We start from the raw sequence: 72,089 nt of genomic DNA on the forward strand, positions 1-72,089 counted from the left end.
CACACTACCAGCAAACCTGAAAACATCGTCAACATGCCGATCCAGGATAAACACAATCATGATGATGTATTGACAGATCAAATATCATCAATTAGTGATGACACAATTATCGTTGCAAATGAATCATCTAGTGATAAAAACAAAAAGGATGAGAATTATGATCAATATGGTGTTCATACCTGTCAGAATGCCATATGCAACAAACCTAGGGATGTGCGATACTTTTAAAAGTATTCAGTATCGATATATCGGATATTTTTTTTTTCAAATATCGGTTATCCGATATATCGGGTTGAAAAGTACTCGGTATATCGAATATCGAGTACTTTTAAAATAAAAAAAAAGACCAATGTTTGATGAGTTTTTTATTTTAATAATTAAAATAAAAAACTCATCAAACATTGGTCTTTTTTTTTATTTAAATTCGAATTGTTTTACATAAAATTTTTTTATTAATATATCAATCAATAATAATAAAGATTGATAATAATAATAATATATGTTAATACAATGTATGTATAAATATATATATGTATTTTTAATAAATACAAAACAATATTTAATATTGGATAAAATTATAAAATATATATTTCAAATTAATAACAATTTTTATCATTTTAATTTATATAGTTGTTTATAAAATAATATTTTTTGGTATGTTTTTTGGTGATATATATTATAAAATCGCTGAAATCCCCAATCACTAGTCTCCGGTACTTTTTGACCGATATCCGGTAAAAAATATCGGTTACTCGGTATATCGGATCAAAAAGTATCGAGTAAAAGTATCCGATATATATTGGCGATATATCGGCTGTTCCGATATATCCCTGAGTATCGCACATCCCTAAACAAACCAATATTACAAAATCAAAATATAAGTAACTGTACATTGTGTAATGCAACATATCATGCCTCTTGCACGAAATAATTCAGGATGAACACAAAAAAGGGTTTCAGAAACTGCTGTAGTACTGACGAAATGCTATGCAAGAATAATCGTAAACGCAAACGTCAAAAATCTCCGGATAACGAAGGTGAAAAAAAACGTAAACTAATAATTAAAAAAGAACTTGATAGAATAAGAGATGAATATGAATAAGTATTAGGTGTGATTTCGAACAAATTTAACACCCAGCAGAATGAAATATCGGTGAAATTTGACAATACAAAAATCATTGATAAATTGTCAATAACACAATTGTAAACAATAAATTCCAATCATCACTAGATGCAATCTCACATCGATTTGACAATACGATCAAATCAATTATCGCAGACGTAAATACACGTACAAATGAACTAGATGACAAAATCACTAAAAACAACACAACAATTAATATCAGAATAGATAAACTAAAAGCAAACATAAATGAGTGTATGAAAACGTTAAATACAAAAGTAAGCATGAGTAACATTGACACCAATTCTTAAAGTAAAGACTGCTTAAAAGAAATTTTTGATCGTCAATCCAGATAACACAACTTCATCATATTTGGTATGGAGGAAAACAATGAACTAGATGAGAATAATGACAAGAACATCAATTTATTAACAACTTTTATATGGGTCACCTAGACCACTAAAACTAATATTTTTTGATAAAATATTAAGAGATAAATTTCTCCAGATGTTCTTGAAGAATCAACGTCTCCCTGGCTTAACAGGATTTTCAATTACACCAGACCGAACATTAATGAAAAAACGAGAATATAAAGAGGTGAAATTGAAACATAAAATTAAGAGGAGGAAGCAAAAACCAACGGTACAAAACAATACACAATCACAGAACATCAAGAGACATTCGTTATAAAAACAAAAATATAACAGAGACAATTCAACAACATCACAGCAGCCAATAACATTCATCATATATTACAAAAATGTACGAAGCGTCATATCAAAAGTAAACAATATCTTTACATCTACATTATTGCACATGATATATATGCACTCACAGAGACATGGCTGGATGAATCTATACAGTCAACGGAATATTTTTGTATACATTATAATGATACCTTTATCATATATAGTACTGATCGCATGGCCAACACCAGAAAAATAGGAGGTGGTTGCATGATATATCTATTAATAAACGTATCACCTCACAAGCCATTATCTTGCCCGACTGAGTAACAACTAATTGTTCAATGATTACAAGGGTAAAATTACAAGGTAACAAATTAATTATTCTGGTTATATATATATATCTCCCTCTTGTCCGAATATTATTTATAAAAAACTTCCTGAAAACATATCGATCTACCTCACTACTCTAAATGCTGATGAAATAATCATCCTTGGAGACTTTAATATACCTAAATTAATCAATATTAACATATCTGATTCTTACTGCCTCAAATCGCAAATAGTATCCAACATTATGTTAAGACTCAAATTGACACAATATAACCATATATACAACACGAAAGGTCACTTACTGGACTTGGTCCTGGCATCAATGAACCTAACGAGTATACGCTCACTGGAACCACTGGTAACACACGACTTGTATCATCTTGCATTAGAAATTGAGATGGAATTACTTGTAACTACCTCATGTATACTGCCTAGTGATGTAACATGTTCTGATAAACTTATTAATGATTGCAGCACGAATAACATTGATATTATTGATAATATTGATACCAATTCATTAAACAATAATAATCCTAACAAACATAATTTACGGCATACAACTTAAACAAAGCCACCTACAGTGTTATCCTTGATGATCTAATAAAGATAAATTGTAAGATATAGTTTGATGTACCCGAGGTAGATGATATGATGGAGGCATTTTATAACCAACTTTTATTGATAATCGACAATCATGTTACTAAATATACTTCAGATAATAACACTGGCAAAAAAATTCTGGCAACATACTATTCTGTCAAGTGGATGTTGTATATACGGATTTTTCGAAGGCTTTCGATAAACTGGAAATAAACTTACTACTGAACAAACTCATTGAGCTGGGCCCTCCACCAGGATAAATATCATTAATCAATTCATACCCAGAAAATAGGGAAAATAAAATACTGCCCTGATGATCCTTCTGAATACGCGTGGATGAATTCTGGATGACATATCTAGATATCCACAGGATATCCAGTTGTGTCATATTTGGATAACTGTAGATATTCACCGGATATCTAGATAATATCCAGATTTGATCAAATAATTTTTTTCTCATCCAGGATATATCCAGGTGCGATCTTAAAGATATCCAGAAGACCTCCACCAGATATCCAGGTTCTATCCTTAAATAATCAGAAGATCTCCACCAGATATCTCGGCGATGTCCTACGGATATATCTCCATCGAAGATGTATCCATCGGGTATCCAGGTTATTTGTATTGATATTTACGATATGTCCAGTGGATATCCAGGTTCTATCCTTAAGATATCCATAAGATCTCCACCAGATATCTCGGTGATATCCAATTAATATATCCCAATTCAAGATGTATTCATTGGGTATCTAGGTTTCATGTACTTTTTTCATGGAGGTCTACATGAATTTTTTTCTCTGTTATTTCTCTTATTGTCATATAATTCAAAGGAGAGTGTGCCGACAGTTTTAGCTTAACGGATTACCCCCGCATATCTAGAGACCTCTTGCGTATGAAATTTAGAAACATAATATTTCTATGAGTGCGAACGAGATAAAAAAGAAAGAGAAAATCTTGTTTCTCACTTCAACTTGAGTATTTAGACAAAGACAAAAATTTATTTTTATTTATTGTAAAATAAAAAGGTCTCAAAGCCCTATTAATTTTTATATCAAAACTTTCCTTATTGTTTCCTCTATCTATCTGTAGTTTTTGAAAAAGCTATCTGCGTTTTCCATAAAATGGCTAACCAGGTTTCTAAAAACTAAACCGGACTCTCCATAAGAACCTATGTATAACCTTCAAAAAAGTAGCCTACTTTAGTAATTAATTACTAAGTAATTAGCTACGAGAAAATTATCAAAAAATTTGAGCGTATGTATTATTATTTCATTAATCTGCTCAAAAAATTTCAAGGCTCTATCTGCGTTTTTGATTGGTGATGGTAATCCCTTAAATATATTTTGTTCATTATTTACATAAATATCCTGAGGGTGACGTTCGTTAAAAGCTAAAAGCTTGCGGCAAGATGGCCGATTTCAATATGGACGCCTAAAGCATGACTGCTTTCAATATGGTGTCGTATCTGAGCATGTGCAGTTTCTAAATTGCATGGTTTTGAGGACTTTTGCTGTTCTTCGAGACTTCAATTTTCGCCGCTCGACTCGGTCAAACAGTGGAAATTAAATTCACGGAAGACGGCAAAAATGTCTAGAGTCACAGAATTTTCAAATATTTTCAAGTTGCGCATGCTCAGATACGACGCCATATTGGAAGCAGCTATGTTTTAGGCGGTCATTTGGGCGCCATGTTAAAATCGGCTATGTTGTCGCAAACTTTTATGTCCTATGAGTTCGCACCCTGATAGACTCACATTACTTAACATGATATCATGACATACTATGACAACGTAATTCTTTCTTTACATTCCTAATGAGTTATGTGTTTAAACATTTTTGATAATTTTATATAATTGCCCTGGTGGAAAAAATATTTCTGGTTTTTCTCCGGATTTTCCCGGACTCACTACGGATTTCTACGCAATTGAGACTTCTGGAAATATTTACGGAGTAATCTTGCCTCAAAAAACCTACGAAAAGAAATAGAAAAATCAATGAAAAAAACCAGAAATAAGAATCTAAGAATCTTTTTGAAAAAATCCGGAGAAAATCCAAAAAAATCTCGAGAAAATCGAAAAAAAACTACGGCAAAATATCTCCGGATTTCTCAATTGGGTTGAACATCCGAATATTATGCGGAGAAATTCGAAAATCATCCAGAGAAAATACTGAGAAATCCAGAGAAAAGAGAGATTATTTCTACCAGGGTGTTGACCTAATAATATTCGAAGGAAAACAGTTTTTTAACGACAGTTGAAGTTCTTTTTTTTACTAATACTCTAATTATCATTGTATTATTGACTATCATAATAACTTATAGGTATAACGGAACTTTTATTCTAGATATCCGCTGGATAACCAGGGGTTACTCGGACTCTGACAAATCTTGAGAAGAGACCGGTTATTCAGTGGATATCCGCTGGACGAATTTCGGATACTTAGCCGATCTTTTGGATATAAGGATATCCTGCGAATGAGTTTTGAACGAATTTTCATTTACAGGATAACTTCTGGATGATATTGTATCGGTCTACCAGGGTAGTAGGTAACACCTGGTCCCGGAGATATTTGCCTAGATCAGGTGTACCACAAGGCTCAAATCTTGGACCTCTCTTGCTTTTGATATATATCAACAGGTATTACTCCGCACCTATCTTGTGTTCTACTCTTTGCAGACGATACAAAATTATATGCAAAAATAAATAATATTCATGATGCCATTGAATTACAACATAGCATAAACATATTCATTGACTGGTGTATAAACAGTGGTTTGCTCCTGAATAAGAGTAAATGCCAAGTAATTACTTACCATAGACTCAAAGCACCAATTGTACATAAATACGTAATTATTCATTATATAATAAATAATGTGGCTTACCAGTTAATTCCTTCAGCTGAGTAAATTAACAGGTAACACTTTTTTTTTGAATTATTTTTTATATTGTTTATTTTATTTTTGTTCGATAGTAATAATTATGAAAAAAATACTTACTATTTTTGAACGCGTTCACTGTTTCAATTTTAACATTTTAAAACATTTTTTACTTACAACTTAATTTTTTTACATAATATAATTCAAGCTCCATACGTATAAGTTCCGAAATTTCCGGAATAACGTTAGCTATCTTGGCGCATCGAATAACGCGTTCGCTTTCCACCCTGTCGGTCCCGAGTTCAATCCCCTCGGTAGGCAAAAAAAAAAAAAAAATAAATAAATACGATTCCGGTTAGTTTAGATAAAAAAAAAATATATCCTTTCTTCAATCCTTAATTCCTGTGCTTGAAATGATTAATAAAGTAATAAAAAATAAATAATTTTTTTTTATTTTTATTTTGCTATATTTCAAGAAATTATTGTTTGTTTCAAGAAAAAACAGATGTAACTGTTTTACTTGTTTAAAGCAGTGACCCTGATTGATTCAAACGTATTGTTACTTTTTCCTAGAAGTTTTCTTTTTGTTAAAAGCCACTTTGTCGCTTAAAACGAAAAGCTATTTCCTTATAATAATCATAATAGTGTTTGTGTCAAGAATTCATATGGTTTATAACTAAAAGTATTCTTCTTGACACAAACAAATTATGGCATGAAACAAGAAACTATCTGAATGATTTAAGCAACATGTTGTTTTAAACAAGAACTATATCTTTCTTCAAACAAGCAGAATATTGCTTAATACAAACTATTTTTCTTTTAATTTAAACAACTTTTTGCCAAGAATTTTTCTTCTGATAGTTAGAAGAATTTTTTCTCAGTAATAAAAGGGAGAAAAAGAAAGAAAGGTCAAACAAAAAGGGATTAATACGTATGATGATTTTTTCAGATCATTCAGAGTGCACATACGAACTTGACCGTATCTTTTATTATTAGTAATTGGAACAGTCACTTTTGAAAGTTACTTCCAATAAAAATAGTACTTATAGTTTCTCGCACAATCATGAAATAACGCAAAGTGCATGCGCAGACGATGCCGAGATGACATGAAGGTGATGTAAAGTCGACGATCACTTAGAAACAAGCTCTAGGCGAGTTTCGCGGCCGTCGACGCGACACCGTCTTGTCGTCGAGGCATCGTTGTGCATGTACCGAACGTTATAACATGATTGTAAAAGAAGCTGGCTCATTGTCTCTGAGTAGAACATACTATTTTATGTTATTTGTACTTGAGAAAGATAAAAGGGTTATCTGTCGAGGACGCAAGTGGGGGCTGGTACCGATTTCGTTCTTAAGCCGGGTTAAGGCCAAAAAAAATCCGAGTTCGTTCTCGGGGGCGGTACTATTGCAGCCGAGCTCGTTCCTATCTCAAATTCCTCTATTTTTGTTGTGAGTACCTCCCCCCCCCCCCCAACATTTTTCTCCACATTTTCTCCAGGCTTATGACTATCTAAAATCATGAATGTGAAGAATCTAGCTAAGGAATGGATGTAGCTGAGGGAAAAATTGAGCTGGTAAAATTATGTAGATGATTTGTGTTTGCCCATAATTAAAGCTAAGTAAAAAAACCAAGCTCCAAAATTAATCGGGGCATTTCAGGGAAGTCAGAACGAACTCGGCTATTGCCCAAGTGAGGACCAAAAAAGAAAAAAAAGGGGGGTTCAGGGGGATGTACCGAAATTCAGCCCTACGGCATCTCATGGTGCCCTCTCTGGCGGCTTATTGTGAATTATTGGCCTTTCTACTATTCGTACTTCCCATTGCCTTCATCTTGTTTTGGCTGGTTTTGCCAAGTTTCAAAATACGGAAGTTTTTTTTTTTGCTACAATTACAGCTAAGTAAAAAATCTAGCCAACTAAAAAATTTTACTGGTAAAATAATGTAGATATTGATTGTTTGGCTACAATTACAGCTAAGTAAAAAAACTTTTCACGAAAAAAAACCGTCCCGTATTTGCAAAACTAGCCAAAATAAGGAAAAACGGTGAATTCTTGCCCCCCAACTATAAACAACAACAAAATTTTAAAAATATTCATTTTATAAATTTAAAAACTCAAAACACAAAAAATTAATAATAATATAATAATATTATAATGATATGAATAATAATATAATTTTGAAAAAAAAATATAAAAAACATGAAGAATAATAATAGAATAAATTGTTTGTCAGCTGTTTGATCAAGTTAAAACGTGTTTAAGATACTTGATGTAAACACGCACACATACAATTAAAACAGATAAACTTCCCCGATTTCACGATAGGGGATGTGTAAGTTGAACACGATCACTCAGCAAGCCAAACTTTATATTTTGAGTATTGAAATAATGCGGGAATCATTTTACTTCTCACATTAATCGAATACTAAATATATAGCAATGAAATAATGCAAGAAACTTTTCATTTCCCGCATTGTTTCAAAAATGTTGGAAACAATACCATTGCGCATCTAATTTAGTGCACAAAGTTATCTTTCTCAAGCACGGATAACAAAAAAATATGAAGGCCATTTGACATGTCACATCGTCATTTATTGGTAAACATTGATAGCAATGAAATAATTAAGTACGAATCACGTATTTAAAAATCTTATAATTAATAGATGATTAAATATTAATGCTACATTATGGTAATCTCAATTATCGTTTTCTATGATATTTTTTATTTACATAATTTTATAAAGACATATTCATCATTATCTTGGTGGTGCGAGATATCTCGAGTAATGGCTGTCTAGCTGGTTGAAATTTGGTACATCAGGACGATAAATAGAGGGGTAAGGTTATTGTGATTCGGCTGACTGCTGTGTATTTGGTGGAGCTGGTGGAGGCGGTGGAGGTTGTGGATGAACTTGGTGTGGCAACAGGGTATGTGGCTGTACATGAGGTTGATGATGAAGATGTTGATGACGTGGTGAGTAAAATATCGATGGTACTGTGGCGCATGGAGCACACTGTGTACTAACACCAACACCCACCGAATGAGACGCAGTTGCCACTGAGAGCGATGTGCTACCAGATGAAGGTTGTATTGATCTAGCAGTCCCGACTCCTGGTACATTGTTTGTGCCACTAGACTCGTGGTATAAAATTGGTACGCGAACCAGCCGCTGTGCAGCATGCGCCATATTTGCTGCTTCCAGCTCAGCAGCGAGTTGTCTTTTCCATTTGTTCCGACGATTTTGAAACCATATTTTCACTTGCGTTTCGGTCAATCTCAATGAATTTGCTAATGAGGCACGTTCCGATGATGAAAGATATCGTTTCATCTCGAACGTACTTTCGAGCTGAAAAACTTGTGATCTTGAGAATACTGTTCGAGTTTTTTTTTTACGTTTTATACTGTTCAAGTCCTGACCATTTATGGTATTCGGCATGCTTTGGCGACCATTATTTCCACTGCCACTATTTGATGATCCACGCATGCCACCAGGTACTGGTGACTCATTGTCACGATTATCGTCTTTTCCATCGTCATCTAACTCATCATGCACCTCATCACTGCTTGAAGGACTGCGTCCACCTCGATGAAGGCGTTCATCAGCTTGATTGTCATCATCTAGTTCCTCTGTTGAAACGTAATTGAAATTACAACTCTTTTCTGGGTGCTCTGGGAAAAATTTGTAATTGAAATTGGTTATTTACGCTTTTCGGGAATGTTACGACATTTTTATAAAGGAAGAATTATTCGTAACAATTCACGGGATGATAATACGGTATGTAACGCTTTTTTTAAGTTTGTTTTCAATTTTGGTCAGGGTACGAACAATAAACTTAGTCTCAGGAAAGAGTATATGGTTTGGTTTCAATCAGGAATAGATGAATTTTGATAAACCCTGGTAGAAATTTCATTTTAAAATCAAGGTAGCGAAAATCGAGAATAACCTTAATTCAAGGTAGATTATGCCCTTATTTCGACGTATAATCGAGATCAGCGTAAACAGAAAAAAAACAATATTTGAAATTAAAGACCATTTTAGTGTATAAACAGCATATGACAACCTTATAACAATGTTTTCGATTTATATAGTCACTTCATTTGTTAATACTGTCATTAATATTTTTTGTTTTGAATTTCTACTGAATTTTGACAGATGCAAGATAAACTAGATTTTGAGGTTAAAACGTTTTTTTTTTATTATATGGTGATGAGAACCACTTTCATACATTTTTTTTGCTTGCGCCAAACTATCCCGAGTGGAAATTGAGACCAAGTCTTGATCAAGACTTGATCAGGCAACATTGATTTCAAATCCATTCTTGATCAAGGTGCTTGATCAAATCTTGATTAAGAACGTAACGCTGAACGTGATCAATATTTGATCAAGTATTTTGATCAAAACTTGATCAAGTATCTTGATCAAATCTTGATCACGTTTAGCGTTACGTTCTTGATCAAGATTTGATCAAGATTTAATCAAGAGGCTTGATCAAGACTTGATCAAGATATTTTAACGAAACTTGGTCAAAAAATTGAAAAAAAAAAAAATTATTTACAAATTATTATTTTTTTTATTATTGTATTATTAAGTGTGATGTCATAGAGAAGAGTTAGATAATTATCGGGCACGGAAGTTTTTTTTTTTTTTTTCTAAAACACGGTAACCGGGAATCGAACCGACGAATTATAGATTGACGTAGTATCGGGTACGCTTTAGACCACTCGGCCACTGAGAGATACGATGTACCATGTTATTTTTTGAAGCTTATATATTTAGACCAGTCTTGAGACATTATTAGGCCACGTTTGGCGTTTTTTTTCTCAGTAAAAAAACTTTTATCAATGTTTAAAAAAAAAATCGTAATAATGAACATAATATATAATAAATTAAAAAGTTAATGTTTTCTTGATCCTATCTTGATCAAGATATATTTAACAAAAGAACAAGTAACAAGATAAATATTTATTGATTAATTCGTAGACATATTTAAAAAAAACACAACTGACAAAATAAAGATTTATTGATCAATTCTTGATCAAGTTTGGATCAAGACGGCCTTATCACGGACGAGTGAAAGTTTTCTTGATCCTATCTTGATCAAGACAGCCTTCCTCAAGAAGAGTTAAAGTTTTCTTGATCAAGTTTGGATCAAGACGGCCTTATCACGGACGAGTTAAAGTTTTCTTGATCAAGTTTGGATCAAGACGACCTCATCACAGACGTATTGAAGTTTTCTTGATCCTATCTTGATCAAGACGGCCTTAGTCAAGAAGAGTTGAAGTTTTCTTGATCAAGTTTGGATCAAGACGGCCTTATCACGGACGAGTTAAAGTTTTCTTGATCCTATCTTGATCAAGACGGCCTTAGTCAAGAAGAGTTAAAGTTTTCTTGATCAAGTTTGGATCAAGGCGGCTTTATCACAGACGAGTTAAAGTTTTCTTGATCCTATCTTGAGCAGGTTGTCCTTAATAAAGCATCTTGATCAAATCTTGATCAAAACTTGATCAGGTTCCCTGAGTTAAGGCAACCTTGATCAAGTATTGATCAAGATTGGGAGCAAATCAAGCTAGCCTGAACAGATTTCCACTCGGGATTACTTCATCTTCCAGTCACTTCGTATTTTCAATGTTATGATAAAAAAAGTCAACCTAATTACTATTTTTTATATTCTAAATAAGTATGAGGTACAATTAGATTGACAGATATATTTTGTAGGTAATAATCTTTATTTAAATTCATCAGAAAAGTTGATTCTTCGTTTTTTGCTTACCTCGATTCTACCTCGAAAAAACGTAATAAATTAAAATACTATTGGCAAATGTGTAAGAAAATGATGAAACTAAATTAATTGTATTATCATCTTTATTAACTACTAAGCCATTCGCAACAATTATTTTCATTTGAAACAATGAAAAATTTATACGTCAGCTTTTAGCATAGAGTCAATTCAAGTTGAATAAAAATCTTTCTTTGTCAACTTGCGTTCGTGGTTAAGTTGGTTACGGCACGGTGTTCGTATTAGGTAGAATGAGGTAGCGTTTGGGGTATAGCGGATCGAGTCCTGGTCGTTGCCAGAATTCTGAAAAAAAGAAAAAAATCGGAAATATCATGTTCTAGTAACGATTATACATATGTATATGTATATTTTGCATTCTCAACATTGAAAATTGGTAATTCTTACTTACTAGAAAAGTAACAAACTTTACTAATGGAAAATGTAGAAACAACTAGTTATAGCTATAACGCCTTAAAAGGTAAATTTTATCATCTTTCGAAGTAATGGAAGCGATAACGAAAGTAAATGTAAATTTAACTCCGTAAAACACAGCTTCAATCTAATAACATTTTTTTTTGGTAAATGTTACCCGTAACCTCTAGGTGTCCCTCAAATCTTCATTAAAAAGGTAAAATATTAAAGAGGATCGAGGCACAAGGCCGGATTGACGTCGAAAGCCGAGTTCGATTCTCTATCGAAATGTTACGCCATTCGGCGTTGAAACGAGGTTGATCCGAGGTTAAAACGAGTTAAAAAAAAAAGATGAAAAATACCCAAAATTTTTATTTTTTTAATTATTTATAATCGTTTTATTATGAATAATGACGGAATCAATAATTAAAACTGATTTAATAACAAATTAGTAATCAGTTCTAGAAAGGTGAATTTTCCAAGCGGTTTAACATTGCATGTATAAGAATTTGTTTTAATTTTTTTATATTTTCAGTTCTAACAAAAAAACGGTCCTTACCGATTTGATGAAAAATTGATATGTTAAAATTGATATTGTTTAGATAATTTAGAAAAAAAATTCGATTTTTGTTCCATCCCGATCTAGAGATATTGTGAATTAAAGTGTATAAAATGTATCAATATTTGACATAAACATTGAAGCTGAGTGTCAATAATGCGTCAGGCGCAGCTCTACGCTTATTATATATATGACAAAAATGCATACATACATTCATAACGAGTTATATAAAAAGATGGAACATACCTGAAATTTTTTTAATTATACATAATAGTTTTATGAAAAATTTTTTCTAGCTACTGCTTGTCCTCAGACATTTTAATTTATTAAAATAGAGATAGCTTATATGACCTGATTTGTTGGAAATTCAGTTATAATTATTGTTACTGTCATTATTTTCAATAAAACTATTACTAATATCTAAAAAAATAACATTTTTAAGTATTTTTCAACTTTTCTTTTTTTAACTCGTTTCATCCTCGATTTGACCTCAACATTCTGTTAGATTCAATGAGTTTCAATCCATTCGTTAGCTAATTTTAATGGCTCAAAAGTAGATACAATATAAGTAGGCATATAATAGCTTCAATAAATAAGCATCTAAAATAGAAACATTTTTTTTTTTTTGTTATCATGATGAGTATTTTCAACAAGGGGCTATACATGTGTGTATTTGCGGTGTCAGTCTGTAGTTTAATAAGGTGGAATAGTTTTTTTTTCTGTACTACTGCTCTTTTTGTAGTAGTTGTACGTAGTAGAAGTGTAGTGTACTGGTGTACATTATTTTTTTTTTAAATTAATAAATTTATTATTATTTTAAGGTCTAAAGTAAATCTCATCGTCAAACAAAGTTTGGGCCCGAGAGGGTGCGCATATACATATAGTTATAAAAAATATTTTCAGTCCCTTTCTGTCCAAAATATATTCACTATACTGATAGGTTCTTGATAGTTGTGTGTCTGTATTCCACACACATACTACCATAGCCAAGAAACATGAGATAGCGGGACCAATAAAAGAAAAAGAACGACCACTAATAATAGAAAACATAATAATTAAAACTTGAATATCTATCAGAATCCGCGGATAAAAATAATAATACTACAAATAATAGTACTACAAAGTAATAAAAAAGACAGCAGAAATTATGAGAAATTTTCTTAACTACAAGCGTAAATGTGTGTTCCATTCCTATCCTTGTGTGTTAAAGTTGTCAATTTTGACATCAATTATCTACAAAAAACCACGCATGAAAATTTTGAAATGATAATTATTTAGGCTTTCATTTAAGCCCAAAAAAATCAAAAATTCATGAATTGGAAATTATCTTCACTTTCGACCTTAATGATAACGAGACCAATTAGCGCGCTTCGCGCGCTATTACATGTTATATTTTGTCAATTACCCGAGTAGAAATTTAAGTCAGGTCCTGATCAGGACCTGATCAGGATATCCTGATTTCAAATCCATTCTGGATCCAGAATCTGGATCCAATCCTGGTCAGGATACATGATCCGAAATAGATCACGATAGATTATCAAGACCGGATCCAGATTCTGGATCCAAAATGGATCAGGATGGTAATGTTTTTTGGTAAGGTTCGGATCCGGATTGGATCAGAGTACCTGACGTCGTCTTAAGGATAACGTAAAGTTACATGATCCAAAATGGATCCATAATCTGGATCCAATCCTGGTCAGGATACATGATCCGAAATGGATCCAGAATCTGGATCCAATCCTGGTCAGGATACATGATCCGAAATGGACCAGGGAACATTTGCATTTTTGAAAAAAAAAAATATTTTTTTTTCCATATTTTTTCTTATAACATATAGTGGTTAATATATGACGGATGTATAAACGTTACATTATGAAACTAACCTAAGCCTAAACCTTAACCTGAACATTCTGCTCTTAAACCTGACCCGAATTAAGGAGGTTATACACAAATTTACACGTGGTGTGCGGGAAGCTTTGATCGAGTCTCGTCTCTGTCTCGAAAAAATGAAAAAACAACAGTCTCGCCCTGGTATCGTATATGGGCTGAAATATCAGTGTTTTGTCTCGGTCTCGTCCCAGTAAAAAAAAAAATTGGAATCTATTTCTTATTCTCGACCGTATAACATAAAGTGCGCAAAATAAACTTTTTTTTTTTATTATACCAATACAACGTTTTTAAATAAATATATAAATTCTATAATATATGTATATAATATTTTATGTTACAAGGGCAATGGAATAATGTGAATTTCCAAAGCGTAAGAAAATAATATACTTTTGAAATTCACACAAATTATTACTACTGTCCCTAGTAACATAATATGAGCTCAAAGCTACTGTATGCAAAATCAGAGAACCTCGTCATTACCATTTGAGGGAATCACTCAAGGCTCGTGCTTGCCCCTCCAAATTCGTTGAGAGTACACTCTCTGAGTGGGCACTTGTAACGAAATATACTATTTTTTTTCTTTTTTATTCTTTTATAACGTATGAGTACTTTATTAGTTTTTTTTCAATTATTAATTAAGAATGAATATCGCATTTATTTTAACTCAAAATTACGTACGATTGTACTGAATAACAAAACAAAAAAATATATAAAATGAATATAAATTAATAATAAATAAATCGTTTAAATTAAAAAATGCTGGATTATACTTTGATTTAACATATATAATGAAGATGTTCTTTATTTCTTTCGTACGTCTAAATCAAAATATAATTTACCATTATTTTTTTAAATTAAGCTGGATTTCAATTTAATTTTTATTTATTTTATATATTTTTTTGTTTGTTTATAGTTATTATATAGATGCAATATGTATAAGAACTTAATACTAAAAAAGGCACCACAAAAAAAAAAAAAAAAAAAAATAAAAAAACCAAATTTGATATTATTGAGGACACGGCGAGACTCCAGCAGAAATCTGACTATTAATTAGTATCAATTCTTGGTCTCTGTTCGCATCAAAAATTGTCAATTATGTCTCGGTCTCGTATTCGAGTTCGCGAGACGATACGATTAATATATATTGGTCTCTCGTCTCGTGTGCATCTCTACGAATTAAGGAGGTTATACACAAATTTATTGCGGGTGTTGCGGGAAGCTTCTGACGTCACAGTCTCAAGAGAAACTTGACTACACTGTAAAATAATAAAGTGTAAAGCGCCTGCGCCCCGTATACAATATATGGGATTGCGGGTATCTGTGTGTGTTTGAACATGCCATACGTTGCCACATCTAATTTTTGTAAATTTTATAATTAATTTCTTATTAATTGACCGATCAACATATGAAAATTTTTCGCGCAATTAATAAAACTCGGTTTCTAGTATATGTGTGATTTTTTTCAAGACTTTTTCATCATTTTTTCTATCCGAAAAAAATGGTTGAAATCTCCATAAGAGCCAATGTTAAATATTATTTTCAATAATTAATTACAAAAAATTTAACCGATCAACATAAGAAAATAATTATACCGTTGTATTCAGAATGAAAAGATCTACTTGTATACAAAATTTCAGAACCTTCTCATTATATTTTTTAAAAAAAGAGTAATTTGTGTATAACCTCCTTAATTTACAGTGACCGGGTCTCGAACCCTCGAACGCAGAATTGAAAATATGCGGGTGACGCTCTACCCACTGAGCCATTCTGACAAACGATACTTGAAAAGATTTTTTCATTCTTATGAATTAATAAATAATAAATCAATGAGTTAGTAGATAAATAACTAAAAAATATAGATAAATAATAATTAACTATTAAAAATATAAAGAAAAAATCAAAACATAAAATAATTATTTTTTTTGTACGTGTTCAATCCGGAAAATATAAAAATTACTCCAGATTGGATCAAGATGTCCCTATTAAGAGTAAGTTAAGGTTATCCTGATGCTATCCGGATCAGGCAAATTGTATTTAAAAAAATAAATTATGTAATAATTTTTACTTGATCAAATCTGGATCAAGTCTATTAGATCAGGGTTTAGGCTATCCTGAACACATTTCTGCTCGGGTATGTAAGAAGGTAGTACTAAGAAGTTTTTTAATCTAGATCATTACGTATAAAAATTCACGATATCTCCTAATTTATAATTTACTCTTTCTTTATGAGTATATAGTAGAAAAAAAAAAATTCCCAATAAATTAATTATTAGTCTAGATCAATTCCTCAGCCATTTGACACAATAATTTGAATTTAATATAGAAAATATTGCTAAGGAGTTTATTTAGACAATACGGATTAATTTATTTAGTCACATTTTTCCTCAGCAAAATTTGCCTTAATTATTCAATTAAAAAGCTATTGGCAAATAAGGAAAGAATGTAACCAAATGAATTAATTATTAGTCCAAATTAATTCCCAGCGATATTTTATATAATAAATTGAAATTATTGTGCCAAATGGCTGAGGAATCAATCTAGATTATGAAATATTTTATTTAATTACATCCTTTCCTTAGCAACATTTGCCAATAAATTTTGATTTATTAATTATAGCAAATGTTGCTAAAGAGAAAATGTGACCAAATAAATGAATCCGTAGTCTTAATGAATTCCTCAGCAATATTTTTTCGGTCAGATTCTTTCTTTAGCAACATTTGCCAATAGCTATTTAACTAATTAATTATGGAAAATGTTGATAGCCAAATAAATTAATTCGTAATCTCAAAAATTTTTTAGCAATATTTTCCATAATTATATCAATTTATTATGGCAAATATTACTGAAGAATTAAAATTATTATTTTGTTGAGCATATCGGTCAATCATTTATTATTGTATTATCTGAGTTTTGTATTTGGATTTTTGGCTTATATTTTTGGTATTTTTTAATGATAGATTCTGCGTTTAGTTGTTAAATAAAGTTGAATTCATTTAAATTAATTATTATGCTCTTTTGACTTAAGGTTGCTTACAAGGGACATAGTCGTACTATTATTTAGGCTTGGAGGACTCGTATACCACTACGTTTATTTTGTGGCCCCTCTTTAAAAATTTTGTTACGCTTTTGCCTTAAAAATCGTAGTGTGTGTGTAAACAGATAGACACCTACACTATTCCAGCAAGCAAAATGAAAATCGTGAGACACTGTATTTTTTTATATACTACCACTACTACAGTGCATCATTGTGTATGTCACGTTGGTGTATAACACCCCGCTCGGCAAGTAAAAAGTAAACAAGGAGAAGAGAGCAGTGTTGCCGGATCGCAATTCTCTCATGTCCTCTCGTTGCGAGAAAGACGAAAATTTCAAAATTTAACATTAAATATCTTTAAAAATCAACGTCAGAAAAAATTTAAATTTTTTTATCGTATTCGTCTTGCCGAGCACTACAATTTGATAGTAATTTGAAAATTTTTTAGTGAAAAACGAACTCGTTAAAAATAAAAATGTACGGTATATCAACTTATAGTCCTATCCTCGTGTATAAAAGTTGTCAACTTTGACATTAATTATCTCAAAAAACGAGGTCAGAAAAAATTGAAAAAAATTGAGAGTATAGATATTTATTTCATTTGAAAAATGAGCCAAAAAAAAAAAAATTGAGTGACGATTTAATTATTTATAACTAACCTTAAACTATTCATCTTGTTCATTAATTGATTTCGAATTATCAGAAAACTCGGTAGAGTCTCGCCTCAATTTTTAAAAAAGCGAGACTCTTTACCGGGTATAAGTATTTTAAGTCAGTGGTCCGTGACGTCGTCGTTTTTAATTTATCAAATGTCGTTCTAATTATTTGTTAAAAAAAAAAAATAAAAATAGTTTCATTATGTATATCAATGCCTCTCTTTCCAATGAGCCTAAAATAATCAAAAGACGTAAAATATCCAAAAAAATGTGAAAATTTTTAAGTATAAATAATTAAATAATTTGCTGGATAAAAAAAAAATTAAAAAAAAATTAGGCGCTATATTTCGATACATGGTATAATAATAAAAACTACAGCGCAATAGAAATGTATAAAATATCAGTATCATCAGCATTACATATTGCTGGACATTATGATACACAATTGAAATAAGGATATGTTACGACATTTTCAGCTGAAGATTTGCAATTATTAAAAAGTATATTATCACATTCACCAGAACCAATAACACCTGCTGGTTTACATCCAACAGCAGACCAAATTAAGCGCTATGCATATCATTTACCAAAAGCACAATAATTAATTATCGAATTTAATTAATATATCGTCGTATTACGTACTGTTGATGGTTTTTTAAATTCTATGTGTAAAATTCATGGTTTTAAATTACTTGCTATAAGATACAATATGCATCACTTTCTTGGCGTGCATTTTATGTAGTTGGTACCAATTTATAGAACAATGCGATTTCCATGTATAATAGTTCTCTAATTTGCTCGTCAATATAGTAAAAATAGAGCAATTCCATTCTTATGATTAACACAACAATTCAATTAGCTATCCAGGCAAGTTCTGTTTTAAATGGGCATTTTAAAAAATTTTACCCGATTTTGACGAAAAAATTGTTTTAAGGGTATTTCGACCTCCCGATTTCAATAAAAATATTTTAAAAATTCTATCTCCTCGGGAAAGGGTTAAAAAAAATTAATTAAAATTAAAATGATCAATTTCGCGATTTCTCCCGAGATGAAAAAATTGAGGTATTTTGACGAAATACAATTGTGTTTGATACTTGAAATTGTGTTTCTGAGCGCCATTAAAAGTACTTTTCGGATACCGATTGAAAAGTATTTTTAGCAGGATAATTATGTTTGACGAGTATTTGAAATACAATTGTATCCGGTTAAAATACTTGCTCGGGATACTCAAAAATACAATTGTATCTGGTTAAAATACCTGCTGATTATTTGAAAAAAATAATTCTAACAAGAGTGCGTTTTACATATATATTTTTTTTCATAAATTCGTTTCTACCCGGATTTGATCCTACGTTTTCCTAATTACTAAACCTACACTCTACCGCGAGACCATTTTTACAAGTTAATAAAATTGAAATTTTGTTCACATAAGCTACAAGGTCTATACATGCAATCTAATTTATTTAGAAAACTAAAAAGAGATTCACTATCAAGTTATTTCAGATTACGACTCGATTTATTTGACTATACATCCTTTTCCTAATCAACATTTGCCATAATTAATTATAGTTAAATAGCTATTGACAAATGTATGTAAGCAAAAGATGTGGTGTCCCTTTTATGATTTACAGAATAAATTGGAAATGTTAATATATGGATAGAAAAAATTATTAAATAATTATTAATTAACTGCAATAAATTATTTAACCTCTGAATAATTGAGTTTATTATATAATATTTATTATTTGAAATTTTCTAAGTCCAAAAACTGAGTATCAAAATACTTTTTCAAAAGACTTTTAAAATACTCAAACATTTAAAATACCTGTCAGGGATAATTTTATATCCGAGAACCGATATTTTTTCTTCATTTACTTTTTCATAATACCACCAAAATATCGAAAATACTCATAAGTATTCTCACAATACCTCATAAACATCGCCGGATATAATTCAAACACTATAAAATATCAATAATACTATTCGAATACTTGATTTTTTCATCTCGGGAGCAGTTAGAATTAGAAAAAAAAGTTTCAAGTAAAAGTTGTAGAGAATAATTTTTTTAAGGGGGGGTGGGTCTCAAGTTTTTTTTTTAACCATCCGTTTTCGCGTAATTAATTTTTTAATATTTCTATTTTTTTTTCTATTTCGCGACGCGAAAAAAAAACCACCTCTCTTCCCCCAAAAATAATCACACGTCGCGAAAAGAATAAAAAAAAAAATATTTTTGTCGGAGAAATATCAAATAACTCTTTAAATAATTGACCAAAAAATAAAATAAAAACGGGAAAATTTTCTTCAATCGTAGTACATTAATTTTTTTGTAGGGCATTTTCACGAAATAACCACTCCTTTCCCCCAAAAAATAATTACGGGCCGCGAGAAAACAGAAATAGCAATATTATTATGAGCATACGATAGTTTATTTAATTTATAATATGACGAAAAAAAAATTTTTTTAATCGATGCATTTTTCAATGGTGGGGCTATTTGCAATTTGATGAAGTTATTATGGACTTTAGATTATACCTCGTTTAAGATAAGACCCAGAAGGTGGACTGAGGCGATTAATAGACCCAATAGCCTCACTTGATGTTTGATGCTCAAGACTGTGTAGGCTATGTGTTGGCCTCCATGGGAATGGCCATCCTCCATTACTTGGTAAAACGCTACGAATTGCAGCAGCCTCAGTTGTATCTTCTTGGCTAGTGTTACTTAATGCAGCAAGTCTTAAGTGATGTTGGTGTTGTAAATGTTGAATCGTTGACGGTACATAAACATTCCTTACACCAATTGGATATCTCTCAATAAGCGAAGATACGATGCCCAAACTGAAATGCACAATTTTTATTTTCTTTTTATTATAGACATAAAATAGGTGATTGGGGTTAACAGGATTAAGACATTATAAAAATAATATTTTCTCTAACTACTTGTTTTTATCTAAATTGGAAGATCAAATATCGATTTTTAACCTGTTAATATGTGTTCAAACACAAAAACACAAATCCATATAGAGCATAATTTAATAGGGGAATCGAAAAAAAACTTTTTATCTGTAATTAACAATAGTTGAATTAGGGTCGCAAATAGTTTTTTAGTCAATGCATCAGCCTGTGAGTGTCTCAATGGAAACTGTCAATATATGCCTTAATTACTACTTGAGCCAAGTTAGTATCAAACCATTTCAAGACTCCATTTATAATGAAATCAAAACATACTTTTAAAATAGAATTTGTAATAGCTTAAATATTGGCAGGTACTGGAGTTTACAATATTTTCAAAATGAAGAAAAAATAGAAAAATATTATCTCGAATATTATAATTTGCCTAACAATCAATTATCATTATGATGAAAAAAAATATGTTTGATAATTATCATTTTTTATTAATTTTTTCAATGACAGCAATTATTCATCAACTCGTTATTGGTAATTATTATTTTTGTTCAATTTTTTCGAATAAGCTGAAATTATTGACGGAACTGAGAGTTGTTTTCCGTTCAGGCAACGTACGATGAATCTCAAAATCTTGCACGGTACTTGTATTCATTTTATGTTACAAGGGCAGTGGGAATAATGTGTGAATTTCCAAAGCGTAAGAGGGGTAGTGCGCTTTTTAGAAATTCACACATTATTACCACTGTCCCTAGTAACATAAAATATGGTTCGTTACATGTGCCCACTCAGAGGCTCGCCAAGGCTCGTGCTTGCCCCTCCAAATTCGTTGAGAGCACACTCTCTGAGTGGGCACATGTAACGAAATATACTATTATAATACCGATAAAATTTCGATGAGTAAAAAGCGACCATTAATATGATAAAGATGAGCGGTAATATCGCATATGCCATTTAGGGACTTTTCCTTATCATAATACACCTTATGGAGTTTAGAACCACTTCCCGCAAATCTAGCATGGTAACTGCGAGTGACACACATAGCATTTTACAATTATTGTATGGTATAAGTTTAAAGGAAAATAAACTAGCATAGTCAATAGTATATTTGATCGATAAAAATATGAATAAAACTATAACAAATGTTTTGTGACTTTTTACATCACCTAGATAAACTATATCTTAGCCCAAACTCGATATTACGTCAGCAATCCGAATAATTGACCGTAGTCTTGAAGTATTTTCGGGATTTCAAAATCGGGATTCCGTTGAATTGACGTCAATAGCATATTTTTTTACCTGGGTCCTGAGAAGAATATTTTATCACAGAGTTTTTAACTGAAAAACAGTATTTTGGTTTTATATATTCTATATATTTTCATACCCAGGAAAATAGAGTCCAAAGGTGCATAATTGAAAGATGAGTCCTAATACTTAAATAAGGTGTCATTTAATGTTTTTGGGGTTGCTAAACAACGTGGTGAAGTTGAAATTTTTTTTTTTTCGCGATATAGAGGGTGGATTACTTAATAGAAATTATTCATCTTCTCAAATATTTGTTTCAAAAGAAAATTTCATTTGGAAAAATAATCATAAATGAAAAAATAAAGAGAGTAGTCTTAATCTGTCGAAGTTATACTTAATTTTCCGGGTATAACTTTCCGGGTAATTATGGTAAAAAACAAAATCAAAAAAGATCTGGTAACGTTTGTTGGGGCATGTGGCCCGCGTTACCCGTTGAAAATTAAAAATTTTCAATACTCCGGCTAGGGCCATGGGTGTCTTAATTCCTCAGATATAATGAAATTATGGTTTTTTACAAAATTTTACGGTTTATTAATAATAACATTATTCAAAAGAAATATTTCATGTTTATTGTTTTTTTTTCTCAAAAAATATTGGAGATAGCAAAAAAAAACCGATTATGCGGGCGATAGAGTTTTTTGAGACGCAAAAAACAAGTTTCTAATACGTCTTTTTTTTTTTTCTTTTTATCGGGTTATTCGATTTCTAATTTTTTTAAATTTGTTTAAAACCGTTATAACTTTCAGGATAATGAAGATAGAGACATCAAACTAAGCTTAAATGAAAGGCTTTATGAAGCTTTATTATGGCATAATATTTGGCTTTTTTTTAGGCCTTGAATAGTTTCTGAGAAATAAAATTAAATATGTGATTATTTTTTTTTTTATTTCATAGTTTTTTTTTTTTGTTCAAAAACTATTGAAGATAGAGGAAAAAACCGAAGATCCGGGCGATGTAGTTTTTTGAGACGCAAAAAATAAGCCTAATACGAAGTTTTTATTTTCATTTTTGGTCAAGTTATTCGATTTCTAATTTTTTTAAATTTGTTTAAAACCGTTATAACTTTCAGGATAATGAAGATAGAGACATCAAACTAAGCTTAAATGAAAGGCCTTATGAAGCTTTATTATGGCATATTTGGCTTTTTTTTAGGCCTTGAATAGTTTCTGAGAAATAAAATTAAATATGTGATTATTTTTTTTTTTATTTCATAGTTTTTTTTTTTTGTTCGAAAACTATTGAAGATAGAGGAAAAAACCGAAGATCCGGGCGATATAGTTTTTTGAGACGCAAAAAATAAGCCTAATACGAAGTTTTTATTTTTATTCAAGTTATTCGATTTCTAATTTTTTCAAATTTGTTTAAAACCGTTATAACTTTCAGGATAATGAAGATAGAGACATCAAACTAAGCTTAAATGAAAGGCCTTATGAAGCTTTATTATGGCATATTTGGCTTTTTTTTAGGCCTTGAATAGTTTCTGAGAAATAAAATTAAATATGTGATTATTTTTTTTTTTATTTCATAGTTTTTTTTTTTTGTTCGAAAACTATTGAAGATAGAGGAAAAAACCGAAGATCCGGGCGATATAGTTTTTTGAGACGCAAAAAATAAGCCTAATACGAAGTTTTTATTTTCATTTTTGGTCAAGTTATTCGATTTCTAATTTTTTTAAATTTGTTTAAAACCGTTATAACTTTCGGGATAATGAAGATAGAGACATCAAACGAAGCTTAAATGAAAGGCCTCATAAAGCTCCATTATGAGATATTTGGTTTTTTTTTAGGCCTTGAATAGTTTCTGAGAAATAAAATTAAATATGTGATTATTTTTTTTTTTTTTCATAGTTTTTTTTTTTTCGTTCAAAAACTATTGAAGATGGATGAAAAAACCTATTATGTGGGCGATAGAGTTTTCGAAGACGCATCATTTAAGCCTAATACGATGATTTTCCTTTAATTAGTTCGTAAGTTATGAACGTTTTTTTTTTTCCGTTATAAAATACAATACTCCGGCTGAGCCTATGGCTCCTAGCCTCCGTAAAACGCGAATATTATCGGTCAATTGTATAAAATAATTCCGGTCTGGGGTATTTTCGTGATTGGGCTACCGATTGTTCCCGACAAAAATTAGGAACCAAGGGGCAAGGATAAATGGAAAAATTGTTTTACTATCAGTACACGATAGTCAATTTAAAAACTAATACGACATAAAAAAAAGTTTGAAATAACATGAGATACAGCTATTGTGTTTGTTTATAGCAGTGTATATAGCTCGGTCTTATGTTAATTCAGTGGTGAACATCGTTAAAAATTGACGGGCGATCGCGTATTTTTAATTAATCAAGAGGCACGGTAGTGCCTCGAGTCAAGTATGAGAAAGAAATATATGTGTGTTGATGAGAATATGTGTGATGATGAGAGCTAACTACAACCGTGCCTTATTATATACATCAAATATTTTGTCCCCTTCCGTCTTTAATCTTTTAGAAATTTAATTAAAATATGATAGAGTTGAATGAAGATGCTGAGGTTTAGTAATAATCGCATAAATCGATGTCGAGCTTTTTTGTAAAAAAAAAATTAGATTTTTCCGTTGCGGTAATATATATTTAAAGCATAATTGATATTTACGGTCTTTGCGTTTTTCTCAAATCGACTACATTATGTTCGTTCAGTTGGTAAAACTTTACAATTATTTTTCTTCTCTTTCCTAGACTTTTCTTTTTTTTTGTGTTGCCATATTGGCTGCACTGCAGAATTTTATTATTTGTTGTTATTTGTATCACGGTCTAACCTCCAAAATACTTTTAATTAGCATAACTGAATTGTTTTTTAAAAAGTGTTAAAAGTAATTAAAAATTATTAAAAAAAGAAAGTCGTTTTTTATAAACATCAGTATTTTAATTGACATATTACTTATGTTATGAATTAATATCCTATATTAAATATGATACCTCATTGTTTGTTTGTTTGCTTGTTGTAAATTGACTAACTATAGTTGACTGCTCAAAAATTAATTAATTAGTTTTCATATAGTAAAAAAAATGGCTAATAATTCTAGTAGCTCATCAGAATTAAAACAATTTGATAATACGGATTCATCGATGAGTCAGTGTTATGAAAATTATATTCTCATTGATGTTGGTGCTAATTTAACAAATAAAAAATATAATCGTGATAGTCTTATACAACGTGCTAAAGATACTTCTGTACAAAAAAAAATGGTTATTGGAGCTAGTGTTAAATCAAATAAAGAAGCATTACATTCAACAAGAATATATCCTGGTGTACTTTATTTAACAGCTGGAATTCATCAACAGCTGCAAAATCATGGAAAGATTTAGATACTTTAGATGAACCGCAAACAATACAATGAATACTGAATGTGTTGCTATTGATGAATGTGGACTTGATTATAATCGTAAGTTTTCTGATCCAGAAACACAATGTTTTGTATTTCATAAACAAGTTGAATTAGTTGTAAAATTGAAAAAACCATTATTTATACATGAAAGAGGAGCACAAAATGATGTTGAAATATTACGTTATTATAGAAATAAATTACCACCAGTTTTAATACATTCATTTATTGGTTATGCTGATGAAGCAAAAATATATATTGATGAAGGTTTTCACTTGGGAATAACTGGTTATTTATGTAAAAATAAATCTGATAGTGGTCTTAGACAAGTACTTGAAATGGGAAATGTACCATTAGATAAAATTCTTGTACAAACTGATGCACTATTTATGTATCCAAATAATAGAGCAAGTAAATTACCAGAACATGTTTAAAAAAGTTTGACTAAAGATCCATGACATTGTTACATCGTTATTGTACTTTTCAACGTGATGAACCATGTGCTCCTCCAGTAAATGTTAAAATGGTTGCAGCATTTATGAAAAAAACTCCAAAAAAAGTTGCACTTGCTTGAGTCAATGATTCACCAACAAGCTAACGGTAATGATTAGCAATTAAATTTATTATTCATTATTATTACAGTAAAAAATAATTGTAATTATTATCGTTTTTTTCTTTCATTATTTGCAAAATATAAGAGTCCAGTTTTTATGCTTGAAGAATAGAACCAATAAAGCTCAGATATTAATTTTTTGTTTACAAATTTAAAGACATTTAGCTTTCTGAAATTTTCGTTTTCAAAATGACTTTTGCTATTTATACATCGTCAATAATTTATCTTCATATGTGCATCTATTTTTTTATTATTTCTTTTTTCTTTTAAATATTGCTAAAATATGGCTACGTGCAATAGAACTCACATTTTCTTGATTTTTTTTTTAACCTCATAAAATATACTGGTTAAAATTTTAAAAATTTATATATTTGAATGAATAAATAATTTTTTGAAATATTAATTAAACAAAAAATGAATTGTTGTATGCAAATAAACTTTAATTATTTATTCGTTTATTCATTATATTTTTTATAAAAACAGGAGCTTTTACACAAAATAATCAGTTTTTTTTGTCCAAAAAAGAAATCATATTAAAATACAACATTTGTAGCTGGTAGTGGTACTGAATTTTAATAATTAATTTTCAACAGATATGTACAGTATGAAGTTGATAATTCAACAAGTCAATTATCAAAAGATTTATCAAATGATAATAATGATATTGTTAATAATTTTATAACAAAAATATCAGAAACATCTGTGTGGTGAATGTTTACAGCTATGGGGTTATGATAGAGTTAATGAAATAATATCCCTAGTGAAAAAAAATCTGGAGGATTCTGACAGATCTTTACAGATTCTCGCAGATTTAGATCGGTTTTTGGAACAACTGCTAGATTCAACCAGATTTGTTTTACTAGGGATAGGTTGAAACAAATCAATTACAAAGAATAATAACAACTCGTAGAACAGGTTATTGGCTTGATCATGGTAAAGAACATTGTCTTGTTGGTATGAAAGGTAACCCAAGAGTTAAGAGGTAATAAGTTCATATTCAAAATAGAAAAAATAGCTGTGAACTCAGCATCTTGTAATTGATATGTATTTTTTTTTGAATTTATTATCCATATTATCCATATTGATTAATGATTTTTTGCAAAAATTTGCATTTGCTGTTTACAGAAAATAAAAAATATTTTTTGTATGGGGTAGTCTAAAATTGTCAAGCTTTGAACATCTTGTTTATTTTAAATAACGATTGATGATCTGGACGTATGATATGTTGTTATTTTTAATTGTAAACGATCAAAAGACTTTACAAAAAGATATGATATCAAACGAAAAACAAAAATAAATTTTTGTACAAAAAGGAAAGTCAAGTATTCGAAATTATTATTTTTTTTTTTTTCTTAAACCTACAAAAAAAGAGAATATCAAAAAAGTCAAGTACAAAAGTACTTATTTCTTTAAAAATCATTGACCCATATGAATGGTCTTAACTTTTGACAAAATTTCATACTTGACCCCGCCCGGTTCTTCCCAAATAAAATTTCAAGTCTTTCACACAAATGTAGACTCAATAAAAAGTGAAAAGTAGAAGCACTTCATCTGTATCAAATTGATTAATACGAATATGAAACATATGTATGTAATACTGAACTATCATACTTAGCCAACCACTCGTGAAAATATTTCTCCGCGATTACTTTGTATTTCTCCATGATTAGTCTGAATTTCTTTAAAATTAACTCATACGGAGAAATGTGTGAAAATTTTTTTTTTAATTTTTCTGAAATCATTGGTGAGCGGCAAAAAATATCGTCAGTGAAATAGTTCGAAAAGTAAAATGTAGAGGCGCTTTTAATGTATAATGCATAGAGTGGGGTATACCCACTCTAATAATGCATATTGCATGCTATATGAAACTAAAGATATACATATGTATGAATAGATATCCGTCATCAATATTATAAACAATTATAAAAGTGTGGAGGCTTGAAATTTTATTTGGGAAGAACCGGGTGGGGTCAAGTATAAAATTCTGTCAAAAGTTAAGACCATCATATGGGTCAATGATTTTTGAAGAAATTAGTACTTTTGTACTTGACTTTTTTGATATTCTCTTTTTTGTAGGTTTAAAAAAAAATAATAATAATAATAATTTCGAATACTTGACTCTCCTTTTTGTACAAAAATTAATTTTTGTTTTTTGTTTGATCAATTATTCGAAAAGTATCGTATAAAAATAAATACAAAATCAATAAAAATGTAAAAAATACAGTTTAATATGGGAAAAAAATGAAAGTTCAATCCCAGGGAGGAAGTGACGACGAGCACAAGCCTGGGACAAGTGATTATCCGGCTCTCGGGCCTGTGTCAAGCCTGTAATGTTCACGATGTATTTGCTGGTGTCGGACTAGTGTATCAGCCTTGATACAGGCTTCTGTCTCAGGCTTGACACACTCTTGCAAAAAAAATTATAAAAAAATATAAATTCATTAATAATACTTTAATATTTTTGACATTTTTATTTTTTACGCGATATAATTTGAAGTAACGATAAGAATTTAAACGAAAATAAACGGCGTAACGGTGGATCGATCCTAGGCCTCTCACGTAGAACTCCAATGCTCTATCAAGTCAACCACCGGGGTATTCATGAAAGAGTCCGTAAAAATTTTTGATATGAATGAATCTATTCGAGACTTATAACTCAGTCCTTGTAAAAGCCTGGCACAATAGTCAAAACCTAATAATTGCTATTTAAAATTTATATTTATAATTCATAGATCTATTATTATAATTTTTTTTTTTTTAAATTGAATATATGCACAAGTCAAGTCTCGTGTCAGGCCTGGTAAAACGAGCTTGACACAAGGCTCGTGTAAGGCCGGGAAAACAAAAAAAACAGGCTTGACACGAGCTTGGACTATTGAGGCCGGTTTAAAACAACGGAGACAAACTTGTGTCAAGCCTGTGTTAACAAGGATCGTGTGAGGCCGGTTAAAAACAACGAGGACAGTCTGGAGTCAAACCTGTTACCTGTGCTAACGAGGCTCGTGTGAGGCTGGTTGAAAACAACGGTGACAGTCTTGTGTCAAGCTTGTGTTAACGAGGCTTGTGTGAGGCCGAGGAAAACAATAAGCACAAGCTTGTGTCAATCCTGTGCTTCCAAAGCTTGATACACGACCTTCGCCCAACCCCGAGAACTCCTACCTGGGATTTTAAATCATTTCAAGAATGGAATAAACAATTGAATTGTTTATAAAAAATAGATTTTTAATAGAAAAAAAAAACAAAAAATCATTGAAAAATATCAATTTTTGAATGAATTATAGATTTCTAAACATATGCTTGTCAAACAATCCAACTGCGTGCCAACCCCTAAATTTCAAACCCAATTTACTCATCAACAGTTACAGATAAATTGAAAAATTTCTCAAAACTACTCTCCTTATTTTTTAATTCCTGATTTTTTTTCCGAATAAAGTTTTTTTTCAAATAACTCACCGTCTTGGTTTAAAAAATAAATTTCAACCCCACCACGTTGTTCAGCGGCCCCGAAAACAGAAAATGACACCTTATTCAATTGGTAAGACTTTTTTTTTGAATTACATATACTTTTGGACCTCATTTTACTGGATCACACATATAACCAGTTTGTGTACCTATAATTATACATTTTCAAGGCCTATAAAAGCGCCCAAATAATTGTTTTGGTCTAGTTACATAATCCAAAATTTTTTTAAACAGTTCACGAAATTGCACCTGAAATATTTTAGGTAATATGTTCAGGTGGATTAATTAAATTCAAAAATATATTTTTCCATTGAATGCATTATTCAACGCAATAAAAATTAACTAAGGTTTTTAGCAGCGTTTTATTGAAGTCCTATATTTTGGTCGTCATTTTTTTCATTTTTTTTTCCACTCAGCATTTGTAAGAGAACCCGTACTACTTTTACCAATATTTTTTCATTTGTGGTAACTTGTCGAAAAGCTGCACGATCTTTGTCAATAATTTCTGTGAAAAAAAATTAATTTTTATTTCTTTCAGTTTATCATTCAAAACAAATTAAATGTTTTAATGAGAAAATTTCCTTTTTAAACAAGAATGAAATGGATTAACCTTACCATCCTTTTCCTCCTGAGCAACAATTTGTTTCGATATTTAAAAAAAATTTTTCTGAGCATACTCACAGCAGATATTGGAATGGTATGATTTACTTGAGTAACATAGTCACTCAGAAGTTCCAACTAAAAGAAAAAGTTTAATGATGAGCTTTCGAATATTTTATTGAATATTTTACTAAGGTTGATTCCAAGCGGCATAAAGGTATTATAAAAAGGTATTTGAGATTGCTAGTAGTTTGAAAATGATTTTCTTTAGAACGGAAACCAAAAAAAATTTTACCATTTGAAAGTTAATTGTCTTTTAAAATTTAAAGGAGAAGAAATTCAAATTTTCAGAGGGTATTCGTCTTTTTGAGAACTACTTTTGATAGTAAATGTAAAAATATTCCGTAGAAAAGGAACTTATGAAAAATAGAAGTTTAAAATGTTACCTATCTCTGTATATAGAAGTTGTCAATTTTGTTAGTCATCATCTTGAAAAGTCTGGAGAGAAAAAATTGTCAGTGTAGTATTAAAACTATTTCATTAAATATTGAGCTTAAAAAAAAACCGTGTAGAAACTTAATTATCCAGAATTAACCTTAATATCAACAAAAATTTCAATCATTTTTGAATGAATCATTATTATTTATTGAGTTATTTAATTTTTTAAAAACAACCGTTCTAGAGGGATCAATTGGTATTCGTCGCACGGGTATCCTTTTCTATTATTGGAATTTTTTACTTTTAATTATGATTGTTTTACTTTGTGAATTGCAGTGCTGTACTCTAGTGTCCATAATACTGAAAATCATCAAATAATAAAAATTATACATTTTGATTGACATTTGAATTTTTTATATATGTACTATGAATTATGATCGCTGTTTTACTGTATAAACGGAAACAAAAAAGTTGTTCTAGTATCTTGTTGAAAATCGAATGTTAAGTTTTTTATTTTTCGGGCGAGTACTTGTTACCTGAATGCATCATGAATATTTCGTCAGTGCTGTCATCGCTTTCTAGAGGAAAGAAAATATTGAAAATAAAATATTTGTTTTACGGTCTTGGTCCTCTTCATAGTAGTTCAGCACATAGTCTCCTTCAGCTGACCACACATTGGTTTCTCGTCGATATCGTCCCAGTTTCTGCAACCGCTTTCAGTAATCGTCTATAAAAAAAATTGCGATAATGAACTCTTCTGGTTGGTGTATGGTAGTGGAGAAAAAACCACGTGACATATGTATTGTCTTTATTGTTGCTATAAAAACCATCTGGTAGGTACTATTTAAATCAATTAGTGTACACTTTTCCTAATCCATTTTTGCTAAAAAAATTTTTTTTTATAATTTTTCTATAATAATAATTATTATTTTTTCTAAGGAAATTTTTTTTTATAAAGCAATATTTGCTAAAGATATATATAATATAAAAAAACAGTTGCTAAAACAGAGCTACTTTCGAATTAAGGCGAAGCAATACCTTTGGTTTCAAGTGAACCCTAACCTATATTTATCGATAGAGCGAATTCCCGCCTCATCTATGAGTCCCAAAGTACATTGGGCCCATACTTCGGCATAGCCGGGATACTTTTTACCCTAAATCTATATAACCATGCTTTACAACAAATAAGGTTTCGTATACTTTAACTTGTTAAACAATATAAATTGTCATATTGAAACCTTGTCCTAAAATAATTATTAATATATTATAATTATCTTTTATGTATAATATTGAAATAAGTATTCATAATTCTCTCAATACATAAATACAAAAATATATTACTAATATTGACAAGACGGCATGCAAAAAAAAATAATGATCTTAATATTATAAAATGTACTTTACATATTTATTTTGAATCCAATCGAAACACTATTTTTTCAATCATGGAATAAAGCGTAGTTCTATTTTAAAAACAAAATAGATTATACGTGCATACAATAATGAATTCTGGTGACGTCTTAAACTTGAAAAATGTTGAGACTTATTACGTGTCATTATTATAATTTATAATAATAATTCAGTATCATGCACTTTGATTATACATATATATTAAATCATATATCAATCATGAAATAACTGGTCACCAGAATTTTACATTATTTATAATCTTTTCTTTAAGATTTGAGGTTCATGCTAAATATAAAAAACCATGCAAAATTCATAACATATCTGTTTTTAATAATACGGTTCTGGCATTGCCGGTATTATTATACAGCAATGTTTAAGAATACTTGCAAGCAAATCTATTATGAACTACTAGAATATAAAAAACCATGCTAAATATAAAACACCATGGAAAATTCATAACAAATATGTAATTGTTGTAATTTTTTTTTTTGACAACTTGATGTTACAAAATGTAAACAAACTAGTATTTTCTTCAAACTACTTACATACAAAGCAAAACCAAAATCCGATTTTTTACTGTTTGGCACAACACAGACTCTTAAAATTGTTTTTTAAAACTTTTTTCTTAATAATAATCGATTCTTTACTGTAATTGATTTTTATAATTAATAATCTCTACAAGCACTCACAATTCCCATCATGGGCATTGGGCCCCCAACCTAAATTTCATCCCCTAAGTTGCAGAAGCGTTCTCAGTGCCATCTAGTTTTTACAAAGTTTGAAGAATGACGTGGTGATTGATGATAAAAAAGGTCAACTATTAAAAAAAACAATAAAAATTTTTTTTATAATTTACAATTTTTAAGATAATCAGCCCATCGGCCATATTATTTTAAGTTCTCCTGCAAATTTTGGAAACTGAGAATGCATTTTTGAATGAAAACGGGTTAATCGCGTTTTTATAGAAAACTGTAATTTATTAATAATTTTTTTTTGTTATTAACAATTTTTGAGACAATCAGCCCATCGGCCGTGCAATTTTATATTGACCTTCAAAATTTCATGCCTCTAAGTTCAATATTAAAAGAGTTTGGGCGATTCTTGTGAAACGCTTTTTTCAAAGGTATTGCTTCGCCTTAACTAAATTTTCTGTTTTTGTTTTGTTTCGTTTTGTTTTGTTTATTTATGTTCAATCAAAATTTTTTTTTCAAACGTCATAAAATCTTTTTTGAATTTTTTGGTAAATTTCGAGTTAATTTTTATTGAATTTTTAATTAACCAACCAAAATAAAAGATTTGCATGAAATACCAACTGATTTTCGCAACACTCTTGCTGGTAAAAAATAGAAGATAATATTAAAACAATACAATTAACAAAAATAGTATATTTCGTTACAAGTGCCCACTCAGAGAGTGTACTCTCAACGAATTTGGAGGGGCAAGCACGAGCCTTCGCGAGTGATTCCCCTCCAAATGAGTTGTGAGCGGGCTCTCTGATTGGGCACATGTAACGAACCATATTTTATGTTACTAGGGACAGTGGTAATAATGTGTGAATTTCCAAAAAGCGCACTACCCCTCTTACGCTTTGGAAATTCACACATTATTCCCACTGCCCTTGTAACATAAAAGTTATTTATAAATACTTAGGGGAAAATTTTCTTCTGTATCATTCTCGTGATTATGATGACTGCGATGATGGCCGAATAATTATTTATGCAACTCTAGAAAATTAGAATAATTTTTTTGTTAAAATCGGGTTAAATTTTTTAAAATGCCCATTCAAAACAAAACTTGCGTGGATCATATATAAATTGCTATGGTACATTTTAACTTTCCAAGACAAAAATTGTTTTTTTTTTTTGTGAAATGATAGTTAATATTTTAGCAGTCAGAAGATAGACTCCTGGTGATGTGGCACCCTAGTAACATTTGCTGAAAGATTTTCTCCGTGTATATATATATGTAACTTTGTTACATAGGTGTTATTGTAATGATAAATAAAAAAACCGTAAGTATCAAGGCAAGTATAATACGATCTCTTCGGTAGCATCAAGATGTGCAGAGGCTTCTGAAGCCGTATAAACTTTCCCCTTTTCAGCTTCCCCTACAATTTCTTGAGTTCTAATTTCGTTTTCCTGCTTGTTTGTTTGCTTGTCTGCTTATGTTTTAAACAGTTTTTGGTTAATAGACTGAATTAAAGAGCTTCCCCTGAGACAATTTATATTTGACAATATTTGTACTAATAGATATATTAATATGTTTATGGTATATAAATTTTCTATATTTCTATATCTTACAGAAGATTTTTTTTATGTCAGTTATTCTTAAATTTAGAAGAAAACTTCTCGGCAATAGGTTGCTTGTGATGAAAAATAAAATTATATATTCAAAATTAAAAACAGTTAGTTTTAAAAGAAAAATCTTTGTTTGAAAAAATTTTTCAATTATATTGATCAGATAGAGTTATGTTGTTAACACGGTTTATGTCAAGAAGTATACTTTTAAACGTAAACTCCACGAGCACTCGACTTTAACACTATTACATTCGTTATAATAGAATAGTCTCTTCTTTTAAACGCCAGATAATTCTTTTTTAGAAATTTAGCCACATTGTGTTGAATTAAAACGCTCGCCGTTCGATAAAAGTTAATCGCTGGTTATTAAACGACAGATGGCTTGATAAAAACATAATTAGTAATGAATTAAATAAATTGGTTCTTGTTACAAATAATGAGTTTTCGAGTAATCAATTCTTTGTTTGATATAATCTAAGTTTTTTTTTAATCAAACAAATATAATATTGGTCATCTAAAATGAAAAAATTATTTGTTAATAATTTATGACAATTTTAAGTTGGACAATCATAAATGTACGATTCTTTTTTGAACACCAACGCAAAGAAAACACACATATATGCAGCTAACCATTTATTTTTCTGTATGAAAAGAAAATAAATTAGTAAATAAGTTCATAGTTTTACATTTTAATAGTTGATGTTTTTTTCATTTGGATTTAGGCCAGAGAATCTATTGGTTTTTACATGATGTTTTTTTTTTTCTAATTTTTTTTGACTGTGGGCACTTTTTGAGGGCTTTAATGTAAATCGATTTTATTTAAAAATAGCCTCAAATTTTAGAAATCAAAATCTGTAGGTAGTTTGAGAAATCGAAAATAAAACAAATACCCCCTTCGCTCTTATATAATTCAAAAAAAAAAACACACTAAAAATATACGATTTTGTCAATGCATCACTTTCGTAACCACCAGTGGAAATCTCACGAAGTTTTTTGAGTGTAATTTCAAAATATTGAAAAGTGCACTAAAGAAATTTTTTGCCTCAATCTTTATTTGTTTACGAGTTATAAATTTTCAAACATTTATAAATTCTTTTAAATATACGTGTCAGTTCCGTTTGTTAAGCGTATATATAATGAGCTTTACTACTGTAAAATGATTTACAATTGTGTTAGTGTTGTTTACATATATATATATATATATATATCGTTACTATATAGTACTTATATCACTTTGAAAATTAAATACCACCGACAAACTTTTTTTATTTTGATTAGCATCGACTTACAAAGTTTATCCATTGCTGAGTCTATAGTTAGCTATTTTTTTTTTTCTGCCAATAAAAACAATGAAGTTTAATAAAAAAAATTGGTGATGACCTATCTTTTCTATTCTATTACAATTGATAATACAATTATCTCCATCATACATATGTATTTTGAAAAATTATAAATGGTATTCGAGAAGTATTAAATAATGGCACTGAGAAAAACGAAACGAAATCGGAAATACTGTGATTTTTCGCCGAAATACAGCTATATATTTTTATCTTGGGTATAGCTACGTTTTTCGTGAACATATTAACGTGTATCATCTTTGAGTTTTTTCCTTGTTTGCAAGATTATTATCATCGAAGCCAAAGGACCTGACACCATCGATGAAAAGAAACGGCCTTTTAGACATTGTTGTTGTGTAAAAGAATTGAAAATACGTCAAGCAGCAGCAGCACTATGTAGCAATGTAAATTAGGGGCTTCTTTTAGTCTATTCTTAGAACGATTTGAGTGAAAAAATAAAAAGGAGAAAAAGACAAAAAGGAAAAAAAATGGAGCTCCTGATCAGGAAAGCTTGATAGAATATGTCTATAGCTCAACTGTGAAAGAAAAAAAAATTTAAAGCAAGACAACGTGAGCATGCAATAGGCATCACAAATCTGACAAGCATTCTGTCTGTTAGCAGCTAAGAACTCAGGTACAGGAGACACTTTAGAATGATGGTTGGACCATTCATTCGACTTTATCTTATACTTCGTTCTCACTTTTATTTACCTATATTTGTAGATACTTCGTCACTCTCGTAGCCTGTCGTCTCTGTAGGGCTTTTTATAATCGGACTTGTTGGATTTGGCTATTTAATTCTCAAATTATAACGCATCACGAAAATATATTATACCTATCTAGTTTAATATTTGAAATGGCATATTGATGGTAAAACGGGACTCTTTGTGATATTATAGAAATTTGTTAATATTACAGTAAATATGATATTTTCAATATTTTTGGGTTGTAAAATACTGAAATATAATAATCCTACTCAGTAATATTGGCATATTTCACCATTATGAAGAGAATTAAAAAATGAAATAAATGGTTTAAGAAAAAAAGGGAGAGTATAAAAAAAAAGGCTCCAAGAGGTTACTCTACGGATTCTTTACACGACTGAAAAAAAACGTTTGATAATTGATTTAGCTGGTCATTCTATATTTAATGAAATACATGTGATTCGTACTCGAAAAGAAAAATATAATAAAATATATTAAATTAGATCGTGAATTACAGTCCAGTATCGACTTGTTGAAATTTATTATTTAACACAATATAATTAGTTATTGTATATTAGAAATTTCTTCATAATTTTCAAATGAATCATTCGAATAGTTAAACATATGTAACTATACAATAATAACATCTTTAAAAAAGACTTACTGACGAAAATTTTCAAGACTGTAGTGGACTGGGTGCAATTTTTGTTCACGAATAAAATCACTCGACTACTTATTTTGCAATCATTGTGGGTGCAACTATACATGAAAAAAAAAATATTGATTCCGCTTGCGCGATAGAAAATGAAAAATTTTGAATGAGTTTTATTGAAATGCACAACTTTACATCTTACTTATTACGCATCATACATTTTCAAACAACTAGGTAAGATGATAAGAACAAATAAAAACTTGTCAACCATAAGTAAGAGATGTGTAAATACTCATATTACATACTTTTCGTATAATGGATCATTACAATCATTATGTATCTACAGAAATAATAGTATATAGAGGGAGCCATAACTTCTGAAACTGGAGGTAACAAGAGAACTGGAAGAAAATTCTACGTAAGGCTAATTATATATATTATTAGAAATGTAGTATCTGTTGATATATTTCTAATATTTTGTTTTGTCGATATTCATCCTGTTACACTGTAATTACAATTTTATAGTCTTTGATATTTTACAAATTTTATTGTAGATTGCTTGGAACAAAAAATTTTTTATTATCAATATTTTTCTATGGAAATTATCTGTTTTCCTAATTATGGATTTAACATGAAAAATGAAAATTGTGAAATAAAAAAAAATCTCAACTGCACGATTTTGATTTAATGAGCTTTATGATTTGGGTATTTTCTTGCTTCAAACCTCTAAAAATGAATAATCAAGAACATTCTATTTTTGGATTTTTTTTCTGACGATTGTACTTTGAATCAAAATTTGTGAAAAAAAACCAGGAAGAATTAATTTTCTTTCAGACAACTTAGCGTGTGCCTGACGCACTTGGCTGGATTTCTTTATGATAATCTTTCTATAAATACGAGACTTTGGTAACTTAGTTTCAAGATTTTTTTTTTCAATTTTGATATTTCAAATAACTTTGATTCATGAATTTATTACGGAATAACCGAACTGGAAAAATGTACATATTCTTTTCACTTGTAAAGAAAAAGATTATAAATAATTATATAATTAATTAAGAATAAATAAAAGTAAAAAAATTAATAAAAATTAATCTAAGTGGCAATCTTTCATCCGGAGACTTTTTATATTCAGAGGAAAGATATATGAAATTTTTTTTAAGTCTGAAGATTACCCCGTATTCTGTGCGCTACTTTTGAAATACTCGAATATAAAAAAATACAAATCAGGAATAGGGAAAGTATTCGTGCTTCTTATGCAGAGCTTACGAAATACATTTGAAATGTCAAAAAAGATCAGTGAATGTCGCCAAAGACTGGAAAAGAGTGTAAATACTACTTGAATACAAAATAATTTCTTCTCGGGAAATTAAAAATGAATTCGTAGCCATTTCGGAATAACTTCCAGTGTCAGGTAAACATAACTTATAGTGAAACACGTGTTTCATGAAAATATTTGAGGGTCCGGATGCAATAACCGGCCGCACGCTCAAAGCCCAAGGAAACACGACGGGTGTAAAATCAAACATGAAAAATTAAAAAAACAAAAATTCAATTATTTAAAGAATTGAAAATTACATATTTTCCTTCAAATAAATTTTTTTTTATGATAATTATTTAATGCGTTAAAAATTAAAAACGAAAAATTTTTTTTTGAAAAAAATACTTATTTTTAAATATAGGTATAACTTGTGATAACTTTTTTAAAACTCAATAAATCAACTTGAAAATTTGACTGTTGCTTTATAATAATCTAGCGATGCCAATAGAATTATTGGAAAAATTATTTGTTTATTGTAAAAAATTTGCAATTAATATCACCAATTAAATAATTAGTTCAACTTTCTTTTTTGCCAACAGACTGGGATTAAGGTTGCAAGAAGCAACAGACGGAAAAGAGCAAGATTATCATATCTCAGACAACACGGGACAACAAGTCACATTTTTCGGTGACGTCTCGTGCAGTTACTACGTATATAGCCGTTTATTCCATATTTCAACTTTATTTTTAACAACTTGCACATTCGTAGGAATTTTTTCCATATTTTTCCCGTAATCGTGAGCAAATTTCCTATAAGAAACGAATAAAAAAACATGTTGTCTGGGATATGATAATATCCCCCGGAAAAAAATAGGTTTGACCAGAGACACTAGTTTGTACGAATACACTACGATTACAAAGTGATTCGAATGATCATAAGTCCAAATATGACAGGAACAAGATGGCCTTCTCCAACAGACACGTGAACATGTGTTACACTTTTTGCATTATATTACGATATAATTAACAACCCTTTACTTATTCGATCAGCACTTTATTTAGTACACGATCGACTTTACTTTACATATAATTTAATTTGCCAATTTGTTACGAACTTTATAAATTACTTGACGTAGATTACATTTGATGATTAGTTTAGATTTAATATTTACTTTAATTGTGCAACTTCACAGGCTGACTCTCAAGGACCAAGGTTTAAGTATCAATTTAAAAGATAAATTATTAATTGACTTGAAAAATATTAATAGAATAATAAAGCTAATTTTATTGTTAATTGAATGCAGTTAATAATTTATTATTTAAACTCAAGATCAGGCTGAATTAACAAGATGCATTTACTAACTTTACAATTCACGTGGTAGACAGAAGCTAGGTTTATCTAAGTTAAATTGAAGGAGGCCGGGTTGTTTTCCGGGCCTTGAGTGTCAGCTATAGTAGAGTAGGAGTTGCTGGATCTTTTCGGGCAGCTTGGGTCTGAGGCCGCAAGGAACCATGTGAATTAGAAGTTCAAGTAGTCGCTAGTGCCAAAATAGACAATTCGTAGGTCTAAAAGTTTGCCGTCGGTAAGTCATAGTAATGGCTGACTCAACGCGGTGAACTTAAATAAAGGAATGTTCCATGGTGTTACCGTGGGACATAACATTATATTGTTTAATTTTTTCTATTTATTGTTTTATGTCGACGAAAAAATTGAATTTGTCTAACTTCAAACCAAATAAGAGTCGGAGAAATTTAAAAATTGAGTAACTTGTCAGTCGCAATATTGTTTAACAGTATATCAAAAAGTTTTATACAAATTTTTAGGTATTTTTATTAATTATTTACTGCGAGTTATTAATTCAACAACAAATTGCAAGCCGCCGTTAAGCTACCACTTGATCGTCATCCCTTCTCCCGTGAACCCGAGTGGAAATTTCGGTCCGATTCGGATCCAGGTCGGATCCGGTTTACCTGATTACAAATCCGAATTTTCTCCAGAATAGCGTCTAATTAAACAAAAGAAGTGAAATAAGATGAAAATAAAAATTATTAATTTTTGTATACAAAAACGACTCATTTCCTTTTTGAATAGATAGAAGAAGTAAAATAAAAATAAAATATAAATGAATAAAATTGGGTGGATTAGTTAATAGAATAAAACGATAGTTTATGAATTTGATTTTGTAATTTTAGAAAAAACTGCCTAGTTTTTTTTATTCATATTTTTTTATAATTTTACATTTTTGGTTTATTAAAAGGGAAACATCGCAATTCAGGCCCGTAGCACTCCCATGGCGAGGGACGTGACTTAGTGTCCATTCTGGCTTCCATAGACGTTTGTAGTCATTTTTATTTTTTAACTAGTTTCGTCTAGTTTTGCCAAGTTCAAAATAATGGACTTAGAAAATAAAATTAAATTTTACAAAAAAAAAAGTAAGTCCCTCAAGAAACAAAAAAACTTAGATATCTACATTATTCTACTGAGCTATAATTGTAGCCATACAATCAATATCTACATTATTTTACTTAACTAAATTTTCTACTTAGCTTTAATTATAGCCAAACAATCAATATCTACACAATTTTACCAGCTTAATTTTTCCCTTAGCTACATTTTTCAATTAGCTAGATTTTTTACTTAGCTTTAATCATAGCCAAATAGACAATATCTACATAATTTTACCAGGTTAATTTTTCCCTTAGCTATAACTTTTTCTCAGCTAGATTATTTACTTAGCTGTAATTGTAGCCAAACACCCAGCTTATTTTTTCCTTAGCTAGATTTTTTACTTAGCTTTAATTATAGCCAAACACACAATATCTACATAATTTTACCAGATTAATTTTTCCCTTAGCTATATTTTTTATTTAGCTGTAATTGTAGCCAAACTTGTACAATATTTTACCAGTCAAATTTTTTACTTGATTTTATTATATAATTATATTTTACAAAAAAAAACTAAGTCCCTCATTCTGAACTTGGCAAAACTAGACGAAACGAGTCCAAAAAAAAAATAACTACGGATGGTCATGAATTTCGAATTCATATAATCAATATAATAATAATAGAAAAAATGAATACCGACTGATAGTTAGTTTTTCATTTTTTCTCATGTATTTAATATTACACTTTACTTTATTAATTCAAATATGATTAATATTCATTTGTAAATGTCATGCTTTATAAGAACAGAAATTTTCGTCCACCACGTCGATGAATTGTGGCTCGATGGGAAAGTCGTTAGGTTTATGATATCGTGGTTTGCGTCAGTTAAGGGTTCAAATCCCCTCATAGGTTATAAGTTCAGGAAAAAGAAACTTTGTTCACCATGTGAAATTGCACTGTACTTCTGTTAATTAACAGAAGTAATGTCAAATAAATAATTTTATTTATAAATTTAAATCAGTAGTAATTTACTCCTTAAATTGAATCTAAATTTGACTTGATAGAAATTATTTTTTTCTCAATTTAAGACACAATTTGATTTTTCCCAAAAACTCTTGTTCTAAAACCTAGAACTGTTGTTCTTGAAGTAAGAACAAAAAGATTTTTTTTAAGAAGTATGCGTCTGAATTCAAAACCTTTCTAGCATTTATTTCAAGAAGTTTTTTTGTCATTACAAGAATAATTTTTCTTTTTCTAAAACCAATTTAGTTTTATTTCAAATTTAGATCTGTCATGTTTCAAGAATTTTTTTGTCTTTTAACAAGAAGTTTTCTATTCATAACAAGAATTTTTTTTCTTCTTCCAAAACTAAAAATTTCCTAGAACAAAAGTTCTATCTGGTAGAACTTTTTTTTTTAGTGTATAAGTTATTATAATTGATAAACATTTTATTCGTTTTTGGTCGTCATTCTTCTGTCAAATGTATTACTTTCTGAGACCTTTTGATTATGTTTTTTTTCATAAACTAGCTAGCTGCTTTCAACATATGACGGAAGGAAAATCTATAATATTATAATTTAGTAACAATAATATTTGTTTTTAAAATACATTAAGGTTGGAAGTAAAAGATAATTCCCGTTATTGAATATTTCATTTTTCGGTCTTAAATGGAAGTCAAAATAATTAACTATTTTGATGAATTTTTTCAAACTTTTTGCGCTAGTTTTTTTCAAGATAATTGATGTTAAAGTTGACAACTTTAACACACAAGCCCGTGAAGGAGAAAACAACATGACCAAGCATTAGGCCAAGCCTGGCAAAATGTTGCCAAGTCTTGGCTGCCAGTCTTGGTCAGTGCTTGCACCAGGCTTGGGGATAGACACCAATTTAAGCTTGGCTGCCAATACTTGGCCAAGACTTCCAAAAATTTAATAATTTTATAAAAAAAAAAAAATTTTTAATTGTTTAAAAAATTTAATTTTTTTATTTATAGAATTAATAATTTATTTGACTGAAAAAACTACACCATAAATACTTGACATCACTAGGACTTGAACACGGTATCTTCTATTTGAAACTTTAGAGCCTCACTTACTTAACCATAGCAACAACAATTAGAGATGAAGAAAATTTGTACTACTACTTCTACTTGAATTTACATTATAATCATGGCAATCCAAGAATCAACCAACACACGGCCGATATATAAATTTTATTCGTTTTCATTAACCCCGGAATATATTTTAATAATTTATAAAAAATATTTTTATCAGCTTGATTAGTGACCAAATGAAAGACACTTTTAACTGTATTTAAATACTATATACTTATACAACTCATACACACTTTCTTATAGACACCGTATATATTTCTTTCTCACTCAATCTTATTAATCATATGGGTGAACGCTTGTGGGCTAGGGAGGGGACTCACGCTCGAGCGTCAGGCCCGAGTGTCACTGCTGAGCGTTACATACAATTTTTTTCTCACTGCCCAATGAAAAGAAGTTTCACTTCCAAAAAATTCTATTTCTTGAAATTTTCGTTATGTAAGAAAAAAATGAGTAGCTGTTATACACATATCTTTAATTGATATATAACACCGGTCTAATGTATATATAACACCGGCTCTTAACATATATTCACATATGTCGAAAGAATAAAAAATAATCATTTTTGGCGACCCAAAGAACAATCGACACTCAGACGACGAATGGCAAGTCAAGTTTACCAATTTTTAATGTGCCAACTCTTGGCTTAATTGTATATATTCCTAGTCTTGGCCACCCAATAATTTACCAAGACTTGGCCGATGAATGGTTGATCAACGGCTGGCCAGCCCTTAATGAGCCAAGCCTTCGCTTAATCATTTGTTTCGAGTCTTGGCCGCCCAATAATGAACCAAGACTTGGCCGATGAACGGTTGATCAATAGTTGGCCTGCCCTTAATGAGCCATGATTGGCTTAATCATCTGTTTCGAGTCTTGGCCACCCAATAATTTAGCAAGACTCGGTCGATAAATGGCTTGATAAGAGCTGGCCACCTCTTTTTTAACCAATAGTCGACCAAGCATTGGAATACAAGCCTTGGTAAGCAAATAACCAGCCATGAGTCAGCCAAGCCTTGGCCCATGGATGGTGCAAGTCGCTTGCTAGATAATATCTAGTCCTGCACGCAGTCTCTCACGAAGGTGTATATCATCTATACATATATATTCATCTATATATATTTTTTTTCAGACTGCGCGCACAATGCTGTGCGCTGTCTTTCATGACTGTCTATATATATGCAACAATGTGCCGAAATTGGCTAGAATACGTAACGCTGAACAGTTTCAATATTTTTCAGATACGCAACTAGTGTAAAATATTTTATCTGACAGCCGATGAGCGCAGCTTCACTGTGAGTCTAATATGTATACATTAGGGATGAGAAAATTTTTGTGACATGTCATGTGACATTGTCATATGACATGTCATGACGGTCACATGACACAACGCGATGTCATGTGACAATTTCGTCATAAAATAAAATTATGACAAAAAAAAAGTTTGACCGTCATTTCTCATTAAGTGTCTCGGCGACTGTCGCTCCCTCTCATCTTAATATATTAATAAAGTCCATTTCCACCGAATATCACCAGATTATTAAGCTGGTTTTACCCTAAGCTCTATAGAGTTCACTGCGCAATGTGAATGTCATTTTTTTTTTATCAATAAGAAAAAAAATAAATATTTTATGCTTAGAATCGTTTTAAAAATAAATAAATATTTAAAGACTTAAAAAATAAATATCGTCGAATACATGTAAAATATTTAAATGTTTTTTAAGGCCTTTTACTATTTATTTGTAGACCTATGACTGCTGAAGGTTTTAGTAAAATATGACAAAAAAAAAAAAAAATGTGACAATATTTTGTGACAAAAAAAAAATGTGACGGTCATTTTTCATCTATATGATCGTCAAATGACAACTTTGTGACAAAAAAAAAAACATGACAATATTTTGTGACAAAAAAAAAATGTGACAATATTTTATGACAAAAAAAAAACATGACAATATTTTGTGACAAAAAAAAAAAATGACGTCACAGAATTGTCACATGACGGTCATTTTTTCTATGACATGACAAAAAAAATTGTGACCGTCATTTTCACATCCCTAGTATACATGCGATTGGCACTTAAAATTTATATATTGCACGAGTTGCGTATTTAAAAAATATTCACACTGTTCAGCGTTACGTATTTAGCCTTATTCATCACACTGTTGTATATCCTGAGATGAAAAAATCTGACAGGTATTTTAAATGTTTGAGTATTTTAAAAGTCTTTGAAAAGTATTCTGATACTCCAGTTTTTGGACTTAGAAAAATTTCAATATCATAGCACCGTATTATATAATAAACTCCAATTATTTTTAGAGTTAAATGATTTATTTATGAGTTAATTAATAATTATTTAATATCTTTTTCTATCCTTATATTAACATTTCCAATTTATTCTAGTAATCATGCTGGGGACACCACATCTTTTCCTTACATACATTTGCCAATAGCTATTTAACTATAATTAATTATAGAAAATGTTGATTAGGAAAGGATGTATAGTCAAATAAATCGAGTTGTAATCTAAAATAACGATAGTGAATTTCTTTTTTAATTTTTTAAATAAATTATATTTGTATAAACCTCGTAGCTTATGTGAGCAAAATTTTCAATGTTATTAACTTGTAAAAATGGTCTCGCGGTAGAGTGTAGGTTTAGTAATTAGGAAAACGTAGGATAAAAAAATAAAAGGTAAAAAAATAAATATGTAAAACGCACTCTTGTTAGAATTATTTTTTTTAAATAATCAGCAGGTATTTTAACCGGATACAATTGTATTTTTGAGTATCCCGAGCAAGTATTTTAACCGGATACAATTGTATTTCAAATACTCGTCAAACATAATTATCCTGCTAAAAATACTTTTCAATCGGTATCCGAAAAGTACTTTTAATGGCGCTCAGAAACACAATTTCAAGTATCAAACACAATTGTGTTTCGTCAAAATACCTCAATTTTTTCATCTCGGGATAGTAAATTACGTAACTCGTGGCTCATTGTATTGGTGTAGTTCTCTCGTGTCATCTGCGTCGCTCTCATCTTTCACTCGAGGTTTCTTTCTCGTTTTCACTTCAAGCACTACATTTTGGCACTCGATTGAACTGCCTAACCCATGCGCCACTAGTTACGTATAATACTAATATTCAAGCGGCACGTGGGACCGTGTTTTTTGCTCTTTATTTATTAATATATCTCAAAAAGTTATGAAAATACTGAGTTAATTATGCACTCAAAAATTTCTTATGTTTTAAGGATTATTTATTGATAAAAAAAAATAAAAAAAAATGGGGCCAAGTTAAAAAGAAATTGATTTTAATCGAACAAAGTATTTAAAGTGTTTAAACAACTTACTTAAGTTTTTTATCGTAAACTATAAATAAAATTAAAGCTTTTTTGTCGATATAATTTTTGTGATTAAATCAACATTTTTTGAGTAAAAAGCATGCAAAAGCTGGCATAAATTTTTTGAAAAATTAATCTTCAAAGACCGATACGAAGAAAATCGTTAGTCCAAATTTAAAAAAAAAATACAAAAATACGTCTTGCTTTTTTTTTACGCTAAAGAACAATAAAAAAAATATTCCAGACGAATCTATTTTTTGATTTTGCAAATCACGTGGAATCAGCTATATATATTCTATATACATGAGACATTCTGTATATATAGATAATATGCGTGTGGATATATAGGTATATTTTAATATTTATTGATTAATAAACGATACTCATATAAATAACAGTTTGTACTTTGTAGATAATGAAAAGTGAATTAGAGGACGAACAACCATCACATATGGTCATCAATCTTCGCACGAATAACAAATTGATCAACAAAATATGTAGTACAAAAAATTTTCATCGATTCGAAGATGGAAATTTAATGAAAGCTATGAATAAATGAAGTATTTTTCAGAATAAAGCAAAATCGATTTTGGTTATTATTAATGTTATTCACGATATTGAATATTATCGCATTAAAACTTTTCTAAAAAATACACAGTAATTAATCTAGTGAAACTGGTCATATATATACTAGCTAACGGTCAATTTCTATAGAATTAGTCAATGTTCCGTCACATATCTACTAACTATTTAGAAACATGTTTCAATCCAGCAAAAATAACTAATCACAAGTCATTCTGGAGACGGAATTTCTACTAGGGCAACTTCTTCTTTAGTGAGATAAACGATATATTTATATATGTATACACATTTTTATAATAAACACTTTAATCTCCTTTCCGCAAGTACCGATTCTTAAATATAACATATATTTAAGAAATATAAACCTAGAAATTACATAATTTTCCTTATATACATGTAGTTAAATTGTCAAAATATTAGTTATCACATTATCCATGATTTCAATTTAAAGTATGTTTAAACATATATGATTTTTCGACTTACCTGTAGTTAATTTCGTTTTTTCACACAAGTAGAGATACATCATCTTTTAGTTTGTGTATTATCTAGTAACCTATTGGTTAATATGTAAGGAAAATAGCTGATTTTTAACCTTAATTTTCCAATAAAACACAGCACCATGAGCACAAAACAAAAAAGAAAAAGTACGATAGAAATAGATAACTAATTTGCACTCTCGAAAGAGTAAGGCGATCCTAAGAAATTGCATTTTTTCTCATCAATTAGTATATTAGTAATCCTTAATCTGCTGACAATGACCGTATGTATAAACACTTTAAGAATTAACTTTATTAATATAATTATTATAAAAACACAAATTAGTATAAAAATGATTATCAATTAAGGTAATAAATTTCGAGGATGGTTAAAAAGTATAGGTAAATATATTCTTCCAATAAAATGTATAATTAACAGAAAATAATTTCTTCATTATAAAAATGAACTTTTCGCCCACATAGAAAAATTATATCTTGATTATATCTCGAGTAGATCTCGTTTATATATCAATTTTGACACATGTGGAAAAGATATAAAAATGATATATATAATATAGATAGAATATGCATAAATTGTATATTATTTATATATGTTCACTGAGAAAACAAACTAACATTTTATACTGTGCTAGCATGTAATCGTTGGGCAAAAATCGATTTTTGGGTTTTTTAATGTTCTGATAAATAAAAAATATTGTGTCGATAATATAAATTACAGTATATAGGTACATCATTTTTTGCTTTGCAGCATAATAAAAATTGAGATACGACAGGGTAGTATATAGGTATAACGAATAATAATGAGCTAAATACAAAATACCCCGCCTTTACTACGCAGCACAATAATTCTTCTTAGAAATTAGTAGTAAAAAATATTTGTTTTTTTTTCTCAGTGTTTGCCAGAGAAAATAAAAAAAAAATGATTTTTATTTTGTTTACAAAGAATTATATTGATTAGTTTATCAACATTAAAATTATTTAAAAACTTCGATTCTAACGAGATATGTTTTTTTTTTATTTTTTCCAAAATTGAATTTTTTTTTTTTGTTCAAATAACATAAAAACAAGGCGTGCTATAACTTTTGTTAGAATTTACTTCAAATTAGGCTTTAAAAAATTGTTATTCACAATTCTATCACCTTTATAGACAAATTGTTTTCCTACAAATAATATTTTTCGTAGAAAAAAAGAAAAAAATTTTTTTTTTTATCATTACTCAATTTTCGAAGAATCAAAAAAAAGTGAGTGAATGGATAATGCTCTTTCACATCAGAGGTGATAGAGTTTTGAGAGACCTATTTTTTGAGCTAAACTCGAAATCTCTACGACAATTAGTTCGGAAATTATGAACGTTTTTTTTTTTTTTTTTTTGAGTGATAAATACAATACTACGGCTGAGCCATTCGGCACCTAGCCTCCGTAAAGGAATGGAAATTTTCTTCAATGAAAACTGTTGTTTTTTCAGGTGTACAGATAGAACTCAAACTTTTTGAAGAATAAACTACCATAATTTTAATTGTAAAAAATTAGATTATAGATAGGTGATAAAATAAATAAATGATGATGGGTTTTCAATCTTTTAATTCTTTACACTGAATATATTGAGAGTCATCTCTATATATATTCCAGATCGATTGGATATATATATATTTTTTTTTTGATAAGTTTATTACCAAATGCTAGTATATATATATATATAAATAATATTTAATTTATATATATATTCTTATATCTTTTTTATCTCTTTTTCTCACGTCTCCAAATTACCCGAGATGAAAAAATCAAGTATTCGAAAAGTATTACTGATATTTTATAGTGTTTGAATATATCCTGCGATGTTTATGAGGTATTGTGAGAATACTTTTTAGTATTTTCGATATTTTGGTGGTATTATGAAAGAAGTAAATAAAGAGCTCGAAGACCGGTTTCTGGATACAATTATCCTGGACAGGTATTTTAAATGTTTGAGTATTTTGAAAGTCTTTGAAAAGTATTCTGATACTCCAGTTTTTGGACTTAGAAAAATTTCAATATCATAGCACCGTATTATATGATAAACTCCAATTATTTTTAGAGTTAAATAATTTATTTATCAATCAATTAATAATTATTTAATAATTATTTAATAATTATTTAATACTTTTTTCTATCATTATATTAACATTTACAATTTATTCTAGTAATCATGCTTAGATACGTTTGCCAATAGCTATTTAACTATAATTAATTATGGCAAATGTTGATGAGGAAAGGATGGAGTCAAATAAATCAAGTCGTAATCTAAAATAACGATACTGATCCAGGTAGAAATCTAATGTCTATTCGACGTCGAATAGCGCTCGATTTCCGAGGCCCACGCTCCGTTCGACGTCGAAATTCGAGCTCGAAACGATGTCGGAGTGTGACGCTATTCGATGTCGGATCGACGTCGTTTCGGACTTGTTCATAAAATAATTGCTTGCATTGAATTTTGATAGATGGCAGTAGAGTCAAGTTCTATATATAGGTAAAGAAGGCAATTTTTTTTATTAGCAATATCATTAAGGTACAACTAGGGAAAATTAAAAATAATGACGATTTCACGAATTTTATAGAGTAGATAATTGAGATAACGATACACCTTTTTCTTTAATCAGTTTTTTTGTTATAAGATGTTTTTTTGATTAATTAACTGTTAAAGATGGTCCTTTTTTTTGAGGTTAAACATAGGCTCTTATGGAAAATGATGTTCGGCTTTTCATAATACCCCATCGAAATACTTGAAAAAATAATGCCATATTTACCAAAAACTAAAGGATAAAACTAGAAAAAAAGACGAAAAATCATCACCCAAATTTAGTATAGATTTTAATATTCAACTTTAATTAATAGAGGATAATAAATTTTTGTCTTTGTCTAAATACTTGAGTGGAAGTGAGAAACAGTATTCTCTTTCTAATTTTTCGTCCTTTTCGCACTCATGAATATATAATGTTTTTAGCAAACATCCGCCAGATGTCTCTCATTTTGCCCTAGTTGTACCTTAAAAGCAATAAATTAAAAAAAAAATGCCTCATACGCAGGGATGGGCATCTGTGAGTTTTTGAGTTGCTTACAATTATCCATGAATGAAACGTTTGAAACAGGATAAGACGGATTAAACCAACGTGATCTCTCAGTAGCTCAAATTTTTCAGTTGTCACATGTTAATTTATACAGAATTATTTCAGCCATGGAAATTAACATGTAGACAACCTCCTTTCCATAGCTTTTTATTGATTTAAATAAATAAAAAGCTATAGGAAAAATGGTGGCTATGGAAAGGAAGTTGTCATATGTTAATTTATACAGAATTAATTTAGCCATGGAAATTAACATGTAGACAACCTCCTTTCCATAGCTTTTTATTAATTTAAATAAATAAAAAGCTATAGGAAAAGGGATAGCTAAGGAAAGGAGGTTGCCACATGTTAATTTATGCAGAATTAATTTAGGTAGGAAAAATGGTAGCAAAGGAAAGGATGTAGTCACATGTCAATTTTCTACGAAGAAATTAACATGCAGACAACATCTTTTCCTTAGCTACTGCTTTTCCTTGGACCTTTTTGATTTTTTTCATAAATAAAATACATGCAAATTTATCTTTAAATAATACAATCGTCCAAGGAAAAGATGTAGCTAAGAAAAGGATGTAGCTAAGGAATTAAGGTTGCCAAAAAATTATGTTTCAAGGGAATAATGTTGCTTAAAATATAATTCTTTGGCAACCTTAATTCCTTAGCTACTGCTTTTCCTTGGACATCTTTATTTCTTGAAAATAAATTTACATGTTTTTTATTTATAAAATAAATAAAAAATGTCCAATGAAAAGCAGTAGCTAAGAAATTAATGTAGCTAAGGAATTGAGGTTGCCAAAGAATTATGTTTCAAGGAAATAATTCCTTAGTCACATTAATTCCTTAGCTACATCTTTTCCTTTATTTTATAAATAAAATACATGTAAATTTATTTTTTAAAAATACAAATGTCCAAGGAAAAGCAGTAGCTAAGGAAAAGATGTAGCTAAGGAATTAATGTGACTAAGGAATTATTTCCTTGAAACATAATTCTTTAGCAACCTCAATTCTTAGCTATCTTTTTCAGCTACTGCTTTTCCTTGGACATTTGTATTTTTACAAAATAAATTTACATGTATTTTATTTATAAAATAAATAAAAAATGTCCAAGGAAAAGCAGTAACTAAGGAAAAGATGTAGCTAAAGAATTAATGTGACTAAGGAATTATTTTCTTGAAACATAATTCTTTGGCAACCTCAATTCCTTAGCTACATCATTTCCTTAGCTACTGCTTTTTCTTGGACGCTTGTATTTTTAAAAAATAAATTTACATGTATTTTATTTATAAAATAAATAAAAAATGTCCAAGGAAAAGCAGTAGCTAAGGAAAAGATGTAGCTAAGGAATTCAGGTTGCCAAAGAATTATGTTTCAAGAAAATAATTCCTTAGTCACATTAATTCCTTAGCTACATCTTTCCCTTAGCTACTGCTTGTCCTTAGTCATTTATTTATTTAACAAATGAAATACATGTAATTTATTCTGTTTTAAACGTTTCATTTCTGGATAATTGTAAACAACTCAAAAACTCACAGTATGCCCATCCCTGCTCAAATTAATGATACGTAAATAAATCTGATGAAAATCACTCACTCTGCCATCTACTGAGCCCTATCATAAATATGTTAATACTATCACCGTATGACGCGCCACAGTCGGATCGACATCGGTTCGACGTCGGAAAACGTCACCTTTCGATGTCGTTTCGAGCTCGAATTTCGACGTCGAATGGACACTGCGTGTCGAAAATCGACACTAAATTCTACCTGGGTGAATTTCTTTTTTAGTTTTTTAGATTATTTTTGTATAGATCACCTCGTAGCTTATGTGAACAAAATTTCGAATTTCATAACTTTTAAAAATGGTCTCACGGTAGAGTGCAGGTCTAGTAACTAGAAAAGCGTTGCACCGAGAATACAAGATAACGTAGATAGTTAACATAGTATAAATATAGGTCAAAGCATAAATATATATAAGTAACTCAGTATGCTAAATTGATTGAAATTGAATGAACATACGTAAATAATATCAGCGGTAGATATTTTAACCGATATTTGATACAATTTTATTTTTGAGTATATAGTATTGTTAACCGGATACAAACTTTTATTTCAGTATAGATCGTCAAACGGATATTTATGTAAAAAATATAGGGCATCCGCAAATATATATAAGATTTGTCTCTCGTTGAAATTATTTTTTTAGAATAATCAGCGGGTATTTTAACCGGATACAATTGTATTTTTGAGTATCCCGAGCAAGTATTTTAACCGGATACAATTGTATTTCAAATACTCGTCAAACATAATTATCCTGCTAAAAATACTTTTCAATCGGTATCCAAAAAGTACTTTTAATGGCGCTCAGAAACACAATTTCAAGTATCAAACACAATTGTGTTTCGTCAAAATACCTCAATTTTTTCATCTCAATTGAGATATAATTTTTCTACATGGATATGAAATTCAATCAGTAAGTACACAATAATTGGTGTGTTGAGTGAGGTCAACAAAAATTACAATCTTACAGTAGTTTACGGTTCAAATAGTCAAGTTTTTCCAGAAACGGTATCAGAAAATATTGTATATATCTCGTCTAAGGATGAGCTAATCTCTTCTGTTCACCCGAGAATTTTCACTTTGAAAAGAATTATTCTTAATCACTGATACGGTGAGAAAGTCGATATAATTTATGTTAAATGAGTATTTGAATTGAAATATCAATCCAATATGTCAAGAATATCAACGTATATCGAAGATGAACCAGCATTCATATATAGTCCACAGTTCCACACAATTTACTCTTACAGTGCAATTAGTAGATATAAAGAACTTCATTTATAGAGTTCAAATTTACCAAGAAACTTCATACATATCATAGTTTTTAGTTGATAAGAATTAGTGTTCTTATCTCGAATAAATTTGAACGACATATAGAAATTTAGAGTTTAGAATTAAAAATTTGTGAAGGATTGAATGAAACAACCAAAATATCAACGTTCTTGGAACTCCGCATCAATACATAAAAGTAATCCGTTTACTTTCCATTATTTTTTTATGCGATAACTTATTTTCATTATATTTCTATCAGTGCTACGATCAGGTCCAAGGTAGTTTGCTCATCTTATTTAGCATAGTGAATGAAGCTTATTAATTTATAATTAATAGTTAACTATCTTTGAACGTAGTTCAAGAACATAAAACATTAGAAATGATTGATGTGTCTAAAAAGATGGATGAACTAATTTCTATAAATAATAATATAAAAAGTAATACTGTTTGAAATATTATTTAACTCAATCAACTGGTAAACGAGTGAGAAAACAAGTATTATGTATAGAGGACCGACACTGTATAAACAAGGGTAACTATAGGTAGTGCAATGTTAGTTTACTTATAAAGGGGGTAAAATCTGATAAAATTATCTCGAACCCTAGTAATATGCACAGCACTTAGAAAGCGTCAGCCCCATGTCATCGTGCGGTGAAACACCATCATAATGTAATGGTTTTTTGTTGCCCCTTCTCTCTACTCACAAATAAATCTGATATGCCCATTAACTTCGTCCTAAAACACATACATACGTTGCAGGGGAGTAGTCGTTGGATACAGTTGTGTTATTAAATAAGACAGCTTAATAGGCCCATTATTCGGTCTTTTGGCCCCTTCGGTTCATTTAATCCATCATATATTATTTATAATCTATGCCCCTATTTTACTCTCATATGTCTCATTACTACTATTTTTTATATAATCTCAGTAGATACATACCAACAAATTTTGCAAAGTTAGTATCTATTATGATTCGATTTTACAGATTATTTTTTATATTTTTGAAATTCGTTTAAAAATACACACTAGAAAGTTTTTGTTCGATAAAAATTCAATTGTTAATAGCCTGTTTATCATAAGGTTTAAAATATACACACTATAGTGTAAAAAAAAAAATAATTAGTTTTACTATAAAAAAAGAATTATTTTTACTATTTTTTCTGGTACTCGGGGACGTTTTCGAAAAAATAATAACATGTACTATGCACATAGTAAAATTTTTTATCCTAGTATAGTTTACAATGTTCCAATTGGAGAAGATACGATGTATCTTGTTAAGAAGTACTATGTTGCATAGTCAAGTCTAGCGTTCGTTAAATCTACTATGTTGCATGGTGAGATTTACGATGTTCAATAGTACATTTCATTATATTCTATTTGTATTTTCGATAAAAAAAAACAGAATTATTTGTTTATTTAAAAAATAACTTTAAATTATTTAAAATAATTATTATTATGCTTATACATGTTTCTCAACTTGGCTATTTCTTGGCCTAAGTCGAGATTCGAACCCGGGTTTCTGGATTTGAACTCCGAACGTTTACCCAAATTGCCATTCACGTATAAAACAGTAGAAGAATCGAAAACGTCTATATATATTTATTCTCTTTTATTCCCTTCTTCTTTCATGTTAGCATAGTGAAACTAACTAACAACTACGAGTTGCATAGCACATTTTAAAGGTTTCCATAGTACGGTTCATTTTCCAAATGTACCCTCACGGTTGAACAAGTGAAGTCTACTAAAACCATAATAAAAACCGGTTTTACCTCAGCAGAGTAGTTTTTACTATGTTACTATCGTAAAATTTAAAATGCACATCGTAAAAAAAATTATAAAAAATAATATGTTGAACCATATTTCCGAAAACGTCCCTCAGTACTATAGTAACATAGTAAAACTAATTATTTTTTTTTTACAGTGTATAAACTTACTATAAACGATAATTTAAAATTATTCAAACTGAAACTATTTAAATTATAAACTCATGAGGAATATTTTACCTCGACAACATTGCAAGATTAGCAGATGCTTGGCCCATTATTGAACTTGAGGGAACACTAGTAGGACCAAAACTTATTGGTGGACTAGTGGAATTGGTAGCCCAACTAATGCTAGAAGGAGCATTTTTTCTTGTTTCATTAGAGTGAGTGACAATTGATCTTTGGTTAGAAACTGTTGTTGACGCTGATGATACTGGATTGTCCGACGGTGAAGATTCACATGAATGAACGATCTTTTGTGATGTCGTTGCTACTGACGGTGAGTCTTTTTCGACATTGACCTTTCGTTCAATTGAAACACTGGTATCGAGTGGAATTCTGATTTGGTCTTCTAGTATACAATAAGATAGTGTGATTATGAGATGCTGCTAGTCTTGCTGCTAAGTCCTCGATTGTTTTTACCAGTTTTTTCGTGCAGCAACATTTCGCCTGGTGTTGAAGTGCTTCTTGATGTTTCAAGATCTTCCTCGGAGATAACCGATACCTCAATTTCGGTCTCAGCTGACATCTCCTGCTCTTCACCGACGTGAAAAGAAAATGTCAATTCGTAACACCGTCAGGTTTTTTTCTTTTCAACGTGTATGATTTTTTGGCTTTGGCCGCCGAAAACAATACGGACGCAATAATTTTTGGTAATTTTTCGAAAAAAAAAGTTCAACCAAATAATCTTTCTATTCTAATACTGTTTCTACATTTCTATTAATAATAGGCACATCTGAAAATTTCGAGGTTTATTTTTTTCTTTTTTTAAATGTGATCATTGCACTTCATTATTTATATAAAAAATTTTGAATGATGAATTCAAAAAAGTATGTGCCGTTTCATGATGCACAATAGATAATATATATATAGTCACCATTGTTGATAAAATGAATTCGATTGTTGTTCATTCGATAATTCAATGATATTATTTGATATTAAAAAAAAAATCACTTGTTCTGTGTTTGCTTCACCTGTATTACTACGCGTTCCACTATCCATTCTTTTATCACTTTTACATTTTATTTATTTATAACTTATATATAACTTTTCATTCCAGATCACCTTTACAATTTTAGACTATGCATAAATTTTTCTTTTTTTTCTTTCCATTCTATAATTCACTGTTTTTTGATCTCATGCTGCTTTTTGATCTGCTCTTCACATAATTGAAAACACGAACTTAAAAAAGAAATTCACTTAATCCACAATACCGAATTTTATACATTAAACTATTTTTATAATAACAATCTCGCTACTTTTTTATACTTCAAAAGGGATACTTTTAGTTATAAGTAGTAAACGAAAATTATTTGTGATAAAAAATTGAAATTCGTATAGAAAGCTTGAAAGTTTTATCCGATTTGCGTGTATATTTTAGGATAATGAGGTAATAGTGTGGTAGTTGTGGTGCTGATGTGCGGGGATTCTCTTGATGATCTGTGGATGGGCACTGCGGTCTTACTAAGGGCAGAAATAACAGGAAACCACAAGTCACACAAGCACGCGATGAGTAAAGTGTAGGTACAAACACATATAGATTGACACGAACACAATTCAAACAAGGGGGTTGAGGGTAGTGAGCGGCAGAAAGTACACTCAAAATAAACACTATCTACATGTACAGTATGATGATGATCTGACGGACGTTGCTGTGCGCACTGAGGCGACCAGTTTTGGTTGGTTGGTTGCGGCACAAACAGGCAAGGAGAATAGGGAACTCCCTTTACACAGTACGAACGAATCGTATGTACAAGAGAGACCATATTCTCATTTCAGATGAAACTGTATGTAGCTAAGAAATTATCGGATAATTTATGATGTTTCAGAGTAAGACACCCGATGAAATCTCTGAAAAGTGGAAAAATGAAAATGAACAATACCCTCACGAGCAGCGGAAAGAGTTGAAAGCGTTACATGAGTACTCTCTTGGTAAACTGCAAGTATGTTATAGAACTCGCAATAGCTGTAGAAAAGGGTGGGCAGGGCGGAGCTTCAGCATGGAAGGGGACGGAACCCCTAATTTCTCATAGGGTGGTGACTGCGATCGATGGCTCGCGCTACGTTTTAATGTTTAGGGGTAGCTTTCAAATCCAACCAATGGCAAGCTATGAGTCCTTAACTTGGAAGATATATACTCTCAGCGGCAGTATGCGTGTATGTAGTGTATGCGTAAGTGCAAGTGTATTGTTGTTGCTGGAAAGGGGAAAAGATACCGCGGGCCCGTCCCATGCCACACCGTGTTACTTATCCATTATAACACTCCAAGATCTTGATTTAAGCCTGCAGCAGTGGTGAGCTTTTAACCAATTAGCCTTTATAGCTTTGCTACCCCTGATCTCCTCGTTCCTTTATGTACTCTTTCTTACTCTCTTTATTTATTTATACGGCTATATCCCCACAACACCATTTTACTCGTTTTGTTTTTTTTGTCGATTTACTTTTCGCTGACTTACTCTGTTTTTCGTTTCTTTTTCTCACTCAAAGCATACTTACATTTATATTATGACCTCAGCAATTATGTTCACACTATAGTCTACATTTCTTAATTGTTGATGATGCCATCGAAGCTCTATTAACTATTTCATACCTTAAACTCTGCTCGAGAATACAGCACTTTATCTATATATAGATATTTATATAAAGTGTATGTGTATTCTCGAGTAGAGTATAGATATATATATACATAATAAGTTCTGGCAGGATCGAAGTAGACTGGTTTAAAAAGTAATATTTATTTGACGGCTGATGGCAAATACGTTTTTCAAACGGGTAAAAACTTTTCATGACGGAGCCCGTGATATAGACTTGAAAAGTCAAAACGAAGAAGACCTGGTAACTTTTGTTGGGGCTGTTTGGCCCGCGTTACCCGTTAAAAATTAAAAATTTTCAATACTAGGGCTTGATTATTCCAAATTATTGCTGAAATATAATTTAATGGTTTATCAACAATAACATTATTCGAATCAAGGCTTTATTTGGGCCTTTAAAACATTTTATTTCAACTCTATGATGACATTCTTTGGTTCGTTTTTTTGATTTTTTTTTCGGCGAGCCATAACTTTTGTTATAATCAAGATAGAGATTTCGGATTAGGTTTATATTATGCGCCTTAAAAAAATCTAGTGATGGCGTTAGGGGTTTTGTTTTTTTCTATTAATAACGGTTTTCGAGAAAAAAAATTAAATATCCGAATTTTTCGTTAGATTTTGAAGTTTGTTTTTTTTTTTTCTCGAGAATTTTTAAATTTAAAAATATCAATTTAAAAATATCATATCATGCGTCTTGGAAAACTCTATCGCCCGCATTGTGGGTTTTTTTTTCTATTTATTTATAAATCTATAAATAGAAAAAAAAACCCACAATGCGGGCGATAGAGTTTTCCAAGACGCATGATATGAGCCTAATACGAAGTCTCTATTTTGATTTCGCATTGAGTTATTTATTGCGCCGTTTTTCAGTTTTTCTTCGGCGAACCACAACTTTTGTAAAAATGAAGATATAGTTTTCGTATTATTCTCATATGGACGCACCCGAATTCAGTGCCGTGGCCTCTGTGGCGAGGGACGTGACTTATGGACTTATCGTCCATACTGGTCATTTGCCATGTTGAAAACAATGGACTTAGAAAAAAAAATTAAATTTTACAAAAAAAACTAAGTCTGTTAAAAGGAAAAAAATTTAGATATCTGAATTATTTTACTTAGCTAGATTTTTCACTTAGCTCGATTTTTTACTTAGCTGTAATTGTAGCCACACAACCAATATCTACATTATTTTACTTAGCTAGATTTTTCACTTAGCTCGATTTTTTACTTAGCTGTAATTGTAGCCACACAACCAATATCTACAGTATTTTACTCAGCTAGATTTTTCACTTAGCTAGATTTTTTACTTAGCTGTAATTATAGCCACACAACCAATATCTACATTATTTTACTCAGCTAGATTTTTTACTTAGCTGTAATTGTAGCCACGCAATCAATATCTACATTATTTCACTTAGCTAGATTTTTTACTTCGGTACATCTAAGGCTAAGCTGAGTTCCTTTTTTTTCTAAGTACATTATTTTCAACATGGCACAACTAGACGAGGGAATATCCGAATTCAGTGCCGTGGCCCCCGCGGTGAGGGACGTGACTTATCGTCCATACTGGTCTCCATGACCGTCCGTTGTCATTTTTATTTTTTGACTAGTTTCGTCTAGTTTTGCCATGTTGAAAACAATGGACTTAGAAAATTTAAATTCTACAAAAACTAAGTCCTTATTTTAGATATCTATTATTACGCTAGATTTTTCACTTAGCTGTTATTGTAGCCACACAATCATTATCTGCATTATTTTACTTAGCAAGATTATTTACTTAGCTTCCATTATAGCTAAACAATCGATATCTACATTATTTTACTTAGCTAGATTTTTTGCTTAGCTGTAATTGTAACCACACAATCAATATCTACATTATTTTACTGAGCTAGATTTTTCACTTAGCTAAATTTTTTTTAGACGAAACTAGTCGAAAAATAAAAATGACAACGGACGGTCATGGAGACCAGTATGGACGATAAGTCCATAAGTCACGTCCCTCGCCACGGGGGCCACGGCACTGAATTCGGGTGCGTCCCAGAAAACCTTTGGTGTAAAATACTTTCTGATGGATAGTTTAGACACACTAATTTTTTAAGTAAGAAAACAAATTTTTTCAAAATTCACATTTTCGTTTTTTAATTAAAACCTATTATCAATAGAACAAAAAACGTGGGCGATAGAGTTTTTTAATGCGCTTTTTTTAAGCCTAGTACGAAGTCTCTTGGTTACTTAGTTAGTAAGTTATGAGCATTTTTTTTTTTTCGCCGATGAATTCAATACTGCGGCTGAGCCTATGGCTCCTACACGGAGAAAAAAAAACGACAAATATTGATGAGAAAACAGGACAAAAATTGTCGTGCCGCACAACAAAGTAGAGGCGAAGTTGAAACTATAATATTTGTTCTGCCGGTAGTACAGTTTTTGTTCATCTGGCAGAGTAATAATTGCCGTGCTGTTTAACAAAATTTGTCATGATCCAAACAAAAATTAATAGACATACAACAAATATTAAATTTTTTTTTTTCAAAATTACGGAATAAATTTTAATTATGATTGTTGAGATTTAGTTATGTAGAGTAAATGATTATTAAACACGCAGTGGATTAATTATTTAGTAATACGTTTATTTAGCAACTATATATGTATATGGTTCAGAGGTTGTTACAAGAAGAAGGATTTTATATTGAGGAACAAAATGTGGTAGACCTTTAATTAGTGAAGGTTATGTTAAGGATTCATTTAGGGTAAGGTTAGATTTATTTAGTAGGTATAGAAGTATCTATACATGTGCAATGTGGGTAATGCAGAAATTAACATTTTCCAACACTCCCACTTTAATTTCAGCATTATTGTTCAATTTCATATTTTTACTCATTTATTTTGTAAATTATTTATTGGAGTAATTACTATTTGTAACTCCTATCAGTTGTCTGAGTTTTTCAAAGCGTTCAACTGATAATGATTTTGTAAAAATATCAGCTTGCTGATTTTCAGTATTAATATACTGTGGTATAATTTTACCCTTATTTGCAAGTTCAAAGATAAACTTAAACTTGATATCTATATGCTTGGATTTCGTTTGAAATTGCCCATTTTTAATCCAAGTTATTGCACTTTGATTGTCAATGTGCAATGTTGGTGGTTTAATACCACTATGAATTAGTTCTTGGATCAATTTGACTCCTCAAGTCAAGTTTGTACTAGTGTAGCAGGCTGCTATGAATTCAGCTTCTGCTGTTGACAATGAGATTGAACTTTGTCTCTTGGAACCCCAGACAACTGGACAACTTCCAAATTTTAAAATGTATCCAGTTGTGGATCTTCTTGACTTGATGTCTCCTGCAAAATCTGAGTCTGTATAACCTTCAAACATCAGATTATTTCCTGCAGTAAACTTAATTCCAAATTCTGAAGTTCCTTTTAAGTACTTGAAAATTCTTTTTACTGCGACCCAGTGTGCTCTTTGATAGCATGAACAGTATTTACTCACAGTGTTCACTGCAAATGTGATGTCTGGACGAGTGATCATCGATAAGAATAGCAGGCTACCAACTGCTTCTCGATATGGGACATTTAAACTTGTACCATCTGTTTGTTGATCTTGAGGATTACTTGATACCAGTGTGCTCAAGTCTTGATGATGATCACATGGTACACGAACTGGGTTTGCTTCCTTCATATTGAATCTTTGGAGGATTTTTTCAGTGTACAGCTTTTGATGGGCAATGATAGACCCATCTGGACATCTCAGTAGCTGGATACCTAAAAACATACTAAGTGGACCAATTTTAATTTCAAGTTCATTTTGTAAATACCTTAGTAATTTGTCAATTCTTGTGTTGTCATTTGATATGACTAGTCCATCATCGACGTAGATGGCCAGTATGATGCACTCATCAAGATTTCCAGGTGATTTAAACACACAAGGATCAGCCTCCAGTGGTTTTAAATCATATTTTTCAAGACACCCAACAAACTTTTTATTCCAACATCTTGGGGTTTGTTTGAGTCCGTAGAGACTTTTCTTAAGTTTGCAAATTTTATTGCTTCCATCTTGAAAGCCTTCTGGCTGCATCATGTATACATTCTCTTGTAATTCCCCATACAGGAATGCGGTTTTAATATCAAATTGTCGTGTGTGCATTTTGTGTGATGCTGCAAGTGTTAAAATGAATCTAATCGAATCAAACTTAACAACTGGGCTGAATGTTTCTGCATAATCAAACCCAGCTCTCTGCTGACAACCTTTGACAACTAGTCTGGCCTTGAATCTTTCAATGTCACCATTTGATTTTTGTTTTACTTTGTAGACCCATCTGTTAGTGAGGACATTCACTCCTGATGGTCGATTTACCAAGATCCAGGTGTCATTTTTCTTAAGTGCTTCCTGCATGGCTGATTCCCATTCATTACAATGATCACTTTTCTTAGCATCATTGAATGTTAATGGTTCTTCACACAAGAGTATTGTACTTGTGTTATCAGCTTCCGTTGAGTTGTCCCTGCAGTTGTTACAGCTGTATTCTTTTTCTTTTATGGACTCATCAACTCCTACAGACTCCATATGGAACCAGTCAACACATTTTCCACAGCCGACCCAACCTACGTTGTCATCACGTGGATGTTTGCATACATCAGCCTTGCACCAATGTCCATCAGCAGAGTCAATTGACCTGCTGCCAGCACTACCACATTCATCTTCAGATGAATCTAAATACTGATAGTCTTGAGGTACTTGTTGATGATGATCTTGAAGCACTTGTTGATGATGATCTTGAAGCACTTGTTGATGATGATCTTGAAGCACTTGTTGATGATGATCTTGAAGCACTTGTTGATGATGATCTTGAAGCACTTGTTGTTGATGATCTTGAAGCACTTGTTGTTGACGATCTTGAAGCACTTGTTGTTGATGATCTTGAAGCACTTGTTGTTGACGATCTTGAAGCACTTGTTGATGATGATCTTGAAGCACTTGTTGTTGATGATCTTGAAGCACTTGTTGATGATGATCTTGAAGCTCTTGTTGATGATGAATTTTTGTTGTCCTTTGTGGCGTTGTGTGTGCGTGGGCGTTACATCGTACACTGAAGCCATGCTTTTATCGTGTGTTGTTTTTGGTCGCAGAAGACACAAACGGAAATTTAACGTTTTCTGTTGCGTTTTGAAAAAGTTATTAATAAAAATATGAGATACCGCCTATACCTTGCGTGTTAAAGTTGTCAACTTTGACAGTAAATATCTCAAAAAAACCGAACAAAAAAAAATTGAAAAAAATTGACAATGTAGATAATTATTTCATTTAAACATAAGATAAAAAAAAAAAAAAATCTGTTGCGATTTCAGATTTTCAGAATCAACCTTAACAATAAAGAAAATTATTATTATTTTTATTTTTTGAAAGATTTTCAATTTTTAATTTTCAATTTTTTTAATGGGTTTTTTTTTTGTACAACTTAACATGGAAGTTAGAAAATTTTTTTCCTTATTAATGAAGACCTTCCAAAAAAATCTAAAAAAATACATATTTTTATAAATAAGTTAAATGAATCTCAAAATATAAATCTAGATAAAAAATAAAAACAAAATTAATTAATAATTTTTTTTTTTTAAAACCAAGTATTAAATGAAAATTAAAATCGTGACTGTATTTTGTTGACAATAAAATTTAAATATTATTAATTTATTCTTGGTTTAGATTTTTAACTTTATAAAAAAATAAAAATAAATAAGTTTTCTTTTTATTTTTTATATTTATTTAATTTATTCATAAAAATAACGTTTTTTTGAATGCATTGAAGGTATTTCTTAATAATGACAATAATTTTCCAACATTCACGTTGACGCGCGTTGGCTTCGGGGTAATACACTCGCGTTTAGAAACTAAGTTCAGGTAGGTCGCTAGGTACATAGGTTCGATCCCGGTCAGTTGTACAAAAAAAAATTAAGGAAACACAGCGTTTATTATAATAGTTATTTTTTTTTTTTCAGTAACTAGTGAACTAGCCATAGACTAGCCAATTGTCCCTTTCTATAGAAATCGTAAACGTCTAGTTTTGAATCTACAAACTATCTACATCTGAGTTTGAATCTAGTAAAAATAGCTAGTATTTAGACGTTTATGAGACTGAATTTCTACCAGGGAATCAATGATTTCTTTTCTAAATACATGATCAACGAGTAGATGTACATCAAAAAAATTAAAGAGTGCAAAGATTTATGACTAGGTTTTGAGGCAGATTGATGTCTGGAGCTATTTTGAGTATGAAGAATGGCACTTTTATTTAAGAAATCAGCAAATTTTCATATTCGAAGAAGTATTCTTTCTAGATGTAGTAGCTTTCTACTCGTTTCTAGATACTTTAAAAAGCTTTGAAAGTAAATTCAAAATTGATTGAAAGCTTAAGTGTCAGAAGCACCGAGAGGCCATCCATACCCTAATTTAGTGACACCATGACTACAAATGTAGTCAAAATGTAATCAAAACTTAGTCGAAATGGCTGTGACTACAAGCAGCTGGTGACTATATTAAAACGTAGTCACGTAATGGAGTTTTTTCTACTGTAGTCATTCGTAGTCACCAGCTGCTTGTAGTCACAGCCATTTTGATTAAAACTGCGCCTTTGGATTCTGGCACTGTTCCATTGGATTCATGGAGCACATTTTATTAAGCGCTGTTCAATGATATTTAAGAAGCACCAATATCGGTCCAGTTGCTCTATTAATTCAAAGGTGCTGTTCAACTGTATTCGTTGAGCAGCCTGAGCTGTCACTAGAATAAAGAAAGAGACGCTCATACACATAACATAACCTCTCTATTTCAGTAACTATTAAACAATTAACATATATATGAATGCTATATGTTAAATATTCGATAAATTCAATAACTCAATAATAATATATAGAATATTTATAATAATTTATAAATTTATATTCATGATGTAAATATCATTACATGACAGAAGTAGAAGTACAAATAGAGAGAGAGAAAAAAAATATAATGTGTTGTAATAAATAAGTTGTGTCTGGGCATGCTTCCGAAATGCCTAAATCTGGATAGCTATTCTCGACATAATTATCCCCTCAGTTATCCCTGGCGACAGGGATAACTATTTTGTGGAAATTCACCTTAATTTATGGCTTTATTTGTATCTTTTTCAATGGTTTCCATCAAACGACTATATCGCTTTTGAGCGTTTTCATGTTATCCCCGGTACAGGGGATAATTATGTCGAGAATAGCTATCCTGCTCAACAAATATATAGGTACAGGACCAATAAATCAAAGGAACAACTTTAGCAAAGCAGTGGTCCATTAATCCAATGGAACAGCGCCTAGAATCCAAAGGCGCAGTTTTTGCAGTGTACGTTTTAATGATAATCGATTGGACAGAAAATAAATAATAATAATATTCAAGATGATAGTTTTTTATTTTTTCTTTATTTTAAAACTATTGGAGATTTATCACCCGGCAATATTTAAACTATTACAAATTTCATTTCAAAAGTATGTTTTGATTTTATTATAAATTGAATCTTGAAATTGTTCAAATTATCCAAGTACTGATTTAGGTATATATTGACAGTTTTGATTAACACACACACTGAGAAAACAAATCAACATTTTTTTACTGTGCTAGCACGGTAATCGTCGGGCAAAAGCTGATTTTTTGGGTTTCTAATGTTCTGATAAATAAAAAATATTGTGTCGATAATATTAAATTACTGTAGGCATATCACTTTTTACTTTGCAGCATACCACAAACCAAGTGACACCATGACTAAGTTCATAAATAGCCATCGAAAAGCACTTGATTTTCCAGTTCTACCGATACCAAATTTTTTGCATGACTTATCTCATGAACGACATTCATTTTTAAACATATAAAACGGAAAATAAACATTGGAAAAATTACAAATAATATATTTTTTTTTTGTATAAACTATCTTTTTGATTTCGATTTATTATTTTTTATAACAAAAACAAATACAGTAAAACCTATATATATTATAGTCATAGTATGACGAGGGATTGAGTATAAGCGCGACAGAGCAATGGAGAAAAAGAAGAAGCAAATCATACCGCATATGAGAACAATGCGCATGTTTAAAAAATTGTTTGATAAGAGAAAGATTCCTCCTCCACTCGTAGATATTTAAGATATATGGAAGTACGATCGATAAAAGTCCTACGACATTTCTTTTTAATTTTGAATTTCTCTCTCAAATTATTATATTTTCTTATTTGATTGAAAGCAAATTAACCTTCAAATTGAGTGTCTTACTTTTCGGTTTAAGGAAAAGTAAGATTCCAGTTTAGTGAATTTTCGTTCTAATAATCAAATTGAACGTTCTATTTTTCTGAACCATGGTACTATTTGCAAATAATACTTGTATCGAATCAAAACAAATATTTCACTCAAAACAAGACAATTTTTCTAAGTTGATACTTGGAACTGTAAGGGGTTAATCACACATCGCTTTAAAAAGAAATTGCTGAATTGTATTCTGCTTTCGTGAAATACCAGGATATAAGGCTTGAAGGGTGGGGCACGTACGAATTGGTTCCTGTTAAAAAAGAACATATCCGAATATTTTTTGGTTGATTCCCTTACCGTGTCTCTTTCACTTTTTTATCTCACTATTCCCATTTTCAAAAATTATCTAAAGATACGTATTAAATAGCCATAATCGGGTCCGGAAATTAGTTTCGTATCAGCCCTAAAATATGAACAGTTCACAATTCCCTAGTCCTCTATCAGTTGACGCTGCAAAGTTCGTAACTTTTTGTCAGTTCACAAGAAAAATGCGAACATATCACGTATCACATATGTACAGACTTGTCTGCAACGACTGTAAATAGCTGACGAACAATCATAGTTTTTGCATAAAACTAAATTACATTTATTGTCGGATAAATGAAATCATATGAACATCAACAGTAAGTTATTATATGAAAGTTCAATGAATAATCATAGTGTCAGACATTTATGAACATGAATGTGTCTGTAAATTAATACTTTAATATCACCATCATCTACTGTTTTAGCCTATCATTTCAATAAAAAGGAATATTCATCAACAATAAAGCTTATAAACTTTATAAACTCCATTCCAAAACATAAATCAGCATGAAGAATATTTGATATGAAAAGTTTCGTGGAATTTAGTTGAGCTTTGATATTTTTGTACTTCAAAAAATATTTGAAACACTAAAAATTATTATTATTATTTTGACAATATTATTTCATGTTGATGTCGAACCCGAAAATTCAATGAGCTGATTGCCTCAGTATTGATTTTGTTTCGATATGAAATATATCTATATGTATATAATATAATCGATTATTGTGCACCTAATATTCTATCTTTCTTTTTGATTAAGGCGACATGAAACCCGATTCTGCCTTACCATCTTGAAAATTTTCGAAACAACTTTTTTCAAAAACTACGTGTCAAATAATTCTGAAAATTTAGCTGTAGGTGTATTTTAATATTATCTACTGCACCCAACTCTTTTTTTTTCAAAATTCGAAAATTTTTTTTCAAGTTGGTAATTTTTTGAAATTTTTGAAACAACTTTTTTCAAAAACTACGTGTCAAATAATTCTAAAAATTTAGCTGTAGGTGTATTTTAATATTATCTACTGCACCCAACTCTTTTTTTTTCAAAATTCGAAAATTTTTTTTCAAGTCGGTAATTTTTTGAAATTTTTGAAACAACTTTTTTTAAAAACCACTTGTCAAATAATTCTGAAAATTTAACTGTAAGTGTCTTTTAATATTATGTACTGCACCCAACTCTTTTTTTTTTTTTGAAATTCAAAAACTTTTTAATAATATTATAATTATAAGATTGTCAACACAAGTTACCCTTTTTTACCGGCAAAGCCCATTTATTTTATATATAAAAAAAATTAATATAGTATTTATTGTATGGGAAAGTATACAGGACAGACAGACTTTACAGGAAAACTTGTGTCGATTGTTCAGTTTTTTTTTAAATGACGTTTAAAAAAATTCTCGAATTATAAAAAAAAAGAGTTGAATAAAAATAAGAAATTACCACAATGAGTTTTATTTTTTCGCGCATGCGTGATTGAGTAATTGTGCTTTCTATCTCTTTTTAACCTGTCAAGATGGCCGTCCAACTGACACAACCGACACAACGCTGCACCAAGCAGAGATACATGTTCATACTTCTCCAATATAATAAAACAATTAAAAACAATATTTATTTGATATAAATTAAAAACTAATTAATAATAAAAGCGTCATTGGAGTATATATTTAAAACATCAACCTGATGGAACAATCAAATCAATCTGAAGTGTCAAATAATAATAATAATATTGTGTCATTGTATTTGGTGTCAAGATGTTGTTATTCAATTATCAGTACATCAACAACAGCATATATACAACATTAAAATATTAATAAATCAAATAAATTACATAAATAGATAAGTTAAATAATTGTATAAATGGATCAGTAATGTCATCAGTTAATACAAAAAATTAACAAAAAATACTTGATATGTTATAGGTTATGTTGTGGAAAAATATCAGTTGTCAGATTGTATTGATCAATTTGGAAAACATATTTATTATAACAATTTATAAGAAAAAATTCATTTATCCATTGGAACAAAAGGTATTGGATAGATTAGTTGGTGATTGGTTCAGTTGGACATAAATATTGAGTGTTAACATCATTATTTTAAAAATATCATGGTTGTTTTGGTTCAATCAACAGTTGTGGATGATGAATTATCAATATTAAAAGCTAATGGTAATTTTAGTTATAATAATTGTACTTATAATATTGAGAATATAACTGAAAATTCATGTATACATCATATCAAACGATTAGAAACTAAGTTACATGAAAAAACATCAATTCATTCATTAGAAGTATAATGGGTTTGTAAAGAAAAATAATTTAAAATAACGTCAGTCTATGGGTTGATAGATTGACATTATTATTTTTATAATTATTATTGATAAATAATAACTGTGGTAAACACAGAATTATGCATGTCGTAGTATTTAAGATTCGGAAAAGAATCATTCAATTAAATTATTGATATAATTATTATTGATAAATAATAACTGTGGTAAACACAGAATTATGCATGTCGTAGTATTTGAGATTCGAAAAAGAATCATTCAATCAAATTATTGATATAATTATTATTGATAAATAATAACTGTGGTAAACACAGAAATCGACATGTTGTTATATTTGAGATTCGGAAAAAAATCAATGAATCAATGACTCAATATAATTATTATTGAGAAAAAATAACTGTGGAAAACACAGAATTTAGTATCTTGTAAATTTAAGATTCGAACAAGAATCAATGGCTCAATATAATTATTGGTAATCAATAATAACTGTGGAAAACACAGAATTTAGTGTCTTGCAAATTTTGGATTCGAAAAAGAATCAATGATTCAATATATTAATATAATAATATTAATAATTATTTTAATTAATTAATAATATTAATTATTAGACACTTGTCGCATATAAACAAAATTCATATGCTTTATTATTATATTGTTGTTAATAATAACAGATAATAATTTTGATAATCCGTTGTAAACAGTAATGTTTGTTTACAATAAAAATAAAGAGAGAAATCTCTTTCATTAGATCTTAAGTTGTCTCTTAACCGATCGGTAAGACTCGTCTTTCCGATCGAAGTATAGGGCTCCAGTGATGCCACTGGGGACCTATAGATGGAGCGCACGGCACCCCGAGATAAGGCAGAATCGCGTTTCATGTCGCCTTAAAATAACTAAATTTTTTTTTTTTTTTTAAATTTAGTTTTCAGATAACATTAAAGAAACTATGAAATATTACTGTAGTGGGGTAGTAATAATCATAGCTGCCCTTATTTCACGGACTAATTCCCACTTATTATAAATTATAATAAGTGATGCCGCGAGACGAGATGAGACAAGATTTAGCTCCCTCTCGTCTCCTTTCGTCTCTCGTCAGCTATCTGTCGTCTCGTCTCTACTTCTCTCGGTCAACAATTTATTCTTTAGTAGTTTTATTTGCAATGAAAATAGTAGAATCATAACTTTGATTTTATAATTTTATAATAAATGTTTTGTTTTATTTTTTAATACGAATTATTTATGCTCAGATTATTTAGTTATTTCGGTAATTTTTCTGCAAAAAACAAATATAATATGGAGAATCAATTTATTTTATATACTGTACTACATAAAAACAAGAAGCAATATAAATAATATTATAATCGACATTGATGAAAAAAATCAAAAATTTATTATAATAGATTAAACAAAATTATGAAAGTGTATAATGTATAATAACTGAGCCAAAAAAAATTTTATTAAAAACAAGTAATTTAAAACGGGTTTGAAATGTTATCATAAGTAGATTAAAAATATATAAAAATAAAAAAAAATAAAAACACGAACTAAGTTATTTAACTCTTGACTTTTCTCTCGCAAATCGACATCGGTGTCTCGTCTCGTCTCGTCTCTCGTGACGAGAGAAATTTCGTCTCTTGTCTCGAATTTTATCGTCTCTCGTCACCTTTGTCTCGTCTCGTCTCGAAATCTCTCGTCTATTGTGGCATCACTAGTTATAATAATTATTATTATATTTTATCTAAATTTTTAACGTAGTTTGCAGGAATTTATTATTCCATTTTTTATTATTTTTATTTTATTCATTAACCTTAATAAAAATGCGGTGAAACACATGATAATTATATAAATTTATACATATGTGATATGGTTTATCTTTTAAAAATTAATAAACACGTTACATTTTTATTTTGATGCCTGAAACAATAAGTTCTTATTTAATTTTTTTTTTCGATTTATTCTTACTGTATAGTGGAGTAGAAAATTTGAGTCAATTCAGTTAGTTTTCCCACGAAACTACTAAATTTTACTGTACACCACATTTGTTTGAGTATCTACAGCATCTTTTGCTGCGGGTTTTTCTCCGTATACTGATGAAGGAAGAGCAACATTATAATATATGCTCGTAGTATAGGTATATAAATGAATATGTAAACATGCTGGTGGCTAAGATGCGTCTAGAAGCTGTAGCTAAATTCCATCCCATCGCAATATTCCTCTTTTGTTTTAGGTACACTCACCTCTAGTATTTGCAATTGCTAAATTGCGTCCAACTTCCACGAAATACCCGATCAAGTTTGGATGACAGGTCGGGTAGATATTAATTTTGTTCCGTGGAAAAATAAGGATATACGAATTGCATCCGGTTGATTCTCGAGCTGAGCCCATCCATTTTGCAATTTCACTATTGCCATTTCCACTCAAATATTGTATTTAAGATGGAATGTACATTATGGGGATATATACAGATCATATAATATGTTTGTAGATATCCATATATTTCATATTATATTTATACAATATATGTCCACAACATACATATAGATGTATATTAAAATATAGTATTCGCACAAAAATAAAAACACAACTTGAAATTAATTATCATTTCGTAAAACTCTTCAAATGACACTTATATTTCACTTTTGATTTAATGTTTACATATAAAATTTGTTATTCATTTTTAAGTAATCAAAATATATATTATTATACTATACTGATTCACTAGGCTTTGCTTGGTTTTTTTTTTGATTTCAAAGTTGTCATCCGATGTTATCACTGTTCAAAAAAAATTCAAAGAGCAGCCAAATCTAGACGATATTTCTATTTCAAACTTAATAATTTTATTTTTTTATGAATTTTTTGATTATGGAATTTTTTGTAATAACTGTTTCGTAATTTGTTTTTTGTAATTTGTTGTTTTTAAATTTGTAACTTGATTTGAGAAAAAATTAATAGATTAAACAATTGCAATTTTATACAGTTTTTTTTGGAAGGGTTATATTTCTTATATTGATACGATATTCTTGTTATGCATAAACCGTTTGAATTATTACGTTTGTTCTTCAAAGTCTCCGTTACAAATATATATATATATATATAAATATATAATGTATAAATATATATATACACGGAGAGAAGACTTCTTTCATAATTACGGGATGTTCCAGTAATACCACGACGTAATACCATTCACTTAATAATTCAGGGTTTTTTTTTTTAGAATTTCGTTGGTTTTTAGTAAAATCTAATGGAGCATCCCGTAAAAATTGAAGGAATGGTCTTACGTCTTGGGAACTTGTGATACTGAATTATCAAGTTTTCCAACGCAAAGTCAAAAGGAGTCTTCTCTCCGTAAAGATATTAACTTTTGCTAATCAAGTTATTAGTGTAAATATCGTAAATTAATTTATTAGATGCGTGCTAAAAAAAAATTCGAACTGGAGTACACCAATTCTATAATGGTGATTTATTTGTGATTGCTGTGAAGT

The 72,089-nt window shown here is 30.1% G+C and overlaps 2 pseudogenes; one reads left to right on the forward strand and one right to left on the reverse strand.

Moving 5' to 3' along the window:
• Positions 1 to 8,185: 8,185 nt before the first annotated feature.
• LOC122855003 lies at positions 8,186 to 57,006 on the reverse strand (annotated as a pseudogene).
• LOC122855004 lies at positions 25,045 to 26,343 on the forward strand (annotated as a pseudogene).
• Positions 57,007 to 72,089: the final 15,083 nt, after the last annotated feature.

This window comes from Aphidius gifuensis, linkage group LG4 (genome assembly GCF_014905175.1).
Source record: "Aphidius gifuensis isolate YNYX2018 linkage group LG4, ASM1490517v1, whole genome shotgun sequence".
NCBI lineage: Eukaryota > Metazoa > Arthropoda > Insecta > Hymenoptera > Braconidae > Aphidius > Aphidius gifuensis.